The sequence below is a fragment of the Molossus molossus genome, unplaced genomic scaffold, assembly GCF_014108415.1.
Source record: "Molossus molossus isolate mMolMol1 unplaced genomic scaffold, mMolMol1.p scaffold_m16_p_4, whole genome shotgun sequence".
Taxonomy (NCBI): Eukaryota; Metazoa; Chordata; class Mammalia; order Chiroptera; family Molossidae; genus Molossus; species Molossus molossus.
The window spans coordinates 23,356,846-23,428,934 of record NW_023425377.1 but is presented as its reverse complement, the minus strand read 5'-3'; the positions used below and the strand labels follow the sequence as shown (position 1 = coordinate 23,428,934).

Below are 72,089 nucleotides of genomic sequence, written 5' to 3'. Positions count from 1 at the left end.
TGGGGTAACACGGGGATCCCCATGATGTGCCCAGCCCCCTCGTGTGCTTCGTGTGTGGCCGTGTGGATGGGGATAGCAGCTTTCTGGCTGGGAGGCACCAGACCCCTGTGAGTGGGTGTGAGTGGCTCAGGCGTCCTGCGAGAGCAGATTGAGTCTCAAATTGCCTGCCTTCTGCTCTTAAGCTACTTCTTTACTCAGCACGTTGTGAAGCTCAAGTTCAAAGTCCTGAATGAAAGATCTGATAATGAATTTTCTCCAAGGAGGATACAAAGGTTTCATTATGGTGCTTGTAAAAGCCCCTATATATGTGTGCTTCCTTGTATTTCTTCCACATTCCGGTTGTTCCCTGGGCCCATTTATAAAAATGTTTTAAAAGTTGGGGAAATTGAGTCCTGAGTAGGCAGCTGGTAGGGGTGAGGAGAGACAGCCAGTAAACAGCTGTAGACGGGCAAAGATCCCAATAAAGACAATTACGGGGGACTGTCTGGTGGTCCAAGCCATCATCAAAGTAGCTAGCATTTATCAGACACCTACCTTCCCTGAGTGCCAGACTCACGGGTCATTTTCTTTCATGTTCGCAGCAGTGCCACACAGCCAGGGTATAATTATAAGTGCATTTCACAGATGAAGACAAGAAATGAAGGGGTAGTGGCTTGCCCAAGGTCACCTGGCCACGATGTGGCAGATGAGCCATTTGAACCCAAGCCTGACTCCAGGACGCTGGCCTGCCTCTGATCCTGGGCTGTGATCAGGTCCCCAAGGCTGGAGCGAAGCAACCGAGTCTCTCTCTAGCCCATGCATCCACGAAAAGCCAGAGCCCAGAGGGCTGAGTGGGGGTGGACACTCCTGTGCCCCTATTAGGCCTGAAGATGTGGAGAGGAATATATAAGTATACAAAGAGCCCAACTCCTGTGCTACAGGACAATGGGGAAAAGTCACAGACACAATGCTGGGCAGAAGACACCAGGCACAAAAGCACACTTCCCGTCTGGTTCCATTTAGGTGACGTTCTCAAGGGGACAAAGGGTCCTGTGGTGACAGCAGGAGGGTAGCTGCCTTTGAGGCCTCCCGCAGCCATAGAAACTGCTCGCACCTTGGCTGGGGAGACCCTCAGGTGGACATACACGGAGAAGGTCACCCAGCTGCCGGCTCAGGTGTGTGCTTCCATTGCATCTAGTTTGTACTTTGAGTAAATACAAACAGATGCGAAGAAACCAAAGAAGATCCAGGCAAGAGCGATGGTTGGGACCAAAGGGGTAAACTAGGCTCTCTGTCAAAAACAGAAGAAGTGTCTTTGGAGGGGAGTGGATTAGAGGTGGTGGCTGTACGTAGTGGTTTTAACAGCCAAGATCTCTCTTACCAAAGTTGGTATCTGGCATTTTTCAGGATTTCCATACGGGGAGGGAACTTTGCCTGCACAGGAGGGCGAAGGAGCGTCTTGTCCTCTCTTCATTCATTTATGCGTTTCCTCATTTATCCTTTCCATGTTCCACGGCGTTGGGGCCAGGCGTGCTATGTGCCAGGACTGGCCGTCCGGGGGATACAGCAGAAGGACAGTCTGACAAAAACACCCCTGTCCTCTCAGCTGAGACTGAGGTTATTGTTACTTTAAAATAACAAGTCCAGTACACGGTATGTTTCTTGGAAAACGTAAAACAGGAAAGGGGGTGAGGAGTGAAGGGCAGGTTGCATCTTCAAATCGGGTGGTCAGGGTAGGCCTTCCTGAGCCGTGACATCTCAGCAAAGACCAGGAGAGTCCCGGGGGTGTGAGCCAGGCGGGCTGCAGGAGCACCTGCCCGAGACAGGTGGGGTGTGTGTCTGGCAAGAGGGAAGCAGTGAGCGGTCCGGGTGGCTGAAGTGGTGGCTGAGGAACAGCCCCAGATTGAGGTCTGGGGAGTGAGGTCTGGAGGGTGAGGGTGCAGGGCATTCAGACTTGGGCTCCGTAGGACTGAGGTGGGGTTTTGAATGCAGAGCCCACGTGATCGGGCTGCATATCTGTAAAGGGAGGAGGCTGCTGGCTGCCGCCCTGGGAAGGCCTGGCTCCCACTGCCCTGCATCTCTGCTCTCTCACCTGTGCTAGTCCAGGTGGCCCTTGCACTGTCCCCTGTGGAGGCCACCAGGACAGGCCTGAGGGGGTGAGGGGCAGCCCCGAGCCTCTCTGGACAGGGTGTGCGAGGGATGGGGAGAAGGCCCAATGCAGACATGGACTGTTTCCTTGTGACTCTCCTGGAGGCGTTCCAAGCAGGCAGAGGTTGCCTGGCAAGGTTCCTGGCTGTAGCCAGAGCAGCAGGGATGAGGTGGAGGCTGTGAGATCATCTCGGGCTGGGCCTGCTCTCTCCCCACTGCTCCGAGAAATGCTGATCTCGCCTCTTCCCCAGGTGAGGAGGCGCAGAGGCCGGTTGGGGCAGAACAAAGGATCCCTCCCTAGCACGTGGCCCTTCCCCGGGGGCGGAGACAGTGGTGTTCTTTTACAGGGAAGCCTGGATTGAAGGGAGGGCCTGGATCTCGCCTGTTGTGTGGCCTGTGGGCATCAAGCTGTGACTGAGCAGAAACTCCATGTCTTTAACACCACCCCTTCTCCACACCTTTCCTTAATCATTTAAAAATTTTTTTTTTCTTTATTGATTTGAGAGAGAGAGGAGGGGAGAGAGAGATAGAAGCATCAATGAGAGAGAACATTGATTGGTCACCCCGTGCAGGCCCCCCTCTGGGTACCCAGCCCACAACCTGGGCATGTGCCCTGACTGGGAATCGAACTGGCGACCTCTTGGTGCATGAGGCGACGCTCAGCCACTGAGCCACACCAGCTGGGCTTTCCTTAATCATTAAGCCCTTAGGACATGAGTTTCTGGGCAGCATCAAACTGCCTTAAGAACGAAGCCTCAGGTCTGTTGACCACAGAAATAGAGTTGTTGTCGATCTAAGGTAACATCTAGCCTTCAGCCCCAGGCCCATGAAAGTGGACCGACCCTCCAGACCACTCCCCGACGAAACCAGACAGAACTGGTGCCATGGCTGCCGTGAGGACCCGCACATGATCAACTGCTCCCTACCCCGGCCCACCAATCAGGGGAGCACATGACCCCAGCTCCTGAAGCCACCGTGACTAATGATTTCCCCCTACACAACCCGTCCCTTGGAAGCCGTCGGGGAGCCAGGACTTTAAGCACTGGCTCACCTGTGACTCCAGGCTTGGCCCCCATTTCCTCAACTGAAAATGACTTTCTTTGCTGCACCCAGGTGAACCGACCCCTTTGATCCGGAACCAGGCTCCCACTCTGGGCTATTCTCCTGTTTTTTTCTTTCATTCTGCAACTGCATCTGGAGAGCCCCCTGCACCCCGAGGTCTAGACCCTACGGAACTCTGTCCAGATGTGTCCTGGAGCTGAGCCCTGGGCTACCCATTGGCGTTGTACCTCCTGAGGGGTGAAGTGTGAGGCTGTTACCTGCTTGTGGGTGTGTCTCAGGCAGACCAATGTTCTGCCTCGTCCTTACGGTTCATGTCAACTCCCCAAGGAAACAAGCCTCACATTTGAAGACAGAGTATATTCCTGCTTTCCGGAGCCCTGCCATCACCCCTAACCTCTGCAGACACATTGACAGGCTCCCTGTGGCCTCAGGTGTACAAGCCTGTCTCTATAATCTGGTCTTCGTGACCCCCACAGTTGGGGCACCGCCCCCTTCTTTCCCCTTCCCCTTTTCCACCTGCCCTCAGCTCTTCCGACTTCTCGGCCTCCTCAGCCCTCAGAGGACATCACTTCCCAGCCTCAGCCCTTGATTTGGCTCTGCCTGGAATGCCCTCAGCTCCACCGGCTAGACATTTACAGAGTCCTCTATATTGACCTGTGTTTTACGAAATATGGTTGAATTATCGTGAGACCTCACGGGACAAGTGTCACCCCCTCCATTAGAGCTGAGAAGGTCAGTGATTTGCCTCAAGTGAAACAGCTGGAACGCTGTGGGGCTGGAAGCCAAGCCCAGACCCCCGGACTCCAGTGCCGAGATCTTGACCACTTGTTTGTCCCAGGTCCCAGCTGCATGGGTCCCTCAGCTCCCAGGAACCTGAGCTGTCCGAAGGGGGACCGGGACCTCTTCGCCTCCTGATGTGGGCCCTGGGTGTCCAGCAAGTGCTCGTACCCTGGCTCCTCTGGGAGCAGTCTCTTTCCAGCAGCCCCCCCGGGCAGGGCTGGTTCTCCAAGGTGGCCCCAGCCTTTCGCCACTAGGCAGGTAAGGTAACAGCTGCCCAGACATGCAGTGCCTATGACTCACCCACAGCCCGGGCACCACCCCACCCACTCCAACCACCCTGAGAGGCGTTGTGGAAACCAACTGGGTGGGTCCGAGCTGGCAATACAGCCCGTCTGCCCACTTTCCCTGGCTGCCTAGACCTCAGCAATGTGGCCCTTGCTGTCCCCACTGGGACGATACACTGAAGATAACGCTTTAACCGGCCCTTACTCCATCACATACTATGTTCCCCGAGATAATGAGAAAGGTCTCCTGGTGAACCAGGCCTCAAATTCTGGGCAGCATCCTCCTCTTGGATATTAATATCGGCTGCTAACGCTAGTCAACAGCTCCCTGTGTGCTTGGCTCTATTCTAAACATAGCAAAGCTTTTGCCTTCCCCTTGATCCCAGACAGGAGGAGAAGACGGAGCAGAAATTTGTATCCGATTGTTCAGAGGCAGGAACTGAGTTTCAGGGCAGAGAGGCAGCTCACTGGGGTCACTGTCGGGAACAGTGACGTCTAGTAAGTACCCTTCGGTCTTCCGCCTCCCCAAGCTTCCCTGCTGCCCCTCAGAAGCCCCGAGCACTCTGCTTTTGTTTCAGATCAAAGGTTAATGCAAGAGGAAGTTACCAACGTCCACAAGGGCTTTGAGGTTGTGACTTCATCTTTATTAGAAATGGGAGCTAGCCAAGAAGAGTCCCGGTGAAACCGGAGATAATGAATGTGGTCAGACAGAGGCAAGAATCCAAGTAGGTTCAGATTCAAAAGCAAAGTTACTGCCCGAACAAAAATGCTAACGGAGGCGAGTTGCGGCCAGCGCCACACGGTTTTCTAGAGTGGTCTAGTGAATGGGGTCGAGCTGACCAGTTCGCTACATTGTGTCAGAGCTGATTGTGAACGGCTCAAAGAGCTGACAGCGAAACTTCCAGTGAACTTTTGAAAGCACGTCATTTTGAAGTGGTGGTGCGGGGGTGCGGGGGTTTGGCTCAGCCATCTCTTTGTGGGTGCTGTTTTTGAGAGCCGCACCATTGCTTTAGATGGCTGACTTGATTTGCTAATTATACAGGGTGAGTCTTTGTCCCACAGAGACAGTCAACTCTGGGAGAGGGCTGGTTCGAGTGGGAGGCAGGAAACAATCCCGATTTTCAGCTCAAGGGAGTGTCAGGTGCTGGATCCAGAGATTCAGACCTGGAGAGGGAAAAGAGCAAGGAGAGAACTGGAAGAAAACTCCAGGGACCCTACCCTCATGGTCCTCTAAGCAGGGGGCGTATTGTAAAACTGACCCACCTTGTTCTAGAAGCTCCTTCAGGGAAGCAGCTTCAGAGAAATGAGGTCACCATGGTACAACACTGAAGGACGCTCTAATGGAGTTGTTCACTGATTTTCGATCAGAGATCTCTAAGTGGTTTTGGCATAGCCAGGTATACCGGGAGATGCTACGGGTTTGGTTCCAGACCATGGCAATAACGTGAGTGTCACAATAAAGCGAGTCATCTTTTTCCTGGTGGAGGGTCTTGCCTTCAATTTGTTTTAAAAAATGCAACGTGCCCTGGCCATTTGTTGCTCAGTGGTTAGAACGTGGGCTGACACACCAAAGGATGGAGAGTTTGATTCCTGGTCGTGGGCATGTACCTGGGTTGCAGGCTCAATCCCTGGCCCCAATCAGGACACATGCAGCGGACAACCAATAGATGCCTGTCTCTTACATCAATGTTTCTCTCTCTCTCTGTCTCTCTCTCTCTTCCCTCCTCCATCCCTCCCTTTCCTCTCTCTAAAGATCAATGGAAAGAATATCCTCAAGTGAGGATTAACAATAACAAAAAAGCAAGCAACATGTGTGAAGTTCAGTAAAGCCAAGAGCCATGAAACAAGGTGTGCCTGTTTCTCAGAAAGAATTCAAATAACTGAGTGACATTCCAATGAAAAAAACACCTTCAAGTTCCCTATAATTATGTGAACAGACTTCTGGACTCATACATGGGTTAAAATGAAAAGAATAAGGATAGTATTAACAGTGATTCCTGTCTCAATCTAGGAATAAATACCATTTATCAATGTATACATGAACATGCATTTAAGAAATCCATCTTCATAAATAACATTTAAATCTATATTTAAATTACCAAAATGTGTGATGTACTAAGGTGGCTTTGATCAATTAGGTCTAATATCTGTAAAGATAACTCCAGTCAGAAGAAATAACACGTCCAGGTTTACAGTCACAAGAACTTAAACATTAAAATTGGGCCCTGGCCTGGCCTGTGTGGCTCAGTGGTTGAGCGTCGACCCATGCACCAAGAGGTCACTGGTTCGATTCCCGGTCAGGACACATGCCCAGGTTGTGGGCCTGATCCCCAGCGGGGGGCGTGCAGGAGGCGGCCAATTGATGTTCTCTCTCATGGATGTTTCTCTCTCACACTATCTCTCCCTTCCTCTCTCTAAAATCAATAAAGAAAAAAATTTTTTTAAATGAAGTTATGATTTTTAAAATTAGATGTCAACTTAAAAGTGTGCGGAGGGCTGCAGCAGTTTCAAAGGTCCTGCAGGGACCGTGTGAGTGGCAGGGAGTGAAGACGGTAATCTGCACCAGCAGTTTGATCATCTGCGCTTCACTTTCCTCGGGAAATTCTTACCTCATTTCCAGCCCATTATCTTGGGAGAAGTGAGAAAAACCATGTTCTCTCCCCAATTTCTGATCAAAACCCAATTCACACGAGAACTATGGTGTGAAAAGAGACCAGGCTTAAGAATGATGAAACCACTCTGCCACGAGCTTGTTTTGTGGCCTCAACGTGGTCAGTTCCCTTTCTGGGCCTCCGTTTCCTCAACTGCAGAGAATATTGGGTCATGTTTTCAAATGTACACTTAAAAGGCATAACCTGGTCCTAAGGGTTTGTGACCTTGAATGTCTGTTTGATCCGTAACATTTTTAGACTCTGCTGTTTTTCAACACTGAAGCCTATGTTCTCCACGCCTCTCCTACCTATGCTCCTTCTGGTGAGGAGGGAACACACCTTAGGGTGAAACATATGCTCAGTCTGAGACCCTGTGTCCTATAGATTTGAGAGTTTCCTTCTGATGAGAAGTCCCTCCCTCCTCCCAAGACTGCCTTAGCTTGAACTGAGCTGGTGTTGCCCATGAACCCATCAGTAAAGAAATATTCAGCTACCTGTGTGCCACTCCTCCAGCACGAAGAGTAGGCAGAAATGAGTTCCAGCCCTCGAGGAGAGCTCAGTATTGAGGGAGAAATGCATGTCTGAATAACTGCAGAAATACAATTGCAAATAAAATTAGGAAAGTAAGGGCACAGAGGAGTGAGCGAACCACCTTCTGGTGGGGTTGGTGAGGCTTCCTAGAGATGTGTGACTTGAACAGGGAGGCAGATTGGAGGAGAAAGAAGGCATTTCTGATGCAGAGAAGTCTGTGAAGGCACGATGGGACAATGAATCCCTGGAACTGCTCGTGTATCTGTAGTGTAGGGCGTTGGGACGGGGCTCAGGACAGAGGCCAAGAGGTGAGGTTGGTAGCAGAGAATTGGGTCATTCTGCAAGCAAAGGGCAGAGTGACACATTTCGGAAGAATGATGAGGAGAATGGACTGGAGATGTTCAAGGCGAGGAGACTTGATCCGATGAGATGATAAAAGTCAAATTAAAGCAAAACCAGTGAGGATAGTGAGGAGACAGACTTGACAGAGGAGTCAAGGTTGGCTCCCTGGTGTCCTGCCTGAGCGTTTCCATTCATCGCGAGAGAATTACAGGAGGAAGAGCAGGTTTAGGGCGGCAAAATAGCAGGTTCATTTGTAGATGTGGTGAGTCAACCCTGATACATTGCAATGCATGAATCTTGGTGCTCAAGGTTGCTCAAAATTCATAGGTAGGAGTTTATCACACAATATATGTGGCATATCACTAGGGTACACAGTGGGACCAAAGTAACAGGTCATGTTAAGCATGGGCTCTGGAGTCAGCTATTAAACACATCCAAGTACGTTTCCAAGTCATCGTCTATGGTCTTTTGGAAAACAGAGGGATGGCAGATTCTTGAGCAATAGGCAAGCATAAGAAAGGCGGTTTGAAGGGTCAGCATGGTTTGGAGGAAGAGACCTGATGTCAGATTAGGCCTGCAACATAGACCTTTTGAAGACCTTCTTAAACACAACCCATAAATACACATGCCTAGGATCACGTATTGATATAATTCCTTTTACAGGTAGGGAGAGAATTCTATTTTCAAGAAGCTGACTCTGGAGAGCTTTTGTTGATCTCTTTTGAGAGTGGTACCGATTAATGCTGGAGCCATTTAAAAGCTTTGAATCTAAAATCTGCATGTAGCACCAAAAAAAAAAAAATTGTGTGTGTGTGCATAGGTCCAAGATAGATGTGGCCTGGCAACAGATCTTGAAGAGAGATAATGCAGAATTTTAATTGACCTCAAATCCAACTACTCAACAGCATACTGCAGTAATATTCAACAGCAGTTTTACCGGCTGCCTTTTTGTACTAGACTCTATGAACACAAGGGGGAAAAAAAAGTTATGGCTTCTGCCCTAAAAGAAACTCCCCTTCCAGCATGGGAGATAGTCTTTCCTTCCTAATTCCTATGCCAAAATGGAGCTATAGCTCCCCACCCCCCCGTCCAACCAAAGGTCAAACAGCTGTTGGTCATTTATGGGAAAGTTGCAAGGCTAAACCCTCGGCAGACAGGCAGGTTGTTTCTTGCTGTGTTTATACACTTCCTAGCAACGGGAATGCATGGCTTATTTTGCTCTGCGACAAGCCCTGATGGAGAGGCAAGGAGTCTGCCAGAGCCACCAGGGTTTAGTAACTCCGGGCTCTGCCTTCCTGGAAGATCTAGCCTGCATACCAGAGTTCCACCAGCAGGTCCCTGACACACTCAACTTTCTCTACAACAGCACTTGCAAACAATGTGACCAAGAAAATCCAAATTTCCTAAATATCTGTCCTTTCCCCTACACTGGTAAGCCTTCTTGGCAGACAGATTTTTAGGTCTTGACTTGGTCTGGCCAACGGGCGATGAAAATAAAAGTGACACACGTCACTTCCACTGAGGCAGTTCGTTTCTGGTGTGCCTCCCTGATCTAAGGAAACACATTTTGCATAAAGTAGCTATTCTAGAGTTTGTCCATTCCAGCAATTAGCATGAAGTACCTTCACTAAACAGCTTCCTCCTTGACCTCTCCACGTGGCATTGCTGACTTCCTGGATGCGCTCCTTTGCGACTACTTCCCATCCTTCTTCAGTGATTCAGTTCTTCATCCTTGTATGCCCGAGTTCTGTGTTCAACCTTCTTTTCCTCCAGATCAAAATTGAGTCTAGAAAAGCTCACTTGTAGAGTTTCAACTATCGCCCTTCTGTAGTGACAATTCCCTAATCTACATCTCTCTCGCCTGAAGCACTTCTGACCCCGTGCCTTAAAGTTATTAAAACACACGAGGCTTTGCAGGATTCATGGATAACTGGTTAAAAAAAAAGTCTTAAGATGTATAAATCAGACCTTTCTCCTAAATTAATTTTTTAAGTTTGCAGCGTAAAGGGATCCTAACAGTTAATCTGTGAGTTACAAAGCAGGACAAGGAAACCTGATAAGCTTTGTAATCAAGCCAGTGGTGTGCTGGAAGCGGGAGGGAAGCCCTGGTTATGTAGGGCTATTTCCCATCACAGCTCATTTCCAGTTAACATGTCACCAAATGTTTTGTTGTCTGGGGCAAACCTTTTGACCTGTATGGTGTTTCGACCTGTATGAGAGTCTGACCATTCCAGACTCACAACCACCGGCAGAGTGACAACCTAGTGATTATTTCTTTTATAGATGAGGAAACTGAAATCATAGGTCTTACGCTTAGGTCCCTTCTCAATTCGTTTTTGCCAGTGTTTCTCACACTCGTGTGCATGAGGGAATCACTCAGGGGTCTTCTTAAAACAGGCTGGTGGCTCCTTCCCCAGAGTGGATTCTGCAGTCTGGAGCAGGGCACAAGAATTTGTCTATCTATCAAGTCCCCAGCTGCTGCTGGTCCTGTACCTATACTTAGGAGAATCACTGCCCTGTGCTTAGAGTAGTTTAGTGACACAAGGGCGCCAGCTGGGTTCTGTCCCAGCCCTGCCACTAATCAGCTGTGACCTTGAACAGGATATTTCGAAGGCAGCTGAGAGCTTCAAGATTCAATGATCTGTTTACTTTCCATGCATTGCTATTTTCTTGCTTATCCATCTTAGCCTGTTAGCACTCCATAAATAGTATCTATCTGGAGACAAAAAGACAGGGCTGGGTATCTCGATTTTACAAGCCCTAAAATCCCTTTATCGAGGCTCCTCTCCTGGTGACAATGCACACTGGAGTAAAATTAATGTCCGGAATTTTCCTTCCTGATGTCTAGTTATAAATATAGCACACTTTCCTCTAAAGATAGCAATCGAAGATGGACAAGTGGCATTTAAAAAGACATTAGAATATATTTAGCCCCTAGGAGATTATCAGCCTTAAAAAATCTAAGAGACTTGTTTCAATGTGATGGAACCCAGGGAGTCCTCACCACCAGGAGTTCATGAGGTTGTTATCCAGGCAACTGTTAGTATCATGTGCAGGACACTGCAGATCTGGCCGTGGGGCAGGGAAGGAGAAAGTCTGTTGTTGAGACCATCTGCTCTGAAGCCCATCCCTCTCCCCAACACATTTCCCCAAAGTTGAGTCTATGCTTGTTTGGGTTTTCTCACACCTTCTCCCCCTCCTCTGCCCCTACCCTTTATCTCATTATCGTTCTGATCTCTTGCCTTTAGGACCAGTAACAGTCTTTGGAGAGACATGCTGGATGGGACTTTTCCTCCAACTCCAAATTTATGCTTGATTACATATTACCCCGGACAATGTCACTCTGATAGATGCGAACCTCTAGCACTCACCACCCCACCACTCATCCTGGTTCTGTGCGAAAGGAGTGCACTAAATTACTCATGTGGGTGTGTTTTGCTATACCATTCGTCCAAGATTAGTTTCTTCAAGGTGAGTCTTGTTTGCCTAGTAAAACCTTACTCATCCTTCAAGATACAATTCTGAGATTATCTTTTCTGGTCTACATCTGCTTCAGTAGTGTGGCATCCATTTTGGTAAACATCTCATATTGCAAGTAGTCTCATATTAACTGTCACCCCTGAATTCCCAGGGAGTAGCACAGTTCCTGGAACCAGAGAATGCTCCTTAATCACTAATCCATCGTGAGTAAAAGTAATCCTATTACTGTTTGTGCAGAACTTGCACTTTTGCACATGGGCTAAAAAAATGCACGCCATCATACAGATTCAAGATAAATCAGCAATAATGTATACATTCTTCACCATTTGGCAGGGGGTAGGAGAAGAGGGGTAAAGGATGTCAAAAATTATCCCAAGTATTTACTTTCATGTTTTTTGGTGGACAATCTAGAGACTTAGTTTTTCTGTCTAAATCTAGACTAAAACATTACTCTTAATGGAGCTGCATGTTAGCACAGTGCAAACCAGTTTGCAATTAAAAAATATTTACCTAGCAACTACTGCGAGCAGTCTCTAAAAATATCCACCTCACTTTCTTGCAATCCTAAATATCTACTGCAGCGCTTTACCACCAGTTGTGCCACTGTCCGCTGGCAGAGAACCAATGGACGGCTGCCTGGCATCCCAGAAACTGTTTCCAATGGTCATTCAAACTATTTTATTTCTCTAAATCAGTAAGACTGCCGACTTAATATGGTAATGTTAAGAAAGACTACATTTTTCTGCCTAGACATTCTACTCCATAAATGACTTTATCAGCCCAGAAAAGTAGCTGAGTACTGGGGTAGACCCTTTTAGTAAATATACCAGTAAAGAACAACCCACATAACCCTGGTTACATGAAAATGCTCCAAAAGTGGAAATAAAATATTCACAAGTAAAAATAACTTGATCAAATTAATCTAGCAGAATGCAAATTTTATTACTGCATCCTACTACTACTATAATGTATCTTAAATTCATCCACTACTAACAATTTTCATCAACAGTTTTAAACTGAATTTTAAAAACCATAATTTCAATTTGTATTAAGACTGTTTAGTAGCAAAACTTTTTTTTTTTCTTGCCATCAGTACACAGAGGTACTTGGTGATAACTAGGCAAAGGTGGGCTGACAAATGCAATCTATAGAATAATTGCTCTGGCTTGATGTTGACTGCCACTAAAAAAAAAATTTTTTTTTAATGTGAACAGTACTATTTGGCCCCAGTTAAAGCCCTGTTTGTGGAAACCTTTACACATCTGTATATACACTTTTGGGGGCTTTACTTTCACCGACTGATCCCCAAAGGCCCAAGAAAACAAGCTCTGGCATTTGGTCTAAATGAGGATCCTGTCAGCCAACCATGAGTGGATGACTTATTTATAAAAACCCTCCCATCACATCATCCTACCTGATACTCACTTAAGATGCACAGACAACATATCTTAAAAGGGCAAAAGTTAAGTTCTCATTTAAGAAACAAGTGAACTTAAGCACCTCCTCCAACACTGTGCTTCGTTGCCCTCAAATGTAAAATGGAGCCAGGTGTACCTCAGCTTCAAATCAACGTTAAGGCACTCAGAATCTAAGTACCTGGCACACAGCACTCACCAAGTAATAAATATTATCAATCTTTGCATTTAAAAAGGGACATTATAGTTTAACTGTACGAAAACTAAGGGAAATGAGGTTTCAGTCCCAGCTCCGAAAAATGTACCAACCCATCCATCTCAGTTTAAATAGTCCCACACTTTCCTTGATTATCTAGTGGGAGTAACAGCTTGCTGTTTCTTGTAATTAGGATTAAATGAAATGTCCTGAATTCTGCAAGACATTCTATGAAACTTAGTAATGCAATCTTTAAAATGTGGATGATCATACCACCTTTCCAACTGAGAATGATTTTTAAAATGTTAGTATTTTAAGTGTTCAGCTCAAGTATTTTAAATAAAGTCCCTCAATGGCCCTAGCCAGGTAGTTCGGTTGGTTAGAGTATTGTCCTGATGGACCAAGGTTGCAGGTTCACGCTCCAGTCAGGGCACATACAGCAACCAATGAATGCATGAATATGTGGAACAGATCAGTTTCTTTCAAAATCAATTTTAATAAAAACCAAATTTCTTTTTAAAAAATACTTTTAAGACAATGTAAATATTCTGCTCATCAAAGTTGCACTTGCTTTTATTATTTTTAATCCTCACCCGAGGATATTTTCCCATTAATTTTCAGATAAAGTGAGGGAAGGAGAGAAACATAGATGTGAGAGACACATGACCACCCACCTCCCAAATGACCCTGACCAGGGCCAGGGCCAGAACCACAACTGAGGTACACGCTCTCGACCAGAATCAAACCCACAATTCTTTGGTCCACGGGCTGACACTCTAACCACTGAGCAAAACCGGCCAGGGATGTCAGTTAGAACATCATTTTAGAAATGATTTTCTAATACATTATTAGTTATCTTTATTAGCTGACATTCTAAAAGCTTCCCGTATTCCGTTTTTTATATCAATACGACAATCTTGGATTCTTTCAGTGAGTTTGTTACTACCATTATTTCAGTAATGTATTTGATACCAATTTGTCTAGTGAGAACCCTTCAAGTGGTTCCCATGTACTTCTGACATGTAGCCATCATTTTTTGAGATTTCCTTTCTTCTCGGCACAACAGAATGTTTGTTACAGGTTCACCTTGTACTTTCTCTGCCCTGGCACCAGAGTCAGACATTTCTCCAAGGAGCACGGTTCCTTTCTGTATTTAGAAATAAAGATCTGGATACTAGTAGTATTAATTGCTGCTACAGTTACTATAGGTTCTAGGCCCTCAGTGAACCTAGCTGGGAATAAAACATTACACACACCATTGCAAAGTCACAAAAGACAAATTAAAGGACACTACACAGACCTAACAACTGAGCACAATACATGATCCTTGCTTTGGATCCTGGACAGTGAGGGGAAAAAAAATTATGGGATTACTGATGAAAGTCTGGACAAGTTTGTGTCAATATTAAAATGTTCTGATTTTAGTAATTTTACTATTCTGCACTAAAAATATGAGTTAGAAAGGGGCAGGTACTGTAATCTATTCTCAAATGGTTAAAAAGTATGTTTATGAAGCAAATGGAGCAAAATGTTAAACAACATAAGGGGAACCACTGTACTATCTTGCAATTTTTGTTTTTAATATCAAAAGTAAGTTACAAAAAGCTTAAAAGCAACTTGTAAACCAAAGGACTATAAGCCACAAGTTATTTCTGAGGGTAATGACTCAGGTCAGAGATGACCTAGTATGAAGCTCTTGGTTGTCTTGTTAAAGTTTGATCCATAATCATATTAATTATTTAGTAGATAAACCGGCAATCTATTGTTTCTTCAAAGAGAGAAAAGCTTTGATCTTAACTGAGAATAAAGTTAAAACCATCTATATTAACATTTAAAATGACACCAAAAGAAATGTAGAAATAACTAAATTTTGCTGTTGGCAGAGTTTTTGAGGGTAACAGATAGTTCCATACAGCTGCTCAGTTTCATCCTAACAGGGAACCATCTCTTCTCCTAGATGAGTTACATGGAGAACTAAGAATTGGAACTGAAACAGACACAAATCCCATTAAAATCCAACCACAAGTCCTGGCAGGTTTGGCTCAGCAGTTAGAACGTCGACCCACAGACCAGTCATGGATTCGCTTCTGGTCAAGGGCTTGTGCCTTGATTGTGGTTTGGTCCCAGTCCTGGTTGGGGTTGTGAGGGAGGCAATCAGTCGATGTTTCTCTCTCTTCCCTCCTCCCACTCTGTCTGAAGATAAACGGGAAAATATCCCTGGGTAAAGACTTAAAAAAATAAAATAAAAAATACCAACCACAATTCTTGTCACCTTTGGCAAGTAAGATTTGGCTTCAGTATTTTTCATGATTTTGACAGAATGAGGCATAATCTGCAGATTCCACTTAGTCCTTTTTTGCCTACCAATGGATGAGTTAATCCTCTCCCACTTTTGTCTACATCCAAATGTACTCTAAATCTCTCCTACAATAGCTTAAATGGGTTCCCTAATACTTGTGATCCTTGCAAAGGGCACTTCCAATTTCGTCCATCCCTGCCATTCTCAGTCCTATCCTTAGTTGATTGTTAATCTACTCCCACATCTGTCTAGATTTCTAACCCAGTCTTCCCAAAGGCCTTAAACGACTTCGAGACTGGGCTGGTTGTCCCTACTAGGCACTCCCATGGAACCCCAACACTTCCTCTTTCACAGTGGTTACACTGTGGCACAAAACTGTTCTCTTCTATAGTGTAAACTCTTAACATGTGATTGTGTTGGTCCCTTAGGAACTTTCTGTAGTTGACACAGCTCCTGACAGTCTAAAGGTACACTGTAATTGATGCCAAAGCAGCTCGTTCCTTCAAACTCTTTTGCATATATTTGCCAATGAAAAACGTACATGCTTGGAGTGATAAATGACTCAGTAAAATAGAAAACCCTGAATTTAAATAACATTTATGCATTTTGGTTATTCCCCTCACTATGAAGAATGTAGACCTACTGGTCTCTTAAAGACTTTCTCCACTTCCATTTTATTCTTCATTCATTCAGAAATCACCCAATGCGCCAGGTGCTCTGCCTCAGGTCTTGGGTAGTACTGACAAAAACGAACTCATCACAGCTCGCAATACATAAAACAATTATTAGTATTACAAACATTTCTTCATAATTTTGATTGTACATGGTAGACAACTGCAGGAGTGCCTCAAAAAACCTCTTCAAGGGATCTGGTTAGACAAAGGTAAAAGGCAAAATAAACCAATTCACCCTACCAGACTGAAAAGGAGCAGAGACCAAGAACAATTAAGTGCGAATCCTTAGGTCTTTCATACTTGCTCAATCTGCAGTATCACAGAATTCTAGCCACTGTGGGTCCACAGCCTCAATCCAAACACAATGCATTTTATCAACTTGAAATTGTTTTAAAGTTACTCTAATAGTTCTGATGGTGTTCAACATTTTCATTACACTTTCACATATATAGTATCCTCAAAACTGTTCTAATAAGTCGGTTCGGAAAACAGCTTACTTCAATTATATGCTGGTTGATGACTAAATACAGAATGCATAGCCTGATCAGATAAACTTATACTTGATCCACCATCTCTGGCCTTCTCAGAAGATAAAAAGTATAGACTAAAAAGTTGTCATTATTAGATATATTGTAAGGAGAAGTGGGGGGAAAATTGGGGGGGGGTAGAAATCCCCAAAATGTTGTGAGCAAATAGTAACGTAATTAAAGGATAGTCCCACAAAGTCTACTTTAAAGGAGAGAGCACACCGAAGACATGTAACATTTTTATGTTAACAATTCACCTCACATAAACCTATTAACATCTTTGTCACATGGTAATCACTATTTAAAAACTAACAGAGGAAATCTCAAATATTGCTACACATCATCTCAGAATCAACTACCTCAGACTGCTGCTGAAGTTGCAGGAGCTGTGCTGAAAATGTCTAGGGCACCCCTTCTTAGAATCCCCATGGTTCACTCTAATCTATTTGTAAGAACCTATTCTTGATAGTTGGTTCAGCAAATAGCAGGGAAGACTAGCTCACTGGCTTGGTTTCTAAAATCCTTGTTTGTTTTCTTTTATTATAATGAATTTGAGTTTATAATTATGACAGTATACTCTGCTTAAAACATTGAGTAATAGGACTGGTAGAAATAAAAAAAATCTCAATACTGGTCGATAAAACATAAAAGCAAACACCCAATTTCCATTTGTAGGCCTTAGGAGCATGAGCACAACCATATGGGAGGAGATAACCAGTCTCTCCCTTCATATATATTTTTTTTATTTTCTTGTTATACCTTCCCAAAACAGAGACATTCAACAGTAGTTAGAATGGCCATCTCCCAACATTTAAAAAAACTGTGCCCCCCCAATGGGCGAACAAAGTAAATAGTAGTAACCTAGAGTTCAGCTGAGTGAGCCACTGTGGAGCCTTAAGTGGTGAGGTCTTCCAATTTCAGAGTGATGTGTCTTCAACTTGTATCATCATTTTAGTGGAAAAACATAATTTAATTTTGGTGAAATGAGATTCATCTCCCGACAGGATTAGTAAACAGCATTCACTGAATTCACATTCTTCTGTTGTGAACTGTGAAGAAAACGAATGGTAGCTAGAAGATCAATGGGATTCCAGCTCCAGCTGCAGGTGGAATGACGATATACCAGGACAAAAACACCTATATTTGGATTTACAAAGCTAACAGCAGTTATAAATCTGCAACTTAATTACAGACCCACTACACCACAACCTTTTCAAATGGCAAAAATACAAAAAAGTTAAGTGTTACAAAAATATTTCAGAAAAAGTGCATAGTCTAAGTGCATAGTAAATAAAAGCACTGAAAAATATCTTGCTAGAGGGAGTTCAGCTTGGAAAAGTTATTACCAAAGCTAAACATTTTTATTTTACACAAACTATACTCAAAAATAGCTTTATGAGACTGATTTCTGGCTAAAAGTATCAAAGGGTTTATTTAGTCAGGAAACAATACCTTAACTGACATGGGTGGATAGAAAAGAAATGAAGCTGCCTAGCTACCCCCAAAGTTCATACTCATGATTCTGCAGTATGATGGCGCTAATATATCCTTTAATGGCAGAATGCAGTAATTACTGAATTAATTATTGCTAAAGTAGTTTTCAAACGGAAAAAAAAAATTAAGCTTGACGCATCTGACCAAACTAGTGTCAATTTACAATTTCAAGATTATTTTACAAAATACCTACATTTTTTACACAATAGGCTCCTGGCAGCATTTTCAGACAAAAGTTCTTTTAAATTTATCCTGATAAGCTATAAATGAATAAATTACAGTTTTTAAAAAATAACTGTCAATAAGTCTTTCTCTTGGGTCAGAAAAAGGAAAGTGGCATATAAGGTTGAGAGGAAGCACAGAGAACTTAATGGGTGGGCTAAGGAGGGTCAGCAATCACAGGACCCTCAGTGGTGTGATGTTCCCCAAGGTTAAGAGTCAATGTGCTCAGAACCAATTAACAAAAAATTTAAAGGAAAACTTCATTCTGCAGTTAAACCCTTTAACGCTTTCTTATTCAAAATCAGTCCAGCTGTTAGTCTGAGGCAGGAGTTACAATATCAAGTCCTAGCAGTTGCAGTACTAGGTACTTGTGCCTGCAAGTCATTAAAAAAAGAAAAATCAAATATGCCTTTCTTCTCAAGACCAAAAAAAAAATTATTTTTCAATAGGAACAGTTATAACACTAACCCTAAAATGATTTGCAAAGGAGTATTATGTAACAAATGGCTTGAAGTAGTCTATTAAAAAATTGGGGAGATTTTGATTTCATAGTGAGTCAGCAAGGCATTTTTTGTTGTTTTAAAAAAAAATCTCATTTCCTTAGAGAAACAGGTTTTAGTTTTTAATGAACTTGTAAACAAAAAGCTTTCATTTCAAAATAAAAATAAAATCCCACATCATATAGATTTTTACAGTGATTACATTTATCTAAGCAACATACATACATGTTCAGTTTTAGGATGTTAACTAAATTTCTGTGACAAATATGCTTTTTCTTCTTAATACTAAGAACATTATAAAGTTAATGCAGAGTCCTAAGGATAATCTAGTAGTCACTAAGTTTTTCTTAAGTCTTCACTTTAGATGCTGTTTTTTCTAGCACAGGTAAGCAGACAGTCTTTCATGTGCTCAAACACTGGAATCTTTGGTTGCTACCATATCAGCTGGCTTGCAAACAAGTAGCCAACCATTTTAAGAATGGTTTAAGTGAACGACTTGCAAACCCCAGGGATGGATAAACCCCAAGAATGTACAATTGTGAGCATTTACAACCATCACAACTGTGGCTGAAGACTGTTCATGCCATTCTTCTGAAATGAGATCTCAAAGCAGTATAGTTCAATGAAAGATTTTAACAAAAAATTGGCATATGCACAATTTCTCCACCAATTGTGTGTCAACCATTTAGTTAACGTTTTCACTTGAAAAAATGCAATAGAAAACTGGACACCATGTTGCACTGCCTCAGTTAATATTCATAATTACAGTGGCTACAACCGGAGAGGCAGCATCACCAATGCTGCCCAGAGCCAGTTTATACTGAATTTAACTTCTTTACACCAAGTAAATGGTTATTCACAACCACTGGCCAGAGTGCATATGAACTAAAATTTCTAGATTTGGGGAGAAACAAATGCTGCTCCGATCATCTGCACTGCTTCTTCTGCTCCTTGATTCATGCTTAGAAACCTGTTTAAAAAAACAAAAACAAAAAACAGAAAAAAAAAGGTTAAAATCCCAAGCTAGAAAAATTATAAACTACACACAAAATAAGGAAATTGGACAGAATTGGGCCAATAATTACTTTAGTATTGTGACGCATGATTTTATCTATTTGAAAATCACTAGCTCATTTTTTGTTTTTTAAACAGAAAAGCAAGAAACTTCTCTGTTCTGGATAGTTCTAGGTAGGAGCAGTGTACAAAAGTCTCCCAGTCAGCACACAATTCTCAAGCCAGAGGAATAATGGTCATTTCAATAAGTCTGTTTTGTTTACTTCTGTATTTCTACTACCTAGAACATGTGTTTTCAACTAATTGTAAAATGTATGAAAAATAGATTGCTCTAAGAAATGGAAGTATAATTTTAATCATACCATTAGCAGGAACTTTTCTGAACATTTCTGATACAAAAAGGAATAGTAAGTTTTAATAAATGTATTCAAGGCATTATTATCGGAGTTATTCCACTGAACACAAAACTGATGATTTTTCTACAGAAACCTTACACTTTTAAAAATCCTTTACCTCCATCAGTTCCATTAAAAAGGTTAGGTTTTGTCACTGATTTGAAAATGTAAGCAAGTGGCTGTTTTTGGCTTTATTTACTTCTCATGCCTTTCCACCCTGCAAACACTCCCCCTCCCTCAGCCACAATTAGACTCTAGGGTTTCACGTTTGAATAGAAGAATTCAGGTAAATTTACCTATTGCTAACGGTAGACATGAAACATGCCTCTCTCAGGAGTAACATGAAAACCCTATCATTGCCTCTTCCCCTCCTTTAAGGAATCAATGCCCCTTGGCACACCCCCTTCAAACCCGTACAGCTGCTCTATTTATTAATAACTTACTCTAGCCCACTCCGATCTCTTCACTTCCTTAGCACAAACCATGCTGTCAATAACAAACTGCTTTTTTGGTACTTTGCAAATAGTGGCTGGACAATTTCCAATGATTTTTATGGGATAAATAAAATATTTCTATAATTTATGTTCATGCACAAATGCTTTTTCCAAATACCAAACATTTACATCACATTTCTTGGTAAATATTCTCTCACTTGTTACCTAGAAGGTTTTTTTTTTTTAATCTGAGGGCAGAAAGTCATCTTCATTCATTTAATAAATATATTTGTGCTAAGTCCTAAGGATGTCAGTGCTATATCCACTGTCTCTCCATAGTGCCTAACAAGACTAGGTACAGAATAGACCATTGCTCTCTGTTCCAAGTACTATGTTCATAAAACAAATGCCAAAGTTAACAAAACTTTCTGAAAATGTACTTCACCACAAGAATACCATCTATTTGGCAGAGATTATTAGGTAGGATTAGCAAGGTAAGCCATGTAAAGAAAATGGCTGTCAAATCAAACCTAAATTTAAAAAATCTGACCATATTCTGCATTCAAATCCCAATTTTGAAAATAGAGTATTTTAAAGCAAATTAAAACTATGGACTAGCTCAACAGAAATGACCTTTTCCTTGATGAGCATTTGGCTTCAAGTACAGCAGTTAAATACCATAAAAAAAGTTTTCACAACTACTAAAATTGTTAGGTTTTCTTTTATCATAGCTTGCTTACACAATTATATTGAATAATTACTATGTTGACTATCCAAACAGCTTTAAATGGAAACCATCGTCACTAACTAAAAAGCAAATATAAGTTACATTGGAGTCAAAATATAAAAAAACTCGTGTGTTTTTAACAGGGATAAAAATTGTATCTACGTAAGAATTTTATGTTATCTTTTAATCTGATTTGAAGAATTGCTGGGTCAATTAATAATTACAATTGTTTATGGATTGCTTAAAAGTTAGCCTAACAATATTCCTGGTATAATACAGCAGTCAAATCCAGATTTAATGCTTCAGATTAGCCAGTTGTAGGTAGGACACTCAGCCCAGGGATCAATGTTTCTCCAGCAAATTGTCCTAAGATGTACTGAAGTTTGCTTAGAAAAAAATCTCAACAGGAGCATCCAACATTCAATCTTCAAGTACGAAGCATTCTTTTCTCCAGAGTGCATTAGTGGTTGGTTTTTATCTTGTAGTTCAGGTGTCATCTCCTGGCTTCTAAAAGTCCAAAGACCCATCTTCATTGCAACAGCTAAAATAAGAACTGGATCCCTTTGTTCCTAAAAGAAGATGGGGGGGAAAGTTGAAACAGGATTGGAGGATTAATATGACAGATTCAAGAGTTAATAGCTACATTTAAGTTTCTTTTCAAATCTGCAAAAAAAAATTATTTTTAACTAATCAGGAGATCTACCCCCTCAATCTGAAAAGTATGTATCGGCTCCTATCTGTGAATTAAATTCAGATGTTCCTGAATTTTTTTTGATGGAACCACAAACTATTTCAAAGAGATATTTATGTAATTACTGTAAGGCTTGAAAGTTTATGATGGGCTTTTGAATAAAATGTAAAATTCTTTCACAGAATAAGACATTAACTTTTAAAAAGTAACTTTAAACATAATCGTCATATTCATCTCTATGCAGTGCCATTTATATTAACTTTTCCTGTAACGTGTGCTTGTGCAATTTTTTTGGTCACACAGAATCAGAATCAAGCTGACAGAATTTTGAAGCAGATTGGCAGAAAAACAAAGAGCCTATAATAACTCTTCCTTCTCCATAGAAAAGTATTAAATTAGGAAAGATAAAGAAAATAAGATTTTATTTTTATCACTGCAAATAAGATAAATGACAACTCAAGTATAGCAGGTACACAGCATCCTTAAACTGCAGTAGAAAACAGACTGATGATCTGATTTCTTCTCTTCCCTGTCACAGAATTAATTCTGCTACAGATTTCTGAGGTTGCTAAATTTTAAAATACCTGTTACAACTGACTTCCTTCCCCAACTGGTAGATGGTCTGCATTATACACTGAGTCACAGCAACACCGTACTCCTTCTGGGTCTTCTGTATCATCCAGACAATCTGACAAGTTGCAAAGTTTGATAGGTCCAGAGCAAGCCTTGACGATGTGGGCTTCAGATAATCACGTATCAACTCTTGCACACTCATCTTCGTTTTCTGTTGGGTAATTTAGTTCTTTTCTCTCCAGCTTTATTGTCCACAGTGAAAAAAGCTGACAAAAATTTCAGCAAGCAGATGCAGCTCCCTGGGACTTCTCTGAACTGATATTCAGAGCAGATCAGTCGGTCCAGATATTTCAAGGTCTTCCCTGTGATTTGGGTTACGTTGCTAAGTGACCAGCCATGTTCCTAGCAGCAATTGGTGAAGTCAGAAAAAGTTAAGCTAGACATAAATGATAAGTGAAGCCCAGTAAATACTGGAAGGTAATTCAAGGAAGATCATGTACATGGTAGAATAATGTGATAGAAAACTATTTCTAATCTCTTGAATGCCAACAATTTGACATCCAGATACTTAGGACCAAACTATGCTAGTACTGATGGCTGGAGTAGTGGACTGATAGATGGGTTAAGGTGATGAGAACAGTAGACTTATGTGAGGATCCACCTTTGGTTTTATTACCTTCTGAAACTCTCCTATCTCTGCCCCTAACTAAAGAAACCACAAACTTAATCGGATTATAAATGTCCTGAAAATGTTTTCCTTTCCTTTACTTTTTAAATGTGTTGAAAAGTACTTTTCTGATAATCACTTCCTTTCTTTTGCTAGTTGAAAGAAAGTGAAATGGATTTGAAAGTGTATCATAAATGAATCTTTTATTTTTCTCCTAATTATAATCCATTAAGTCAGACTTTAAAAAGTCTTTGGACATTTTTTAGTGAATTGCTAAAACAACATATTATAGTTTTGCACGAATAAACATTATATATAGATTTTTGAAAACTAAAACAACAACATAAAATATACTAGTGAAGCCATCATGTGGAGGATTTTTCCAGGAATGGACATTCCTGTGATATAGAGCTCTACTGGCTGAAAATTCATTTAAGAAACTGAATTCTCTGACGTGAAAAACTCTGAAAACATAACTCCAAGCATAACAAAAGGCATTTAAAAAGCACCTGCTAGCCCTGTCCAGCGTGGCTCAGTTGATTAATAAGAGTGTCATCCCATGTAACCGAAGGGTCACTAGTTTGATTCCCAGTCGGCACATGTGGAGGCAGCCAACTGATGTTTTTCTCCCTTTTCCTTCCTCTCTCGCTAAAATCAATTTAAAATAATAAAAAATAAAAAGCACCTTCTAAAATTTTAACTAGAAAAATGTAATATGGTGTTTTCAGCATCACTGAAAGGATTTCGGGTAGTCAATAAATCACTGAGCTGCACAAGCTATTCCCTGAATACAAACTGTAGCTTTTAAACACCCTTACTACTGAGAGATTGAAATCAGCAGTAAGTATTCCAAACTGGCTTTCCAAATACAGACTTCAAAGGTTTCTGGAAGAAGACCCAGAAAATGGGGTTGGGGTAAAGGTTAGGGGAACTGGCTTTCCATACTCATTTCATGCCACCCTCAAATCCAACAAAATCTTCATGGCTTTATATATAGGGGGGGTGGTTTCATATAAAATTTGCTTGGGGCACTAAACTCCATATCTAAAATAAATGTTTCAAGAAGTCAAAGATCAAAAAGAATTTTGTTGTTTGTATTCTGTGGAGTGGCACATTTTAGTCGCAAGTATTATTTTGCCAGAAGTTAAATTACATAGTTTGGATATTCATCATCTCTGAAAGTAGTCAATGATATGTGATGTGTTTTAAGAAAAGTCCACTTTTTCAAAAATTACAAGCCCATTTTAACGTAATAATTAGTATAACCTCTGTGTCTAACAACACTGCGAGATTTTCATAAGATTTTAAGTTTCTGTTATGAAAAATAGCTACGTACAAAGTAAGGATTAAACTTAAGTTTAATGTTTTTCCCAAGGAAACATACTAACTCAGTGGATCCAACTGCTCATCTTTAGGACCTGGATAGGGCAAGGCAGGACAAAAATTTTACTTGTTTATTGAGTAAAAAACACACAGTAAACTAACAAACTAGCTCACAATAAGGTTATCGTTCTTTCTGAAGGCTGCTGAATGCCTGAAGTGAAATGTTCCAGGTCAGCTGAGATTTCAATCTAATTTTAGTTCTAAAAACAGCAATTTGTGATGATCCTATTATCCCAGCTAGCTTTACCAAACATTGGTTTCATTCTGTGAGAAAAAGCAAACATACTACAGGTGTCAGGTATAACAAGTCCTCAGTTTAGAAACTCTATGTTGTCTTACCTAAATAGTAAGGCCATTTCTTCTACCCTGTTGGCACTGTGATTAGTTATACAATGATTAAAACACTCAAAAGGAGCAATTAAGTCCCAACTGAGACACACAGGCAGAGCACTGGGCAAGTATTAGTGTTTGTTATCCTGAGCTGAAATTTCATCATTTGAGAGCCCTCACTACATTAAATCTTCAACTGTGAATCCTTCCCAGTAGAGAAAAGCATGGAAGCATCTCAACTTCATTCCTAATAGATGAGCTGCTGGGATGAGGATGACATCAGTTAATTACACTTCTTGTAGAATATCCTTAGTTAAGAGCCTATTTTTATATTACAAAACAGCTTAAACGAAACACTAAAAACATGGATCAAAGACCAAGTTCAGACTAGAGCAGTCATTCAGAAATTGAATAATTAGAAACCAAAAACCAAACCTTACCTGCCCACTACTTCTAGAAAGTAGGCAGGTATTAGGAGATAAGCCCCAGAAAGGGGACAAGAAAATAAACAAAAAAACACGAAACACAGGAGTCGAACTGTATGGCAACAGCAATAAGAAATGGAGCTGTGCCCTAACAATTCTACTCCTACAGCAGCAAAAGTGCCAGAGAAAGAAAGGAAACAGACTAGCAGTTCGATGGCATTTGCCCCACTTTTTTTCAATGTACAAGGCCTAACTGCAGAATTCAATGCCACACGGACTCCTAGATGCTGAATATTAGCAAGATTTTAAAAGATAAAGCCGAAAACAAAAAATTATCTTGAAATTAAGAACATATGTAGTTCAATATCAACTAGGAGATTTATGTTTTACTAGGAAAGCTGTGTCGAGCTTTTCAGTTATTGGAGCATTTAAGAGCTTAAACTAGAAATGCTCTACAACTGAGAAGATAGACACTTTGAGGGCAATGCCAGACTCACCTCTTAGATCATGTTCACAATATTTCATTTTAAATGCTAAAGCATTAACATGCAAAAAAACTTCTTAACACTGTTAGTCTGAAAGAAAGTCAAGACATCATAGCTAAGTCAGATACATTATTAAAAAAATCAACAAGTGTTAGGTCTAGGATTTTGGATTGATTGGCTATACCATACTCCCAACACCAAATATTTATTTTGGAAAGAGTTAATGAATGAGTAAAAAAGATGCAGTTGTTAAAAAATGACCCAAAATCCCAAGAGAAATGATATAATATACACACATATATGTATATACAAATACATATACATATATATATGAACAAGGACATTTGGGTTTAAAGTTAGTAGTCAAATTTTCCAAGGACGTCTTATTTTTAAAACAGAGCCAAATTTTTATGTATTTTAAAACCACCTCCTCGATCTAACACTGTTAGAAATGAATGAATTACCCAATTTTGTGTTCAATTTTTTCCCCCTGTAACGTCACTTGGTTCTTGGCTACTAACCTTTCATGTTACTCTTGGTTTTGTCAGTTTGCTTGCCTGTGGGGGTTTGGGCCTGCTGACCCTGCCCACTTGAAGAGGCTGCCTGTTGTGCTGCTTTCTGCTTTAACATTGTCCAATCAAATGTGTAGTCATATTGGTGGTTCAGGGTCCTGGGAAATATGAAATTACATGTTAATACCTCAAAAAGACTCTAGTTTAATACACTACTGAACTTTCAAGACAGTGAGGGCATTTTTTTAAGGAAATGAGTATTTTTCTCTTAAGTGTGATAGCTCCTAAAGATTTTCCCTGTTGATGTTTTTAAAAATCTACTCGGTTAATTAATTCTCACTTTTTACATGGCATGATTGGAGAACACTGGATCATCACTTTTGGCCTGCTATATTTGTTAAGAATAAATCCTCTCCCCTTTCAAAAAGAGCTGCCTTAACCAATTCTGGGTTTTACCTAGGAACCACAGAATTTGGGTCCGCCTCCACTATCAAAGACTCCATGACTGATATTTTAATTGCTTTGCATTGTTGTGTTGAATAAGGTTCTGTAACAAAGTTGGAGACTTCCAAAGGCCACTGATGTCACTTAGATCTAATGTAAAATGCAATTATAGTGGAAAAGTTAAATACCAAACTAAAATAATTTCAAGCATATTTATACTACAAATTGAGAAAAGCCAAACAAAATCAGCTTCTTAAAATTTTAATCATATTGCCTAGGCCCCCTTTAATTTGCCACTTATCAGAATATTTGGGTAAATTTAACTCATTGCCCTCACTGGCGTTTATAGTCTTTAAACACCTTAAAAACAGACCTGAAAAGAATGCGGAATAGCTGCCTCAGATACATGTAATCCGGAGCTTCCTCAAAGCGCAGTCCACGACAATAGTTTAAGTACATGGCAAATTCTGCAGGAAACCCCTATAAGTTCAAGAGTTAAAACACAAAGTAAAACAAACAAACAAACTTATTTCAAGATAGAAAAATAAATGTATTTAAATACAAGCAAAATATGTATTTCAAGAGGGTGCTTACTATTTTATTGGAAGATTTGAAGTAAGATAACTGACCTGTTATCCTCATAAAGTTAACAAATTTCACCATCTTGACCACCTTAGTATAACTGTATCATTTAACTCTGGTAGAGAAAATATCTTTTTGCTATGGTATTATGGTCTTAAGTGCATCATAATTAACTTGTCCCCTACAACTAAACATTTTCTCTCTTATACACAATACAAATAATCACATCTGTGGGCATAAACTTTTTCCATGTTCAGTTTCCTAGGAAAGATTCTCAAAGATGTTTATTAACATTTTAAGGCTGCCGATATAAGTCATCAAACGTATTTTGCCATCAGAAACGGAAATGTGCAAAGCACTAAAATAACAAAAATCCTTATATCTCCTCTCCTTGAGTAAATATGACCATGAAGGGATGCAAGTTAAAAAAGTCTCTTTGGACAACCTTACAATTTTGATGAATTTATTTGCAACATTTATTGTTATTGATTGTATCTTCATGGTTAACAGCAATTATCAAGTGAATTTGCTGTTACAGGTATTACAAATGGTGTTACATAACCACAATTGAAGGTCAGTGTGCTACCACCTTATTGAAAACAGGCAAAACCTTAACAAAAGGGGACTACCAATATCATAAGTATTACAAATGTGAAATAAGAAGCTCAACTGGACCATGAGACTGAAAACATTCTCACTATTTTATAGAAATACCTAGTACTTTCTGTGTCTTGTGTATCCCCAATCAATTATACGTGGCCAATCGAAAAAGACAGACAACCCTGTCTGGTTTAGTTCAGCAGTTGGAGCATTGGCCTGCAGACGGTAGGGTCGTGGGTTCAATTCCTAGTCAAGGTCACATACCCGGGTTGCTGGTTCAAGCCCCGGCCCCAGTTGGGGTTGCGCGGGAGGAAACTAACTGATGTGTGACACTGATGTTTCTCTCTCCCTCCCTCCCTATCTAAAAATCAAAGAAAAATATCCTCAGGTGAAGATTAACAACAACAATAAAAAAGACAGACATAGTTCATAATTTCTACATCAAAACTGACACAGCCCACAAGAGACTACAGTAATCCTTTCTCTCCCTGTAAAAATGGCCAACTTTTCTGATGAGCCAAATGAATTTTTCTGTTCCATGGCAATGTAGTCTAGAGAAAATATGATCATGCTGACTTCTACTTTGTATCACCCAACTATGTAATTACATACTATTTTCTCATTATTTCAGGTAGTCAATAGTCTCAAAAACAACCATATGGTCTTCTTTCTGTGGAAAACCATGGTTGTCCATTATGAGATAAATACCTCTCCATTCTCAACTCAGGTGCTTCTCTGCAAAGTTTGAGATTTCAGAGAAATAAGCCTGATTCAAACTGTCATCTATATTGTCAGATATGTGCTACTTTATATTGTTCTGATCTACCTTCCTTTGTTTCTCTACTCCTTGTGTACCAACTGCTGATATCCTTTCTTTTCTGGCATTATATTTTTAAATTTAACTTTTCTCATAAATTAATGAGGTTCTACTAGAAAACTTTACCTGCTCTCTTATTTTCCCTCTAATTTTTAACAGATGACAGACCCAAACGTATCAGATGACAGACCCAAACGTACCAGAAACAATAAAACAAACACTGATTGGCTGGCTCCTAAAAAAGGATGTTTAAGTTTCAGATCTGGCAAGTAAAGTGTTTTAGTTCTTGAATCATAATTATATATACATAAAAACTCATCATGCACACCTACCTTACATAAAACTTCTACAGGAGTGGACATCTTCTTTTCGCTAATCTTTTCATATTTTTGTTTCTTTGTTGCAGCCTGTGGAAAAGAAGAACCAAACCACACACTCAGTACTATTGAGAACTTTATTAGTTTAATATACTAGACCTAAATGTAAACTTAACCTTCAAGAGATCATAGCCTAGAATTAAAAAAACAAAAGAAAACCAAAAAACCCAAGGTGCAATATATCTAAAACCTCGCCCCACCCCAAATTGTTAACTTTTTATGAGTTTCTACTTAAAGAATATTTTTAACTCTTAGGAAAGAGAGAGTCTAATAGGAACATGAAGATGTACGATTTCAGTAAAACATGGTTGGTCAAATCTGAAATTTTTCTTGACCCACAGTCATCACAAGGGCAAAGGTATAGGTAAATCAATACAAAAACACATCATTTAGCGACACCAATAACTGGCTCCAAAATAATCCAATTAAGATGGGCAGAGTACCTAAATAGACATTTCTCCAAACAGGACATACAAATGAGTACTCATATAAAAAAATGCTCAACGTCACTAATCATCAGAGACATGCAAATTAAAACAACTATGAGGTATCACCTCACACCTGCCATAATGGCTACCATCAACAAATTATTAAACAAAAAATGCTGGCAAGGGTGTGGAGAAAGGGGGACTTGAATTCACTGCTGGTGGGAATGCAGACTGGTGCAGCCATTATGGAAAACAATATGGTGTTTTCTCAAAAAGTTAAAAATGGAAATGCCATTTGATCCAGTGATCCCACTTTTTGGAATATACCCTAAGAAGCCTTAAACACCAATCAGAAAGAATATATGTACCCCCATGTTCATAGCAGCACTATTTACAATAGCTAAGATCTAGAAACAGCCCAAGTGTCCATCAGTAGAGGAATAGATAAAAAAGCTGTGGTACATATATAAAATGGAATACAATGCAGCTGTTAAGAAAGAAAGCTCCTTATCCTTTGAGATGACATGGAGGGACCTGAAGAGTATTATGCTAAGCAAAATAAGCCAATCAGGGAAAGACAAATACCACATGATCTCACTTATTTGTGGAATATAATGAACAAAATAAGCTGATGAACGAAACAGACCCAGAAACACAGAAGTAGGGTTTAGACGGACAAACCTCAGGAGGGGGGCGGGATGGAGGGAAGAGATAAATCAAAGAACGTATGCATATAAGCATAACCAATGGACATAGACGACAATGTCTGGGAGTGGGGGCGGGTGGGACTGGGAGGAGGGTGTCAATGGGGGAAAAAGGAGAAACATCTGTAACAAAAATAAATAAATTAAAAAAATAAATAAATAACTGGTGTTAAGTCAAAATATTTTTCCAATGAAAAATATTCAACTCGACAGTGTTGTTCAGTGGATTGAGCGTTGTCCCATGCACAAAGAAGTCATCAGTTTGATTCCTGGTCAGGGTAGGTCAGGGCACATGCTCCCGTGGTGGGCTCGATCCCCAGTGGGGGATGTGCAGGAGGCAGCCGACTGATGTTTCTCTTTCATTGATGTCTCTCTCTCTCCCTTTCCCTTCCTCTCTCTCTAAAAATGAATAAAAAGTATATTTAAAAAAAATTATTCATATTGAATAAAGCTACCCATACCATACACAAGCACAAAACAATTTTCTAGCTCACGGATGTTCAAAAAATACAGAAAACATATTCCTTTAAAGGATGAACGAAATATTAAAATAACCATTTAATTCTAAGACACAGAGATTTATCATTAAAACAGTCACAAGAGAAATGCTAGGATAATTAAATAATATAGCTAGTATTACTGGCTAAACCCGTTTTACTGTACACACAAAAGTATGTATTTTCAACACATCAAAATGAGAAAGTCTCCACCTCACTTCTTAGTCCATGTTAACTTCTATCCAGATCAAGCTACTGGTTATCAATGGGTGGGTACCTGATTACTGTCTCCCAAAAAGGTGTTCTTCAGGTGTGACTGTGGAATTCTATTAGCTTATTCTTATTAAAATGATCAGATTTTCCCAATAAAAAGTAAAAATGTTAATTCAATTTTAGAACACCTCATATTTGAATGGGAACTTAAAGATCACCTCCAATATCTATTTTATTTTTAAAACAGAACAAAAAACTGGTAATTGGAGTCTGACTTACCTTTAGTCCTTGCCATGGCAGGCTGGTTCTATTAAAATACATCAAAACATATCCTAATGATTCCATGTCATCTCGGCGACTAGAAAAGAAAATGTAAATTTATGAGCTAAAATTATTATGAAAAACATGTGAAAGAAAGCCAGGCACACAGAAGAAATTGTCTCAAGCCAGGAGATAGCAATTTGGTGTCTTGTGAAAGAAAGTATGTAGTTACAGTAATAAAAAAGTTCATTATGGGTTACTTCTAAATAAAACTCTCTCACAGAATTCAAAATGATAAAATCTAATACTCTCTTGCAACTTAATTTTTAAAGAAGAGCAAAAAGACTTAGCTAAACAACTTTCCAAACAAAGTTAACAAAGTCTAAAGAACCAAAGAACAGGACACTTTCTATTCGAAATCAATGGAAAAATACCCCCAAGTAAGAATTAAAAAAAAAAAAAATCCCATATATATATACACAAAATTTTAGGGATGCTGAAATAAACATCGCAAACCTAATTAAAACATTTATGTGAACTCTCTGTCTAAAAACTAACTTTTTGGATGGTGAAAGAAACTAACACTGTAAACCTATTTAAACATCTATATGAACTCTCTCACAGTTGACCCTCGAACAACACAGGTTTGAAATGCAAGGCTCCACTTATATGCAAACTTTTTCAGTTGACCACATTTCAATTGACCCAGAGCAGTTCAACCTAAGTTGTTCAGGGTCAACTATACACATATATTTATATTCAGGTAGATACATATTTTAAGACTTGGTAATATGTCGACATACAGAAAATGTGAAATTATAGTTTAACCCAGGGTATTCAGATATTCATGGAAATTTCCTAAGCTTAAAATCTTCTTACGAGGTTCTTAAACCTAGAAGCATGTAATTTGTCATTTCTATGCTTCTTTTAAGGAGAAGATGATTTATAAAAGATAAAGGGAATGTGAAACCCTAGAACTCAAGCCAAAAAACAGCATGGTGGTTATGAAGATTTACTTCAAACTAGATGCTATTAATTTAAGGAAAATTGGGAAGAGTAGAACAGAAGATGATCCATCAACCTGCTGTGGTTCATTAGTACTCAGAAAATATTTTCTTTGTAAAAATAACCAACATTCTTCCTCCAAACTCAACTTGCATTACTAAAATATAAAAAGCCCAAGATCAGCATTAAGAAAATAAGTACCCTCTTCAGCTGCAAAAATAAATATCATGATAAAAATACATTTATGCACCTAACTTTTCATCATGCAATAATTTTCTTCCCAAGAGATAACCTTCAAAAATGAAAACAAAAAGGTCTCATTTATTTGGCCTCTCTGCACTGGCTAAAGCAGCAGGTAAAAGGATAAATAAGCACCCTTCAAATCCTCAGCCAAGAGACATCTTTAGATGTTGTAAAAAAAAAAAAACCGTTCGATTATTTTAAAAAATTAATGGCTTTTGCAATCGTCAAACTCACCTCTGTTCAATACCAAGATGTGCATTGATGCTAGCATACCGGGCAGTGCCAGTGAGATTTTTATCTTCTCTGTACGGTATGTGTTGCCTTGTCCTGTTGTCTCTGTACTTTTTGGCCAAACCAAAATCAATAAGGAATAACTTTAAAAGAAAATAAAAAAGACATTAGGTTTCCAATCTTGTTCAAGTATACTACAACTTATTCACTAAATAACATCTATTCTCTTTCTTCAAATATATCAAAATAAAGCATCATAAGTAGAACAAATATAACACTCCAATAAGCTTTTACTAGTCCTCAACAATAAATAAAATTTAAAAAAATAGAATTAGGTCAGGTGGTTGATCCCATCAACTGAACAATTTCACAGGCCCAGTTCATTACACACCCAGGAGCCTGTCTTTAGAAAAGTAGTGGAGAAATGTATATTTACATGCTTGATAGCAGAGTTGACATGCTGTGTGCCATAATGAAACCTGATATCCGGTTACTATTGGTAAACAAAACAATTCTCAAAGTTTGTAACAAACAAAACCAGGATTTTCATTAACAAAAAATAAGCATTTTTTAAAACAGCATTATATTCTACTACTTCGAAGTGACATATATGCATGTGATCAAGGTTAAAAGCCTGGAAACAATAACAAGTTGATCTGAAATCTTAAAAAAGTACTTCTTAATATCATGGTGGCTTACCAATTAGTAGTTTAAATAACCTAACTAAAACCAAACTAATATTTTAGAATAAAATAATGTTTAGTGCTCTCTCATATATCTAGTACACAGAGAGTAAGATACTCATTTATAATGTAGTTAATTTTTAAAAGTAATTCAGGTTTACTCTCCACAATTAACACCTTTCAAAGAAAAAAAACAAAACTATATTTGACCAAAAATAAAAAATCCAAAATAAGTCCACATTTACATACCTTCTAATGCAAAATAAACAATATTTACTTAGAAGTTTAGCCTTTATCATAAAATCACATTGAGATCATTAAGCAAAGCAAGTCTATGTGCCCTTACACCATCGTAGCCCTATACTATTGTTCTTTTCTAGTTATGCTTAAATCTGTAGTTCTTTCCATTAAGATGACATTAGGTTTCCTCTGCCACAGTTTATTATCTGTAGTATATTGGAAAACTCAGTCTATTAAGAGTGTGTCAAAAAATAAAGCAGGCTATATTGATTTACATGAAAAAGACCTGACCAAGTGTTTCTCTTATGAGGATGAAAAACACCTCTTTCAGGTAGGCACTGTTAAACCTAGTCTTAGTTATAAGCTCTATGGAAAGACATTGAAGTTGGAGCCTCTGTAATCATGTTAACAATGTGATTATTTATCTGGTCTTCTACTTTAAAACAATGAGGATTAAATTTTTAGTAAAATGTAACTGAATAAAGAAAGCTCTCTTATAAGATGAAATTCACTCCCTAAGCAACTGAGTTATAGGAATATGAAAAAGTGTTATAAAACACTAAATAAAGCTCATGTTTCTCTTGATGTGAATATCATCTTAGTATACAAATATTTAAATGAGTAAAATGTATTTCTGTTAAGCAAATCAAAAATTATGACTTAAGCTCTGCAGATTCATATTGCAAATCAATCAAGGGGAAATTAAAAAACACAAAAAGACACCCAGCTTTAAGGTATTTAAGTGGATTTTGAATAAAAAGTGATTAGGACATAGAATTTCCTCTAAGGGATATTTTCTGGATTGCTTCCTTTAGTACTTCAAAATGGAGGAGAAAATAGGAACATCTCTCACAAGATTATGAAAATAGTTTGCTTCATTCATGTCTAAATCTACCGTCAGCAGCTCCATTTGCAATTCAAAAACTAGACATTTTCTCACAACTAAAAGATTGCTTTATAAATTGTTCATGACTTTTTTCCTTCCACATCTCTAAGGGATGAAATCTAACGAAGGAAACAAAAACATATAAACACTATCTTCTTAAACATCTCAATCACTATTATCAAACCAAAATACTACAAAGCAACTAAATCAATTATATATATTTTTTCTTTTAAAAACTGAGTCTGGAAAAGTAATGTCACTGCCAAACAAAGGTATCCTATTTTAAGAGCAAACAATTGAAAGAAAAACTACCTAAAATAAAAATAAAAAGTTTTAAAATCTCTTGGTAATTCATCATTTTCTGGTACCTAATGGGTGTCTGTCTTTAGTAGCTCTCTATGCTTTGAATTTAAAAATGAATGTAAACATATAACAGAAGCATATACATGAAACCACATGATACCAAGAGTACAAAGTGCAGCAAATACGTGAAGGTAGGACAAGTCAATATTTAAGTAAGTCATAAGATAACATATTTTTACAGGTTTGCATATACAGAGAGAGGCCTAATCTCTTTAGTGCATCAAACAGCTTTTCTGTAGGTTTTAAAATATGTTCTAAGTAAAATTTGTGCCTGTCTTAAAGAATACAGTTTATTCAAAAGGAATGTGGAAATGAGTTAATGTTGGACATACTGGGATAAGTCCATTCAGTAGATGTGCATTTTCTTCAGAAACACTACTGCCAATTTTAGTTTTTAGTATTTGTAGCAATTTTTCCTAACCAAGGGTCATATTACCCTGCCCTTCCAAAAAATTCACAAGATCACCTTTCCTCAAAACCCAGCAAACCTGTAGAGAAATAAACAATTCAATGCAATTTAATGGAAAGTATAAATGATTATGGTACAAAATGTAAGTAAAATGTGTGAATTAATTGATAAGTAAAAAGAGGGTACCAGAACTGCCTAACATGCCTCATACCCTCACTCTTTCTCCAACCAAAACCTAGTAGTCACCACAGTTGGTACTACTACTTCTTTGTCCATGAATAAAAATAAATGTAATGTATGAAACCTTTGTAACAGCACGAGAAGGTGGTACCTAGAATAATGCTGGGCAGTATAGACAAAAATTAAATGATCACTCAGATGATGCATGTAGTAATTAAGGAGCTACAATATATGTTTACATATCAAATATAATTTTTTTATTCTGTTAATTACTTATAGCAATACTTTCTCCTCAGTGTATACTAAATTGATAAAGATTCATTTGCTCTGGAGCTTCAAATTTTACCTACCCAAATTTTCTCATTAAAAAAACTATATTGTCCTGGCCGATTTGGCTCATCGGTTAGAATGTCGGCCTGCAGTCCAGAGAGACCTGGGTTCGGTTCCCGCTAAGGGCACATACCTCAGTTGCGGTTTGTCCCCAGCCTTGGTTGGTCGTGAGGGTGGCAGCCACTCGATGTGTCCCTTTCACGTAGATGTTTCTCTCTCTCTCTCTCTCCCCCTCTCTCCCTCCCACTCTACCTGAACAAAAAATGGAAAATGTCCTCGGGTGAGGATTAAAAGAAAAACAAAACATTATATTCCCTTGTTTGTCTGAAAAGTCAGATGGTAAGAAAGCTACTAATGTCTACAAATGTGAAACATTGTGAAGAGTTCCACTTACATTTTAAAAAATAGTAAATTATTAGGGTGTTTATGTAGCTTGCCAAACACTAAATAATCACATTATATCTTAATTTGTGTGTTGCTAATGACAACTGTTTGATTATGTTATTGTTATATTGTTAGAATGCAATGTCTTCTATTTCTAGAGCATATAATGTTCTTACTAAGGTAAATCAATTCTAGAAACACTAGATTTGAAATATGACCTACACTTACCTGAAGGTTTTAGGGACAGGAAGAGTGTTGAGGCAGAATATATATTTACCATACAGCACTGATGCAACTGAATTGAGATGTATTTAAGTTCTACAATTCCAAATACATTTTTAAAAACTAAACAGTCTATCTCGAGTTTATCACCAGGTAAAGAATTTCCATACTAGACTAACATATCATTTTCTCATATGGATGTTAGAGGTCTAAACATAATCCTGTCTTCATTTAGGTTTTCTCTAAACTTTAGAAGTTTAAGCAAAAGCCACAAAGAAACATCTTAGTAATGTTATGTTTGCCAAGTATGTCTGAATAATGCCAACGTAAGAGGTGCTTGAGAAAGATCTACATTCTCCAGAATTAAAACAAAACAAAAATAATCAAAATAAAACAATAAAAAAGAAAAGCACATGAATTTGGGATTGAGTTTGGAATAGGAGACAGTTTCAGACCTGGTTTAATCCTGAGAAAGATGGGTCCTGAGAAGTACTAACAGTCATGCTTCTTTTCCTCTTCCCCACTGGAGATTCTAAACACTAAACAGACAATAGAGGGTGGCAGTGCATCAAACAGTATTGCTTACATTGCAACAATGGCCGGCGCAGACAGGCAACACCGAGGCATTAGAGAAAGAACAGGGTAGCCAAATGCCATCCTTCTTCCACCAAGCACTGAGCTTCTCAGTTTTCCAAATAAGAATCACATGCTCAAGAACATTTGAATTCTGGAAAATACTCAGGTTTTTAATGCCGCTATAATGTGTCACTGCCTGAAACAGGGATAGCAATGGTGACATTTGGCTCTTAATTTTTTTATTAAAAGGGGGAAGGGAATTTGGATCTGTAATCTTTAGTACCATAATCTGCCCTTCTCCCCAAAAAATTGTACAGGGAGGAAAAATCTTCAGTAAGGAAGAGGTAGAAGGCATTTAGTCACCTTAAAATTTATTTTCATAAGCATGCAGGGCTGATTACTGGAAGAGATGAGCAAATTCACTAAGATTGGAGTGGCCACTCCTAAACATCAAATTCAGAACAATTTTCAAATTAAGAAATTTTACTTTAAAAGTCAACCTCAAAAGTCCCCCCAAACTCTGTTTTCCAATGAATAGAAAACTACTGGAACAAGATGATCAAAGAATCCAGTCTCATGAAACTGGCATTTTTCAAACTACAATACAGAAAACACTAAAAACCAACTACATAAACAAAACTAATCTAAAATGTTCAAGAACATTTAGAATTTGAGTCTTAGTTAAAACACTGTGCTTCTATCCTAGGGGCTCTCTGAATCTGTGTAACAGCAAGCAGCTCTACAGTACGATATTTAATATCTCTAAAGAGGATACAAAATCCTAAAGAGATTTTCATCACTGGGCAATTTGGACTTCCTGGCATAACTATGTGATTAACAAGCTATTTTTAAAGGGAGAAGGGGGAAGAAAAGAAGAATTATCTAGGCCATTATTTAATTTTAAGGCAAAAATCATGTCCTGCAATGTCAATATGCAGAATACGAATCGCATGAGGATAATAAATCTTAGGTGGGGAAAAAGTGGGAAGGAGAGGGCTGGGAAATGGCCAGAAGATTAGAGTTAAACTGACAAAATTGCCCCCAAAATTAAGACTAGTAAACTTTTTTCAATTAAATCACCAGGTTTTACAATAGCAATTAAGAACCTGGATGCTTCAAAGAGAAAAGCTATGTAATATTAAAAAAAAAAAAAAAAAAAAAAAAAAAAAGGATGATGCGATTAGGGAATGGCAAGGTAAGTTCTATGTAAATTTAAACACCTTTATTTTTTAAATATTTAGCTCAGCTTTCAACAAAAAAAATACTATTTCCTAAAACTTGGTCAGACCAACATTAATGTCTCATACATTAACAAATAACACCAGTTCTAATGGTAATAGCTCCAAGTTGGCATTCATACAGGCAAACAAAGGTAAACATTTATAGCTAGACCTAAAAACACCAAACATTTCCTAATGGTTTAATAAAACAAATGGGAATCTTCCCTCCAAAAACATTAACAAAACAAAACAAAAAGAACCATAAAAAAAAAAACAAAAAAAAAAAACCCAAGTTGTCCTGAAGTTGAGAATTTCTATCAGATCATTATATCATAATATGCTTAGTGCATTGCCAATGCTGCCTGTCTGCCCGAGCTCAACATTGAATCAATAGATAAATAAAGCAATTCACTCAATACACTAATCATTGCAGAAAAAATTCCAACACAATTAGTGTCTAACTGCAATCATGCGTCACTAGCTAAAACCCAATCATCCCATAATGTCCAACCATTCTGACACCCCAATGGACACTAATTTTGTTGCATGAATGTTCATTTCACTTATTAATATTTTCCTTTGAAAGGGAAAGAGGCACAGAGAACCCACCCAACTTGGCAACCAAGAAACTGTCAACTATTTTGAAGCAGGCCCAAAAGTAATCCTTTTGAATACACAAATCCAAGGACTGAAGAATTCTCATTATCAAACATGCTCAGTCAGCAAATGTTAACACCATGGTGACAGATAGGTCAGTGGTTTCCACGCTGGCACAAGCACATATGAATAAAAAATAGCTAAAACTGTTCAATAGTTAAGTAACAGATAATTACATTTCATTATAAAGCCCTTGGGAACTTTATATTTCCATAAAGATAACTAACCGTGGTTGGGTAAGTTGGAGAACATTTATTTCAAGTTACTACTAAGTTAATAGAGTTAGCTGATATCCTTCTAGTACAATCTTTTAAAGCAATTATCAACAGCAAATTAAATTTACTATGACTTTTTAAAGATCGAAAGTTTACCAAAGCAATTCTTGGAGTTTTTATTCTGTGTTCTTTCATGCAAAGAACATTTGACTAACCTTATTACAGTGACGCCCAATACCCATTAGGAAGTTATCTGGTTTAATGTCTCTGTGTATAAAATTCTTTGTATGCACGTATTCAATTCTACTGATCATCTGGGAAAAGAAAAAGAGAAAACTGAGTTAAGCGATTTAAATTAAGTGATAAAAGAAAGTAAGACATTATTTCTCAATTATTTCAATATCTCAATTATTTTTCAAGACTGCAGGTATATTTTAATAACTTTAGAGTTCAAGGTCAGTGTAACAAAATTAAATGAAAAGGGCAATAAGGCTCTCCATTTATCTCCAAACTGATGGATAGCCAAGCATAAATCTGTGTCCTTTGGCTTGTTTTTCCAATATTAATGATTATATAAAAAATTCCAACACAATTAGTGTCTAACTGCAATCATGCGTCACTAGCAGCATCTAACCTGATAGAAAGAATTGGTGTTTGCAATTTTTTTGAACTGCAAAAGTAATAAATGTATAAAGTAAAAAGCTAAATCATTACTTTTCACGCCCAAGTTTATGCCCTGCCCCAAGGTAACCTGTGTTAAAACAGCCTGGTATCACCCAGATCTATTTCCATGTTCTTATATACATACACTCATAAACTCAGACATACACATACTTGGGAATAAGGGGTGTTGATCAATTGACAGATAGAGCTATAAGTTGTTATTGTTTTAAACTGAAAGAGAAGCACTTTATTAGTTTATTCTTGTTTGCTTATTTGTTTTTAACTACACATTAAAACACTCCTGGAAATTGGTAGTATACGAAACAAAAATATAACTTCTACATAAATGAAGATGTACACATGTTGGATTTCCTTTTTTCATTTTTTTTTTTTTTTTAGAATCCCTCATTTTTTTCTCCACACTAATATAATCATATTAAAAATCTGAATAGTAAACATGTCATTTCAACAAGTTTTTCTTGAAAATTCTGCCAAATCAAATGGTATAGGTCTTAGCATTCTTTTTTTTTTTTTAATCCTCATCTGAGGTCTTTTTTTTGTTCAGATAGAGTGGGAGGGAGAGAGAGAGAGAAACATCAACATGAAAGGGACACATTGAGTGGTCGCCTCCCCCACATGACCCAACCAGGGCCCAGGACAAACTGCAACGGAGGTACATGCCCATAGCAGAAATCGAACCCGGGTCTCTCTGGACCGCAGGCTGACGCTCCAACCGCTGAGCCAAACTGGCCAGGGCCTTAGCATTCTTTTTAATGGCTCCAAATATTCTATGGTATAGATGTTTCCCCCAATCATCCCAACCCACAGTATTCCTATTGTTTCCAGTATCTCCCTACCGTAAGCAGTAATGCTATGAGTAAACGTAAATATATTCTACCTACTAGTTTTTTATTTTTATTTTTTGGTATGTGCCCCTAGTGGGAACCAAACCAGGGACTCTCTGGTCCGCAGGCCAACACTCCAACTGCTGAGCCAAACCGGCCAGGGCAGTGCTTATATTTTTATGAGCTATAAGCCCCACCCAGGGAGAGTTAGTTACTGGGTTGAAGAGTATTTGTATTTTTCATTTTGATAAGTGCCTTTCAAAATAGGTGATTAACAATTTGTTCTCCCACCAGGAGTATTTGAGGGTATTCTTTTTCCCACTAGCAAAGTGGTATCAGTTCTTTTTAAATTTTGCCAATTACTGACCTTACTTGTACCTCCCTAACACTTAGTTTGGAAATCTGCTCATTTGTATTGACCATTTCAATTTACAGTTGGCCCTCGTTTATCGCAGTTAATCAGTTCCAGGCTCTACCATGATGAATGAATTTCTGCAAAGCAGGATTCTTTATTTATATACAGTCATCCCTCGCCACTTTGCACTTGACTTTAAAAAAATACGGCGACAGAGTGGAACCACGAAAGTCGAAGCACGAAGTGGCGAGGGACAACTGTACTCTTCTATAAACAGTCAATATATATTTTTTGTCCATCCTTCCCTTGACTTTTCTTGTCAATTTTTCAAAAATTCTTTGTACACAACAATCTTTTGTCTGTTATTTGTTATGTAAATAGATTTACATTTTAAAATCAATGGTTTTTTAACTATTTATGGTGTTTCTTCCAAAATAGTTTTAATTTTCAAATTATCCACCATGTCTACCTTTTCTGTTAAGATACTTAAAAATTGTAATTGACAATGTTTTCCATATCCAAAGACTGCCAACATTATCTTTCTACCCATATGTTCTTGCTTTTCCCAGTAGTGTGTATCAAGATTCTATTTTTCTAGTTGTCCTTATTTTCCCCAGAGCTCTTTGTTACCATGAATAGAAAGATTCTAAATCTTACTAGTTTACCTTGACAGATATCTTTTGAAACCAAACCTGTAATCTCTGGCATAAACTATTTAAACTCTCAAGGAAGTAGATGTATGCAATATACAAATACCACCTTAGATAAAGTAGCAACTTGTGCATTAAGGAAGTAAAACAACACATTTGGTTCACAATGTGCACATTTGTCCTAGCTAAATAATACCCATCGTTAAACTGTGACCATTAACCCACTGGGAAAACACTGGGCAAAAGACAATGGCCCAAACCAGACTATTTCAAGTGTTGCCAGGCATCCACAGAGTAAGATTTAGCTATTATCTCCTAAAACAAATGCTTTCCTGCAACCCTGAATTATTATTTCTCCTTTGCAACCAGTGTATCCAGAATAACCTTTTTATCACAGAACCTAGAACATCGTACTTTTCCATTTTTCTCTACTAAATTCAAAGCTCCTAGAAGGCAGGGGCTAGTTATGTTTCTTTATACCTCCCTCCCCACAGTGCTAATTACAGTAGCAGGCCCTAAATAAATGTTTCATGGTATAAATGCCTAGGTGTTACTGAGCCTACAGAATATAAAACTTTTATTAGGATTCATTTACATGTTAGTTAAAACATATTAAAATTTTTTTTAACCTTTTAATGTTTGAGTCCATAATGTGCCACAAATAGAAAACTGTAATTTACTAATATGTTAAGCTTAGGGAATATCAGGTGATTACAAAAAAAAAAAAAAAAAATTGAACACTACTTTCTAATCCTACCTCAAATGCTAGTTCTGTTGATCTCATTTCACTTTTTTTGCTATCTGGCCTAAATTTTTTAATAATTTTCTCTTCCACAGCATTTTTATAGTGAGTTAACTTGAAGCAATTTCAACACTTTCCTGCCCTAAAGGGACCTTGACCAAAATGTAAAATTATAAATTCCTTGATATTTCCCTATCATCTTTTTCTGTATTATCTATTTCCTTGAGGCTTGTTTCTGACTACATTCCTACATCTTAAAACTCTTTAAAACAAATTTTCTTTCTTATTCTCTAAGATAAAAAGAAAAAAAAATCTAAGCATTGGCTTTAAAACAATTTAATCTAACCTCTAGCCAATGCATGGATCAAATTCATGACATCTTCAGAAACTACAATTTTGCTTCAATTCTACCAATGGCTGTTTCCATCACTTCAAAAACTATCTATGTGGTCAAAAACTCTTTCTTGATGTAATTATTTCCATACCTTATTTTCCACAAAAAAATACAGCTTTCGTAAGGTTCCACACATAATATATAGCATTTAACTTGTTTAATTTAACAGAAATCTCAATATACACACTTATCTATACTTATATACAAACTCTGAACCTTTTCTTCAAACAAAATCTTATAAGGAAATTTGCTATATTCAACATGAAAACAAATATACTTCATCTGATGGAGCAGCTTGAAAACTCCTAGTCCAGAGGCGAGTAATAAACCAATATAATCCGTTTTTGTCCCAGTCCCTTAGGAAAACATCTACAAAGTCATCAAAGTAGTACCCCTGAATGAGTATACTTCTTTTTTTTGCTGATCCTAAAGTGACACGTTTATAAACATTTAAATTATCATTAAATAGTGGTGAAACAGTGTATTCTGTTTTAATTCTCATCAAAATTTCACATACCTGGTCAGCTAACATAAGTACAGTTTTCATTGTGAACCTTCTTGAACAGAAATTGAAGAGGTCTTCGAGGCTGGGTCCAAGAAGATCCATGACTAGCACATTGTAGTCTTTTTCCTGACCATACCACCTAACAAAACAAAAGGGGAAAAGGAAAAGTGAAGGCACTACGAAAAGCAGATTATCACTTAATATCACCAAATTTTAAAAATTCTTAAACCTTATAAATTTTCCCCTCTCTGGTTCAGATAATGAACTCACTGACCAACTACATTGCCAAACACAAAATAAGGGTAAGGAGATTTTTCTTCTGTCAAGTGACTCCTTTGTCCTACTAAGACAGAACTTGCCTGGCAGCTTTAACACTCCTTTACCAGGGCAGCTGAAGTCTATACCCACCTGCCACTGATTCTTGTGACCTTAATCTCACCTGGTTTTACATCCTAATAGAAGAAATGAAGATGACAAGACTATGCATATCAGTCATTTCAAAACACTGCAGAAAGCAAAGATACCTAATATTATATCTCCTGTCCCATTCCCCACCAAATTGTATTTAATCAGTAATAACTTGTCCTTTTTCTTTAAAGGAGTCACATTTTTTGCTTAGTCTCAGATGACAGAAAATAGTGTTACCACAAAGATGACACTTGATTTTGTTATCCCTGCTGTATTACTGTGGATAAATACACACTTTGTCCCCAATAACTCAAGGAATATCTAACGCTAATTTCAGAGACTTCAAGGACTTGGAATCATTGAAATACGTGGTTTCAAGTTTCTATTGTAACCATAATTCTGGCAAGAGTACTTTCCTTTAAAAAATCAACACTAATGCCCCTGGCTGGTGTGGCTCAGTTGTTTGGAGTGTCATCCTGTATACCAGAAGGTGGTGGGTTTGATTCAAGGTTAGGACACATACCAGGTCTCAAGTTTGATCACCCTGATCATCACCAGTCAGGGTGTGTGCTGAATTAAAGACAACCAATCTTCGACGTTTCTCTTTCACATGGATCTCTCTCTCTCTCTCTCTCTCTCTCTCTCTCTCCCCCTCTCCCTTCCTCTGAGATGAAAGAAAGAAAGAAAGAAAGAAAGAAAGAAAGAAAGAAAGAAAGGAAGGAAGGAAGGAAGGAAGGAAGGAAGGAAGGAAGGAAGGAAGGAAGGAAGGAAGGAAGGAAGGAAGGAAGGAAGGAAGGAAGGAAGAAGAAAGAAGAAAGAAGAAAGAAATTAATTCACGTTCCTTTCTACACTTTAGCTTCAACTGTTTTTGAAAACTACCCCCACAAACATGATACATTAATAACTGCCATCAAACACACCAAAGGAATTCATTTCATACCCTCTTTGCAGAAAAAGGTATTCTAGTGGGGAAATAGTTTCTACTTAACCTTTTAGAAATCTTGCCTATTAGCCTAGAAAGAGCAACAGATGTGCCAATGGTAGAGTTGGTCTGTCCTTTCTGTTCCCAAAACTGAGTACAGTAAGTATTCATTTAACACACCGTCAACAGATTCTGTGACTTTAAGCGAATTAAACAAAACAAAATATAATGACACAAATGTTAACTCGATATAAATAAGAGTGAAGTTTCTACAGCATCTCATCAATGTTTTAACAAAATGACATTAAGCAAAATGTTATTCAAGAACCTACTGTACAAGGATGTTCTATAATTTCCCCTCTTCCATCCTTATTTTCCACATGGGAATTCAACACTTCACATTTGTTCAAACATTTACTTGTAAGAAAAGCTTGCAGGCTTGCAGTGGTGAAATGGGAAGAAGTGCTTAAAACAATGATATTAAAAGGTAAATGATGAACAAAGTGAATAGGTTATGTTCTCCTTCCCCTTTTTCCACCCTTTTCCCTCTTCCATTACTTAATCGCAGAAACAAATCTGTGCTCAAGAGCTGTCAGGAACTTCAAAGTCAGTCCTTGCCACTATAAATGCCCACTTAATATACACATAAAAAAGAGTTAGCAAACTTTTAATATAAATCTAATTTATCCAGGTTATGAAAAAAGAGAACTTATTCTATATAAGAACACCAAATCCAGAAAGAGGGAAAACTGTGAGGGGAAGGCACAAGAAGTCAAAAGCAAAAGAAAAAACACGAATCAACTCTTGTAAGACCTCATCTCCCTAATCAGCAGATTTGCACTGATGGCTCATGGATAAAGCGGCAATAAACCACAACCCAAGCCCAAATCCAAACCTGAAATGTAAAAGACACAAATTCATACTTGTATCTTCATGCACTTAATCCCACATGATTTCATAAAGCACTTTTTGAGAAGTCATCGGCAAAGTAAGCCTTGACAAAATACTCTCATAATATTAGAAACCAGAGAGAATAAGATGAAGCTTAAAACATATTTAAAACAAGTTTTTATTGGCCAGTTTTCTCCTTACTTGCTTAAGTGTGTAAGATATGCATATCTACTATTCTCCAGGTGAAGATAAATCATCAAAAAAAAGCTTAAAGATGAATGTTTCAAAGGCATTTCCCTCCATGGAATACTCATGCATTTCTAAAATAATTAGATCTTCCTGCTATATACAGACTGATACTATAACTCCTTAAAAATAGGTGACAGGTGTTTATATCATTCATACTTCCTTTAGGTCTCAAGGAATATATAATATAGCTTATTTCTCTAAAGCTAACAATTCATATTCTCCCCATCTGTGCTTTCCACCTGTCTAACTCATCCAGACATTATTACACGCAAATCAGAAGCCAGAAACAGTGTTCTGCCTATCCAAATCCTACTTATACAGTTTCTACCTTCACCTCTGTTTCACACTTCTATTCTGAGAACTTCCAACTCTCTACTGCTTACCAAAAAAAGGTACCTTAAGGTCTTAAGAATAAGCTAAGTCTTAGCAGCTAAGAGAAGGCAAGGTCCACCTCTTTGTTCTCATTTCCTTTCCCCTAAACCCACATCCAAATTAAATCTAGTTTTAAAATTAAAACACACATAAAAGCAAAAATGTAAGATAATACATTAAGTCATTGGGGCCCACAAAAATGTTAACAGAATTCAGGAAAACCAAACCATCATGAAAACTAAATTTGCCCAAAGAAACCTCATGAAAATGATCTGTTACAGATCTGATCCCGAAGGAGGGGCAATATTCTTAGAGGGAAGATATAAAAGGGGACACTAGACAGAGCAAGAACAGACTTACTGAAAGGAGAGTCAAGGTGGCTGATCGTTTCGGGCTATATTACAGATTCTTTTTTCCCCTTTATTGATTTGAGAGGGAGAGGAAGGGAGAGGAAGAGATAGATAGAAACATCGATGAGAGAGAACATCAAATGGCCACCTCCTACACATCCCCCGCTGGGGATTTGGCCCACAACCTGGGCATGTGTCCTGATCAGGAATCGAAGACTATAGCGACCTCTTGGAACATAGGTCGATGCTCAACTACTGAGCCACACTGGCCAGGCTATATTATAGAACTCTTGAATGCCAAGCTAAAGAGCTTTTAAATTTTCTAAATAACTGGGGGAATTATCAATAGAGTGTGGCTGGAACATAATATAATTAAATCAGTATTTTAGGGTTAGCCTTAGCATCAGTATGCAATATGAAAATCAAAAGTAGGGGAAAGAGTAACAATGACATGGGGACCAATTAGAAGTGTTACATTACAGTTGGATATTTGAGGCAAGGGGTTTTCTTTCTTTTTTTTTGAGAAATCTCTTTATAAAAATGGAAATAGCTCAGAAACGACTAAAATTAAACCAGCAAATAAAATATTTGTGTTGCTATGATACCTAAGGACTTCTAAGAACAACAAATTATCCTAAGTATGCAGTTCACTTTTTTTTTCTTTTATTGATTTGAGAGAGAGATGGAGGGATAGAAACATTGATGAGAGAGAACATCGATTGGCCGCCTCCTGTATGCCCTCACTGAGGATCAGGCCCACAACCTAGGCAAGTGCCCTGACCAGGAATCAAACTGGTGACCTCTTGGTGCATGGGTCGATGCTCAACCACTGAGCCACACCAGTGGGGCGTAAGTATGCAGTTCAGATTAAAACACCCAATATGTTCCATTCGTATGACTAGGGCAATAATATAAGAAAAAAAATTTGTTTAATGTAGGTAGGTCCTCCACTTCAGATTATATCAACTTGATAGGTGCTAATTTTGTGTGTAAACCTGACTGGGCTAAAGGATGGGAAGTAAACCATTATTTTGGTGTGTCAGTGAAGACTAGCATTTGAATCAAGATTAGCATTTGAATGTCAGACAAAAATCACCCTTCCCAAGGTGGAGGGCCTGAGTAGAACAAAAAGGGACTAAAACAAAAAGGTGGAGGGGAGAATTCACTCTTCCTGACATCCATACTCCTGGTTTTCAGGCCTTTAGGCTTGGATTAGAACTAGACTGGTTTTCCTAGGCCTCTGGCTTGCAGACCAACAGATCACAGGATTTATTATCTCCATAATTATGTGAGCCAATCCCTCACAATCTCTTTCAGTATATCTATATATAACCCATTGGTTCTGTTTCTCCAGAAAATCCTAATCCAATAGAGGCAGACACTGTATCTATCTTGCTCACAACTCTCTATTCCCAGCATCCAGCAAAATGCCTTATACACAGGAAATGCTAGGTAACATTTGCTGAATTAAAGAATAAAAAAGCCAAATAAGAGGCTGTAAAATGCTAAGTGCTTGATTTGACAGATAAGGGGGGTAAAAAAGGCATGCAAAACACACCCTGCACTGAAAGTTTAAAGTCAACTGCAAGTACCTACTCATCTCTGATTCAAATAAGCCAAATAATTACAAAAGTTTAAAAGTGAGTTTTAATAGGCAAATGTTTTATCCAATGCCATTATCTTCCTATCTTTGAGTTATTACTGTCAGTCCTCACTGAACTAAAATGTATTATCATTGAATCAGTGCTATAATATACCCATTTTCATAGCATCTACATTTTCAAGACACCATCTAACTTTTCTGTTCCTTTTTATGAGGGTAGAAAATAAGGACCTGGTCCAGTACAATCTTGTTGAACTCTAAGAATTAGCCCAAATCCCTCCTTAAGTTGCTATTGCTAAGTTTCAACCACCCTGGCTCTCTTTTGTCTCTATTTCTTTTAATGTTCCTATACATTAATATTTATGTGTATCATTCTTAACAGTATAATTTTGCCATTCATAATAGAGATAGCCTTAAAATTATGGATACCCCTTCTTTCCATCCTTAAACAGTACCCAAACTACCGTAAGCCAAAGAAATTAACCTACAGGCAATTCTTGCTTATCTTTTCCTATACTACTTTGTTTCTGTTTTTTTATGGTAATGATGTCATGTTGGCTTCTTTTCTCTTTTTTTGATGTGTGTGTGTTGTGGTTAACAATTAATTTACTGCAATTAAAGGTAGTTCCTTATCCTCCTTCCCTCCTAAATTACCAGGTTCCAACAGTAAGGCACCCTTAACCACAGGGCATGGCCATCTATTCTCAATCTAAATTCTTGAGTCTCCTGAAATCACCAGTCCTTCTGGTACTGCAGTCTGGAAGCTGCAGGCATCTTTGAACTTATTAGGCTCCATCTTATTAATGGCATTCATCATGAAATTACAACCAATAATGCAAGACAGGTTAAACTCCATTTTGATTCATGGTAATAACTCGTTAGCCCTTCTAAAAAGAGAACTAGACACAGGACTAAATGTGAGCTACCTCCTGGTTTTCTACTAATTCTTGGTAAACAAAACTGCTGTGTAACTCATTCTCTTTAAGCTTCTCTGCCAATATTTGCTCCTTGGATTTGTGGTCTTCATTTTATTTTGAATATAAGAAACCTAGAATTTAATGATCTAAACCTGATTTCTCCTACCATCAGAAATTTAAGAGCATCAATTTCCTTCTCTTGCAATTTTACACTTAAAACACAATCCAGATTTTAAAAGGTCAGTAACACATAATATTTATCCATAAATCTTTGTTTGGATTTACAACTTGTGGAAATACCTTTGAAATTATTTGGGATCCAGAGCATTTTCACTAGAAAAAGACACTCAATGCTGCTATTTCACTACTTGTAGAGAACTGGAAAATCAGGTTTAATAAAAGAAACAGAAATTATAGAATACAAGCAACTAAAGCCATAAATACAAATACAGATTAAGCTGATTTCTTCCTCCATAGTAACAACTTATTTAGATATGAACTGGAGGGGGAGGGGGGAGCCAGCCCTGGCCGGTTTGGCTCAGAGGTTAGAGCGTTGGCCTGCGGTCCAGAGACCTGGGTTTGGTTCCCACTAAGGGCACACGCCTTGGTTGCCATTTGTTCCCAGCCCTGGTTGGGTCGTGCGGGTGGCAGCCACGCGATTTGTCCCTTTCAAGGCAATGTTTCTCTCCCGCCCACTCTATCTGAACAAAAAACGGGAAAATGTCCTCGGGTGAGGATAAAAAAAAAAAAGCCAGTTTTAGCTGTGGGTATGTTGATCAGAGTAATAATTCTGACAACATGGCAACTTTAGATGTTAATCCAATATTTTACTTCACCAAACCTTTCCCAGAACTGTTCAATCTTGAACTGGCTGATTTTCTCACCTTTATAATCTCATACCCCTGGAGAAGATATTAACAAGCATGGAAGTAACTTAAAATTAAACAAGACTAGGAAGGGAAAGAAAATAAATATTGGAAATCTACCAACTGAGACCAATCTACATCAAATGTATTTAGCAACAATTACTAAGAACTTGTGTGTGTGTGTGTGTGTGTGCGGGGGGTGGGGTGGGTGGGTGGGGGGGGGTGGGATAAATCACTCTACACTAAGAGTTCTAAATCTTTTGGGTGCCATGGACCCTTCTCTCCCTCCTTTTGTAGTCTGATGAAGCCTATAGATCCCTTTCTCAGAATATTTTTATTTAAAAAATGTTTTTGGTTAATCCTCACTGGAGGATATTCTTCCATTGATTTTTTTAAAAAGAGAGAGTGGAAGAGAAGAAGGGAGGGGGAGGGAGAGAAACATCTGATGTGTGAGACTCTTTGGTTGCAACCAGGGCTGGGAATCGAACCTGCAACCCAGGTATGGTGCCCTTGACCAGAATGGAACCCACGACCCTTCAGTCCTCAGGCCAATGCTCTAACTACTGAGCTTAACAGGTCAGCACTCTCAGAATATTTTAAATGTATAAAGTAAAATACATAGAATTATAAAGGAAACTTATTATATGGAAATCCAACTGCCATAAAATTACTTTTAAAAATCGGTTTTGATAATAGTAATATACATGCAGTTTATTAATGCATTAAATAGTAAGATATAGCGGCAGGTTTAATTATTGCTATAATTTTGAAGTAGTGATGATTGTAAACAATATTTTGAGCTACCCGTGATTATGTGATATGAAAACATCTGTGATTTCTATTGGTGACACAAAGCCATAGGTACTGCTTAGTGGGGGTTTCTTGCATACATTTATAAAAGAAATAATACATTCATTAGCTAGAGGTTCATGAAAATAAAGATGTAATTTTTTTTCCTATCCAAATTTACCAATCTCTTGGAAGGTGGGAGTGGGGGATATCTCTGAACCAGGTTAATTAAGAAACCATACTCTAAACTGATTTTTAAGGTAAACAGATTGCAGAATGAGACCCAAAACTCGGGCATCATGTGTATGTCTTACACAGAATACTGTCAACTAGGATGATTCATTTTTCTTCTTCATCCTAACTCTTTTGTGACTCCTAATCCTTTGCTCAAAATATCATCCCTAAGGATCCTTGAATTATGCTGCAACATTTCTATTTCTCAGTCTCCTTGTTCTCTGCCCTTAGTCTTCAAAGATGCATAAATGTACCTTAACTTGAAAAGTTATAAAAAACACAAAACAAAAAAATATGCTTTGATACATATTGCTATCCACTACTAAAGCTACTATTTATTTATCCACTCAATATTTATGATAGCTGACAAGACAAAACCAAATTCCTGCTCTCATAGCTTACAGCAGTGTGAAGAGGCAAATAATTAACATTCATTTATCTGTGATGGAGAGATTGGTGCTAAGATGGTACAAATGATGGGGACTCAATCTATCTTCGGAGGCATTAGGGAAAACTCTGGTGAAGACTGTTGATTCTTGCAGCATAAATGGAAGATGGCAAGGGGAGGCGGTGAGGGTTAGCTTACCTGAAGCTTGGTATTCACAAGAAACTGAAAGTAGCCAGAATGGCTGATACACAATTGAAACAAGATCACCTTATTTTTGTCTTTACCAATTAACTTGTGAAAACCTATTTTATATCTGCCTTCTTACTCTCAATCATGATTATCATACTACCCAAAATCATATTTCAGAGATCACAAATAATCTGATTTTTGTCAGTCTTTGTTGTCACTGCTCTAACATTGGTAGTGGTGGTACTGAAGACAGCATGTGGAGAACTAGACACACTTCAGGGGGATACATATATTAAAATATACTTTTCCACTGAGAAATGGAAAATACACCTATAGTTTTCACACCAATTATAAAGGCTTGATCAAATCCCAGCCACTATGGAAAACAATATGGTGTTTCCTCAAAAAATTAAAAATGGAATTGCCATTTAACCTAGTGATTCTACTTCTAGGAATATATCTTAAGAAGCCCGAAACACCAATCAGAAAGAATATATGTACCCCTATGTTCACAGCAGTGCTATTTCCAGATCTTACATCTAAGACCTGGAAACAACCCAAGTTGTCTCCATGAGTAGATGAGTGGATAAAAAAAAGCTGTGGTACATTTACACAATGGAATACTATGCAGCTATAAGAAAGATCTCTTACCCTCTGAGATGATATGAAGGGCCTGGAGAGCTTTATGCTGAGTGAAATGAGCCAGTAAGAGAAAGACAAATACCACATGCTCTCACCTATTTATAGAACATTGTGAACAAAATAAGCTGTTTATCAAAATAGATCCAGAGACATCAAAGTAAGGAACAGACTGACAAACCTCAGAGGGAAGGGGTATGGGGGAGTTGGGAAGAAATCAACCAAAGAATTTATATGCATATATGCATAACCAATGGACACATACAACAGTTTTGGGAAAGCAGGAGTTGGGGGGGGGGGGCAGAGAGAAGAGAGAGGGTCAATGGGGAAAAAAGGGGTGATATCTGTAATACTTTCAACAATAAAGATTAAAAAATTAGCCCTGGCCGGTTTGGCTCAGCAGTTAGAGCATCGGCCTGCGGTCTAGAGAGACCTGGGTTCGGTTCCTGCTAAGGGCACATACCTCAGTTGCAGTTTTTCCCCAGCCCTGGTCGGCTGTGCGGGTGGCAGCCACTCGATGTGTTCCTTTCACATCGATGTTTCTCTCTCTCTCTGTTCCTCTCTCTCCCTCCCACTCTACCTGAACAAAAAATGGAAAAGTGTCCTCGGGTAAGGATAAAAAAAAAAAAAAAAAATTTTTTTTCTCTAACAGGCAAATATATAGACAGAAAGTAAATTAATGGTTGTACAGGGCTGGCAGAATATGGAGATTGATCGCTAATGGGTTCGAGTTTTCTTTTAGGGATGATGAAAATATTCTAAAATCAGATTATGGTGGCTACACAACTCTGTGCCTATGCTAAAAACCAGTAAGTTATACCCTCCCCCTCCCAAATCCTCACTCAAGGATATTTTTCAATTTATTTTCAGATAGAGTGGGAGGGAGAGAGAGAGAGAAACATCGACTGGTTGCCTCCCACAAGACCCCAACCAGGGCCGGGGATGAACTGCAACTGAGGTACATGCCCTTGGCCAGAAGTGAACTCGAGACTCAGTGGTCTGTGGGCCGACGCTCTACTGCTGAGCCAAACTGGCCAGGGCTAAATTGTACATTTTAAATGGGTGAAGCTTTACGTACATAAATTATCTCAATAAAGCTGTAAAAAATTTTCTCCAAAATTTGCTCCTCCAGTCTCGGAATACTTATCAGACACCTATTGTATGTCTGACACTGCAGATAAGTGCTATAGACATCTTTAGGTATAGAAAAACAGATAAATGACAAAAGCAGTATAAAAGCAACAATGAAGTAAATACAAAATATAGAGAAGGGAGCAACTTATTCAGAGAAAATCAAAGGGAAAATTACCTAGAAAAGGTAGCATCTGAGCTAAATTTTGAAAGATGCCTAGATTACTATGTTAGTTTCCTAAATACTTTTACTAGTTCCAGCAATTCCTCTATGGTTTCATGTAGTTATTTCTCTGCTATGAAAACCAAAGCCCCTACCCCATCATCTACCAAAAAAAGGGGAAAGTTTCGCCCTGGCCAGTTTGGCTCAGCGGTTAGACCGTTGGCCCGCGGACTAGAGAGTCCCAGGTTCGGTTCCCACTAAGGGCATGTACCTTGGTTGCAGTTTGTCCCTGTGTGGGTGGCAACCAGTCGATGTGTCTTTCTCACTCATGTTGATGTTTCTCTCTGTCTTCCCCCCCCCCTCCTGCTCTATCGGGAGATAAATGCAAAAAAAAGGGGAGAGGGAGGTTCTCTCTCTCTCTCTCTCTCTCTCTCTCTTTCTCTTTCTCTCTCTCTCTCTCTCTCTCACACACACACACACACACACACACACACACACACACACACACACTCACTCTCCAAAATATGGCCTCTGGAAGATTATTCTTTAATTTTATATACTTAATCCCTCACCACACTGCACTCAGACCATGCCCTTGTGTCAACAGTTATTTACTAAGCATCATTGTATAGTGGGCTTAATTCCACTGCCAAACCCCAAACCCTTTAAAAATCTCATTTCCTATCTACCTCTTGGATGTATACTACCCCTTCCTAAAAACCGGCTTCATTGATTTTAGAGAGAAAGAGGAAGGGAGAGGGAGAGAGAGAGAGAGAAACATCGATTGGTTGCCTCCTACATGACCTCCACTGGGGATATGGCCCACAACCCAGGCATGTGCCCTGACCAGGAACTGAACCCAAGACCTATTGGTGCATGGATCGACGCTCAACCACTGAGGCACACCAGCTGGCCAAAAACTGACTTCTTTTTACTTCAACAACCCATTATCCAACTCTCCTCTTGCTCAACTTTGAATTTCCATCAAGGGGTTCAGTCCTCATCCTCAATTCACTATCTCTTCTATGCTGATCTTGCTCAGATCTAACCCTGGTCTTAATAAACTGGTCTAGATTTAGTTCTGTATTTTCTTCTACTAACAACAATTTAAGAGCTAAACTTGGGATACCCTGTCACTTTAAACTCAACATGTCTTTTCTTTAAAGCCACCTTAAGGAAAGAATAGCCTGTGAGGGGAACCAAAGTTTTGCCACCCCAAAATATGCCTTTGGGGATATTGTTTTTAAACTGATTATTAACAAGACTCAGAATGAACCTTTTACCCTCCCTCCTTACTTGCCTAAAGAAATGCATATAAATACCTGCTTAGAGGAAGGAAACATCACGTTAACATCATAATATAAAATGTGGCAGAGTGGGAGAAATCTAGCAAAGCCTGTTTGTACCATTGTTTCTGGGTGGCCAACAAGAATTTGTTTACCACCTTTGCTCTTTCTCATTTACCTGCAAATTGTGGGCTTTAAAATCCCAGGCCCCTGCTCCTTTTCTCCTTTTGTCCAAATCGGCATATAAAAACCTCAAGAGCTCAATGCATATTTGGGTGTCATATTGTTATGGCACCCTATATATCAATCCATAATAAATTTTGGACATTCTCTCCTGTCAATTTGTCTCATGTTAACACGATATTAGTTCAGCTAGAAGAACTTAGAACAGCGGTTCTCAATCTGTGGGTTGCGACCCCTTTGGGGGTCGAACGACCCTTTCACAGGGGTCACCTAAGATATAACAGTAGCAAAATTACAGTTATGAAGTAGTGACAAAAATAATTTTATGGTTGGAGGTCACCACAACATGAGGAACTGTATTAAATGGTCGCAGCATTAGGAAGGTTGAGAACCACTGACTTAAATGGTAGGAGAAAAGTTATTTTTTTGACCATACCCTCACCCTCCATATCTGGCAGTGTAGGTAATTAACTTCCTGATGTTGCTCAACGAGAACCAAAATAAGTTCCAAAACGCCAACACCACTGAGATGCTAATAGATACCTAAGCTGACAAATATCCAATAGCAGACTTTACTGTGAAATTAATGCACATTAGCATTTAATGATATGGTAGTATTTTTACACCAGAATTCAAAGCTAAAAAAAACTAGTACAGCCATATTTCCATTTTGTTAATTGGCTGCCAGTTAATGAGTTCAGCTGAATATTTAAGAAATAGTAAATACTACAGAGATGATGAATATTCCCAATAGGAACTGAGGAACTAACCATGGCATGCATCAGGTACTCCTAAAATTCTATAAAGGTGTATGAACCATAACTTTCTACAGGGCTTCATTTAAAAAGTAAATGCAGCCTGGCCAGTGTGGCTCAGTTGGTTGAGGACTGTCCCTATATCAAGAGGTCACCAGTTAAGATTCCTACTCAGGGCACATGCCTGGGTTTCGGACTTGATCCTGGGGGGAGGTGGTATACAGAGGGCAGTGGATAGATGTTTCTATCTCTCACTCCCCCTGCCTTCCTCTCTCTCTCTAAATATCCATAAAAAAAAATCTATTTTTAAAAAAGTAAATGCACATAGATAAGATAAAAGCAGGATGTTTTTATTATGTATGAATCATGCCTTCTTTTACCCAGCACTATGCTTAGAAACAAAGATACTTCCATCAGCAAGGCATGGTTCTATCCCTCAAGAAGTTTCTACAATGCTTTCTTGTAGGAATGCATCTGAGAAGTGAACAGGAAAATGACTTCACATACTGATTTTCAGAAATCAAAGCATTTGATTGTATGAGATTGCAGTATACTTTCCAGTACCGTTTCCTGGTATAGGGTTTCCTGAATTAACCTCCCAATTCGTAGAAGGTAAATAAGAATCCAACCTTATCAACTTACAGTTCTAAGATGAGGGTCTGTGGGTGTGGACAGGGAAGCACTATTATTAATCTATGAAATATGGTACATACAGTCATTATTAAACTTAGCTGCAAACAGAAAACAACCCGGAGCTTTTATAACTTTTGCTGACTAACTCAAACCCCAAACCAATTAAATCAAAATAAGTACCTAAGGTTAGTTAGAAGCCAGGGTTCCTCCAATGACCAGGAAAGTTTGGGAACCACTGAATAATTGAAAGAGGCAATATGTTCTATTCAAATAACATATTAGCTATGTAACTTTAAGCAAACAAAACACTCTGACTCACAATTTATATGAAACCCCAACTTAGAGGATTGTTGTAATGACCAAATGAGACCAGGACAATGCCTGAATAATGGTCAACTATTTTTTTGTCTTGCATGTACATATAAAAAGAAATGTTTAGCCACACTGAATTAAACCAACTACCCACTTATTTCAATAGTATGTATCAATGTTATGAATAAAAGGCAACTATACATTAAAGTCAGAACACATCAGAGAATGAAAGAGGCATCTTTCATCCTATCAATTTATATAATGCATTTAAAAAAACACTCTTAAAACCTAGTTGGTCTTACAAAATCCCTTTTATAAATGAAAGCTGACATTACAAATTATAGACTTCATTCCAGGTTCAAATCTATGGCATCACAGACAGAATCCTAACTCTCACCGTAACTTTTCACATTTCCCTTTATACTGTATTGAGGATCTGAATGTACTACCCAGCTAAACCTTTTTGTATAGCACTTCCAAAGTCCCCATTAAAACAACACACTCTGCTGATAACTTTTAAGAAGAAAGCAGTATTCTAGTTCTTCAAAAGAGAACAAGGCAAAGAGCTCAACTGCCACTAAGTATTCACCATCCCCACCTGATTATTTTATTAGGTAAATTTCACAGCGCACTTCATGGCGATAAACAGATTACTAACCTGCAGTCCTGCATAGACTAATAACATCAAAACCAAAACATATATATATATATATCCATAATCCAAAAAACAAAACAAAAAACAAACCTGTTGTCAAAGAATATAGCTTACCAATGATTAGTAGCATTGACAAAAAAAATCAAATACTCTTCACCTCAATAGGGAGTGCAGGTTACACCAGTGCATGCATTTGTTGAAACTGATTCAATGGCACATTAAAATGTGTACATTTGGCCCGGCTGGTGTGGCTCACTGGTTGAGTGTCAAGGTCACCGATTTGATTCCTGGTCAGGGCATATGCCTAAATTATGGGCCCAATCCCCAGTGGGGGGCATGCAGGAGGCAGCCAATCAATGTTCTCTCTCACTGATGTTTCTATCTCTCCCTCTCCCCTTTCCTCTCTCTAAAAACCAATAAAGAAAAAATATTAAAAAATAAATAAACCTGTACATTTCACTCTATAATTGCATCTCATTTTTTAAAAAATCCTCACCTGAGGATATTTTTCCATTTATCTTCAGATAGAGGGGGACAGGGGGTAACAGAAAGAGAAAGAAAAACATTTATGTGAGAAAGACACATTGGTTGGTGGCCTCCCACAGGACCCCAACCAGGGCCAGGAACCAAACCACAACTGAGGCACTTGACTGGAATCAAACCCTTGACTCTTTGGTCCAAGGGCCGACACTCTAACTGCTGAGCCAAACCAGCCAGGGCTGCACCTCATTTCTTAAAATGCCTTTAAAACATTCACTAGTCCATGTTGTATGATTATTACTCATTCAAAATTTTAACAACAACCTGAGATAGTAGTGGAAACAAAAACAATAACAAAAAGCATCATTTAAACTAGGTAGTCATTTGTATTGTGAAAGGTATACTCATTTAACCTCAGAAAAACTTGTTAAAACTCAAGGACTGCCCAGGCTGGTTTGGCTCAGTGGTTAGAGCATCAGCCCATGGACCAGAGTCAAAGGTTCCATTCCAGTCAGGTGTATACCTCAGTTGCGGTTGGGTCCCCAGCCTCAATAGGGGTCGTGGGGGAGGCAACCAGTCAATGTGTCTCTCTCACATCAATGTTCCCCTCTCTCTCTCTCTCTCCTCTTCCCACTCTATCTGAAGATAAACCAAAAAACATCCTCAAGTAAGGATTTAAAAAATAAAAACAAAACTCAAGGATTGATCTTAATATAAACAAAATAAGCATAAAATATTCATTTATAACACGTGTTTCAAATTCTAGTTTGATTTTATAGAATTCTTGACATTTAGGTTCTTAATATAAATAGTAACAGATGAGAAAACCTTACTAAATGCTACTTTAGGTACAGTTTAAATATACTTTGAAACAAAATGATTTAGCTCTAAAGATAAACCAAGGTAGTCAAATCCATGTATTATACTACACATAGGTTCCTGAGTATTTACTTCAATTTAAAATACAAATTAGCCCTGGTCAGTTTGGCTCAGCGGTTGGAGCGTCGGCCTGCAGACCAGAAAATCTCAAGTTCGGTTCCCGCTAGGGGCATGTACCAAAAAATAAATAAAATAAAAAATACAAATTAATAATATCCAACAAAAGTTCTCAACCTGCAATCCATGGATTCAAAAGAGAGAATAAGAATTATAAGCATCTAGTTAAATAATAATACAAGCAATAGATTACTTACATTTATAGAAGAGCTTTCAGTTTCTCTGTATGAGGCCAAATGCCATTAAGTGAAGTAGGCAAAATGGCTCTGCAGCATCAAATGTAAAGGTGTGGGGCATGTGAGCGGGCATGATTTGACCTTGACAAAAAGGTGAAAATGGTTCACAGACTCTAGTACCCCTCTGAAAGTCAATAGTCTAATTTGTATTATGAGGTGCTAGGCTATATCTCTCAGGTTTCATCCAGTTAAAAAATGCTACCTAAGCATCATTGCATCATTCCTTAACTCGGAATCCATTATAAGCCAATATAAGCATCTTTGGCATACTGTGGCTTCAGTTACCTTATGATTTAAAATCACATTTTCTCATGTATCAAGTGATCTCTCTAATAAAGACATAGCCAGTACAGATGTCACCTTTGTCCTCTGATAACAGCATTAGAATGTATTTACAGAATATATCCTCAGTGCCAAAAAGCTAAGATTAAAATTTAAGCTGCTTTTAACACTGAAGAGTAAGGATTAACTAGTACTTAAAAAACATCTTCTAGAAGACTTGACATTCAGAGGGGGGAAAAAAAGTTAAAAAACAAGGCACATTTTCCTATGTCCCTCCTGACTTCTTTATTCATGATTTCCTTATAAAAGTAGATTCTACTAATTTACTTCCTTCTAAATGATAATGTATGGTTTCCCTGAAGATGTCATTTTTAAGAATCTTGAGTGGTGTCTTATTACTAAATAACATTCAAAGGTAAGACACACCAAACTGTGACAAAATGCTTTCTAGCTACTTTCTGAAAACAAGTCTTAAAATGTCAGAGCTGAGATTTCTGGGACCAACTAGACCAGTGACTTTAAGTCAGGAAACTTGCTCAAACAAATCCCTACCCAAAACCTCATAGGCAAAACTTTCTCCAGAAGAGTAGGAAACCCTAAACCTTCTGTCCAACATTCTCCTTTCCCACTCCAACAAAATTAGAAAATTACTAAGTTGGTAATATCTCTTTTATTTCATAGTTGAGAAAAATAATAGGCCCAAAGAGGTTAAAGGACTGACTAACCCCAGATCACTCAGTCATTACCACATAGTAGATCTAAAGCTTGGTTATACCATAATTGCTTCTTTAGAAAACACATTAATTCGAAGTGTCACAAAGAAAGAGAGGCTTTTTTAACGGAGATACAGTATTTTTAATTGAGCTCCCAGGGGCTAATTCACAAGGTCCAAGGATTTCAGTGTCTTAAAAATATCAAAGAGACTGAATGTCATCCTCTCATTCTTGCTCTTTACACTGGATGCTATGCCTGTAGGTAACCATAGATACCTTAATAAGGTCCTTACTAGGTAAGGACCTGATTAGGCAGGTTTTCTATATAGGTCAGGTAATTTTCAAACCTTTTTTTAGGACATATCAAAGTATCTACACGTTTAAAACCACGGATAACAAAGATTTGCCTTTCCATCTAGCAAAACTAAAGTCAATTTACTTCACTATTTACCAAATAGGTGATGTGGAAATAGTGGGGAACAATCTGAGGGGATGGGAAGATGTTGCCACCCAAATAAAAACTTACGGCTTTCTCATCTTTTCTGTTTCATTGGAAAAGCAATTCCCTCACACTTAAAATCAATGAACCACTTTGTGTCTATGTACTGACTTTACCACTACTGAAACAAGTGTACTCATTTCCCACCCTCATCCAATTACTACATTCTGCCTAAGACTACTACTCCCAGAAGCCACAATCTATTCTTGGATGCCTGCCCCAACCAGTTCACCAAGCTCTCTTCCTTAGAGTCAGATCCTGAAATCCCATCTCCTCTCCCATAACTTGAAAGCCAGGTTAATCTCTCTTTAGCTCCACCCAGAGAGTTTACAACTACCACAACTCTCTATACACATCTTATAATAGATGCCTGTTAGCTTGTTCACAAATTAATTTCCTTTATTCACTGTTTATTCAGTTCATTAACTGTTGCCATTGTTGGTCTGTACCATTGCTGTTACTAAATATAAGCCAGTGGATAAAAGGGCATGCATTTAATTTGGGGTTAGCCCTGAAAATGCCAGGTGCTTAATGTTATTTATTTTTTGCTTAATACCTTTTGAAAATGATTTTAACTATATTAAACTCAACCTGATTTGTGAAATTTATCAAATATCCCAACATGAATGAATCTAAAAACCATTACGCTAAGTGAGAAAAACCAGACATAAACATTACCTCATATATGATTGCATATATATGAAATTCTAGGGAAAACTAGTGATGAAAAGTAATTCAGTGAGGACCAAGGATACAGATACTACATGCAAAGAGAAAAGAGTTCAAAAATTTTAATGCAATTGACATTTTCTTTGAGAAGTAAAAAGCTAGGTATTTTAATAAAAATTTTCATTCCTCCACAATAACAAATTTATTTCCACACAAAGCAGGGTTTTTTCTGTTTTGTTTTTAGAGGTGGAATAATTTAAAATCTCAAATCTGGATCACCTCAGATTTCACATCAATCTTTATTTCAAAAGACAAACCTGGGATTTTCTTCCAACAGAATATTTCATCATTCAATTTCTCCATTTAAAATGTCAATCAGTATTGGAAATTGTTTAAAGAATAGTGTTATTTTGCTTGTTTCCACATCAGAATGAATATATGTAATCCAATCCTTAATTCAAGATTGGAGGAATAGAAAAAGAGGCTACAGTAAATACCAGTTCCACTTAATTCTCAACTATCTCTGGATCTTTTTGTTATTTTTGAGTAACTGTTGGAAAATTGCTGGGTTTTAAGCTATATTTGAGTCTCTATTCTAGGAAAGGACTCTTGAATCTCAAAAGTCAAACTATTCTAAAATCCTTTAAACATCAAAGAATCCAGTCTCTATCCGGTTATTTTATTCTAATTACTATTACTACTTGCCTTCACCCCTCCCTAAAGGCCACAATTTCTCTGATGTAACAAGTTACTGACCAAGTAACTCAACAGGTTCAAGTCTTATCAAACTGTGGTTCCATGATTAAGTTTTCTTTCAATACAACTCAGACCTGAGTCAATTTCAACATAGTACTGTGCTCAGACTGCCTTTGCATTACCCACAGAAATTTAGGACAGACTGAAATGGAGCCAACATTGCCATTCTTGAAAGGGTAATTAACGTCTTTAAAAGGACTCAGCACCGTATCATTTAATAATTTTATGTCGCATCTGCTGCAGAGATCACAGACTGTCATCATGCCATCTCTTTCCTTGAACCCCACCACAGCCTACAGCTTTATTCTTGGCTTTTCAAAGGTTTGACCCACTCAGGACTGCTAAAGGGGGAATCAAGGAAGCTTCACTTGGAAACCCAGGCAGAGAAAAGGGCAGGAAAATGCGGTTGAGTCACGTCGTTCCGCCATTTTCTAAGCGGAGGAGGAAGACATGTTGGAACAAAAACACAACAAAAGAGCAGCCATTTCCCAAGCCAGCTCCAATAGCAACCCGAACTGGCCGAGCCGGGTCACTTCGGCACCTTCGAACCCACCTCCCGGGACAAACCTAAGAACATCGGAGGTGCCGGACCGAGAGAAAGCAGTCTCCAACCCTTCCGGGTAGGGATCAAAGACGACCCGCAGACTTACTTAACTGCAGCTAAACCGAGCAGAGTGTAACAAACTGAAAATCTACATTAAGTTGGCAAACTGACATTTACTCGGTGATTGTGGTGACCTACGGTTCCAAGGAAACCGGCGGCTACAGGCAACCCAGGTAACTCAAACATCAAGACCCGGATGCAGCTGGTCCTGCTACCTGCCTCGGCCCAGGTCCCCGCTCTGGCTTCCCTCAGAGGACGCCTGTGTGCTCACGGGTTCTTACCGTATGTGGGGGATGCCAACCCCCCCCTGAAGAATCTTATAGAGTTTGCTCTCGTACAGCAACTGCGGATGCCTGGCCTTCTGCGATTCTAGCTTCACGGCCACTTCCTGCAGGGCAAAGAAGGGATAATGGCATCAACACCCCTGTGGATTCAGTGTCACTTGGCAGAGGAGGGGAGACATTAGCAAAGCTCCAGCTCGCAACTAGAAACGTGAAAGCGAGAGGCTGGGAACAGAGAGCTCTCTTTGTGATCAGAAAAGGAGGCTCCAGCCTCAAAGGTCTTTTCAGGGGGTAGTGACGAAATCGGCACGTCCTCTCAAGTGCAGGAACATGATTCACCCAGAAAACGTAATGAGAGGTTACGAAGAAACCGGGCAATGGGAAACCGTCCCAACTGGAACAATCAGCCCAGTAGAAATATATAATATATGGGGACCACAGAAGTAGGGTTTTGCCGTTTTCACCTTAAAGGACAGTAAAAAAAAAAAAAAAAAAGTTGGGTTACGGTACATTTTTAACGAGCTGGGAAACTTCCTAGCTCACCCAAGCTTTCTACCGTGTTCTTTCCCTTTTAGGGAAGCAGCGTGGGAGAGGTTCCGAAGCCAGGAAAACTAGGGCTCCCTGTGGACTCCCCAACGCGTGCGTTCGGGGGGAAAGGCCCGAGCACTGGGGGGTGGGGGTGGGGGTGAGGACAGGCGCAGCGTCGTTGTGAACCCCACCCCAAGACATTACCTCGCCATTGGTGATGTTGATCGCCAGATAGATGTCCCCGAAGGAGCCAGACCCGATCTTCCGCACCAGTTTGTATTTCCCTCCGACAATGAATTCGGCCTTGGAGCCGCTGCTGCTCGCCATCCTGAGAGACGGAGACGGAGGCTGGGCCACGCCGACCCCTGGGAGGGAGGCAGAGGCCTCTGGGCTGACCCCTGAGCAAGGCTGCGGAGGAGGGCGGCAGGAAACGGAAAACGATGGCTTTGGGCGTCAGGGGCCCAGAATCCGCCCAGGGGAACCTGATCACCGCCGCTCAGGCAGGTTTCTTTTGGCCACTGCAGCTTGTGAGGGGTTCTCGCGGTTCCCAGGCCGGGGCACTTGTTTCCGGGCGGCCGCCACTGCCTCGCTTTCGCGGCGACGTCGCGGGCTGGAAAAGGGGCGCGGTGAGTTAGAGTGGTGATACCGCTGCCACCGCTGCCGCCGGCTCCCGCCCGGAGGGACCCCTGTCACTCCGCCGACGCCGCCATCTTGTTACTCCGGCTCCAGCCAACGCAAAATGCCCCCAGTCCCCGGGAGCCGCTTCTTCACGGCGCACAGCACTCTGGGAAAGAGCTCTCAGGCGCTAGCCCCGGAGGGTCGGCAGCGAGGAGGGCGGAACCGGACCCGCGAAAGTCGCGGCTCACGCTCAGAGCGTCACCCCGTCACCGCCCAACTGCTCATGCGTACTGCGGCCCTCCTGACTGCGCAGGCCCGTCGTGGCCTCTCCTCACCTCTGCCCCGGGCTCATTTTCACTTCCGGTCGTCGGCTGGTCCACTCTTGCTACCTGTTTGTTACTCACCTCGGCTACGCCCGGTCTCTGAAACGCTGGGCGGCGTCAGGCCTCCAGAGCAGTTAGAGAGGAGTCACCTTTATTTTTCTTGTGAAATGTACGCTTCAGGTCTTGGAGTTAAGTGTTGACCTTTGCTCTGTTTGCGACGGTTTTCAACCTTTGATCTTTCCGCCACTCCCCTCCACCGGCCTATTCCAGCCCGATTTCGATTCTGAAAGAAGCTGTCGCCTCTGGTGGAGAAGAAGAGAAAAGCAGCCCTGGGCTGGCTGGGTTTGTTCAGGGCTCCCGATTTTGGCAAAATCTAGCTGATAAGTCTTAATAATTAGAATTCTCTCTACGAGTGTTGGAGATCCTCTTTTTACAGGAGGGGAAAAGAGGAAAAGCAGGAATTACCGTGCCGCCCTATGTCTTTGTGTGTTGCCCCACTGATACATTTGATCCCCAAGGAAGGACTAATTATCTGATTCATAGTTTTACTGGCAGGTATAGTTAACAGAAAAGAAAATATACAACCATGAATAACAACTGCACCTAAGCCGGGCTGGCATGGCTCTGTGGATTGAGCGTCGTCCCATGGACTGAAAGGTCCCGGATCTGTCCTGGTCAGGGCACATGCCCGAGTTTGGGGGTGCAGGAGGCAGCCAGTAGATGGATGTATCTCTATCACATCAATGTTTCCATGTCTCCCTTCCTCTAAAAAATCAATAAAAACATTTTTTAAATGCACATAAAACTTGTTATATCTTACCCCCCCAAAAAAACCCTAAAGAATTGTATGTTAGTAGTGTTGAAAACTGCAGCATTGACAAAAAAAACACATAGAAACAACTATTACAAAATAAAATTGACGTTTAAAACTTTACCAAGTAAAATTTTTTTACTGAAAATTTATTAAAAACAAAATCTTGACTACATTTTGGTTTACAAAATTTGACCTGGGAAAATGAATTTGGACAGTAATAGTGATCATAGAAGAAAACTACACGTTTGATAACTACCATCTGTAATATCAATCAAATCCTGATGAATGCAACCCTGAATGAATCAAACCTCAGTTGTAAAAGTTGAAACAGAAAAATCTATCTCAAATAAAGTACTTTCATTAAAATGGAAATGGAAAAAATATATAGACTTAACTGCAACTTGGAAAACCTTGGAAAACTGATCAAGCCCCGGCCTGGTAGCTTGGTTAGTTAGAGCATCCTCCCAATATGCCACAGTTGTAAATTTAATCCCCAGTAGGGCACATACCAAGGAATGCATAAATGAGTGAAACACCAAATCTCTCGCTCTCCCTCTCCTCTGTCTGTCTCAAATTATTATTATTTTTTTCTTTATTGATTTTAGAGAAAGGAAGGGAGAGGGAGAGAAAGAGAGAAACATGGATGAGAGAGAGCAGAGAGATTGGCCGCCTCCTACATGCCTCCCACTGGGGATTTGCCCTGACTGGGCACTTGCCCTGACTAGGAATCAAACCTGGGCATGTGCCCTGACTAGGAATCAAACCGGTGACCTCTTGGTGCATGGGTCGATGCTCAATCCACTGAGCCACACTAGTTGGGCTCAAATTGTTTTTTTAAAACTGATCAAGTAGCCCTGGCCAGTTTGGCTCAGCGGTTAGAGCGTCGGCCTGCGGTCCAGAGAGACCCGGGTTCGGTTCCCGCTAAGGGCGCGTACCTCGGTTGCAATTTGTCCCCGGCCCTGGTTGGTTGTGCGGGTGGCAGCCACTCGATGTGTCCCTTTCGCATCGATGTTTCTCTCTCTCTCTGTTCCTCTTCTCCCTCCCACTCTACCTGAACAAAAAATGGAAAAATGTCCTCGGGTGAGGATAAAAAACAAAACAAAACTGATCAAGTAATTAGTAATGGAGTTTATCCTGCAAGATATCCTAACTAAAATTCCTCCAGTTTACTTTAATTCTGATATGTTTGTATTAAAGCTCTAGTTTTGAATTTGAAAACAGGAGACTCCCCTAATGTAGATTATGAAGTTTTGAGGCACTACCAAAACCCATGCTGCTGGGCTCCCAAATCAGCACTGTTAGACATTCCCCCTTTGGTGACTCTAAAGCATGTTCAGCCTACTTGAACATATCTGCTGATAGATTCTGTTTTTTTGTTTTTTTGTTTTTTTTTTAATAGCCAAGTGTAATCCATTCAAAATTTGATGGATTCCTCAGCTTTTGGAGTTTCCATAGAGGGGTGAGGTATACATTTAAAAGGAGTTTTGGGCCCTGGCCAGTGGTGCTCAGTGGTTAGAGCATCCGTCCATGATCCCTGGCCCTGGTCTGGGTGCTTGTGGGAGGCAACCAATTGATCTCTCTCTCTCTCTCTCTCTCTCTCTCTCTCTCTCTCTCTCCACACACACACTCTATCTAAAAAAAAAGAAAGAAAAGATCAGTGGAAAAAATATCCTCATGTGAGAATTTAAAAAAAAGGAATGGCTCACTCACTAAAAATCAATGTGTGAGGATTAACAAAAATAAATAACACAATAAATGGGGAGCATGCCTCATTTCTTAAAGAAACAATTTTTAAAAGGGTTTTGAGTGAGGATACAAATGCTGGATTGGGGATGAGAGGGATGAGGTATGCATGGAGTAGATTAGATTAGGGATTCCCAAAGGTCTGTGTATGGACAGGGGCAAGTCTAACAAAGGCTTCCAGAGAGATATTAGAAAAATAAGAGCAGTGAAATACATTTTTTCTTTCATTTATCTAATTTAAAATAATATTTTATTCTGAGATTTTATCTTTCTATGTATGTGTTATTTATTTATTTATTTATTTAATCTTCACCCGAGGACATTTTTCGATATTTTCTTCAGATAGAGTGGAAGGGAAAGAGAGACAGAGAAACATTGACATGAAAGGGACCCGTCAAGTGGTTGCCACCCACACGACCCAATCAGGGCCAGGGACGAACTGCAACCAAGGTACATGACCTTAGTGGGAATTGAATCTGGGTCTCTCTGGACCGCAGGCCGATACTCTAACCACTGAGCCAAACCAGCCAGGGCTATATATGTTATTAAAGTGCCCTTTTATAAAATGGTGCTAATGATAGGTAGCTGTTTTGTCGTTTTGTTAATATCCTTAATTAAAGTTGATGTTTTATTTGCCCTCTTTTTTTTGTCTTGTATAAGCTTTAGAAATCCCACACTCTGGGACCCACTAGTTTAAATGACTCTTAGAAGGCCTTCCAACTGAGAGTCCATGATTTTTGTGTATATATTTGGTGTGTCCCCTCATGTGTTTCCAGCCTGCTGCAGTCGCTATTCCAGCACTGACAGTACCCAGCAAAATGTACTAAAATGATATCTGAATGGTCATAGCATTTTCAAATGTGATTTCATTTGATTCCATGTTAAGATTTAAATTTGTCAGATTTAAGGACAGAAGTCAGGTTTTTTGTTTTTGTTTTTATTTTTATTGTTAAATGTATTACAGATGTTCCTCATCTTTCCCCCATTGACCCCCTCCTTTCCACTGCCATCCCCCTCCCGCCTTTTCCCACACTGTTGTCTGTGTCCATTGGTTATGCATATAAGTTCTTTGGTTTATTTCTTCCCACCCCACAACCCCCTTTCCTTTGAGGTTTGTCAGTCTAGCAACCAATTTGTACTCCTTAATCCCTTCACCTTTTTTACCCATTTCCCCAACCCCCCTCCCATCTGGCAACCAACAAAATGTTCTCTGTATCTATGAGAATGTTTCTGTTCTGCTTGTTCGTTTTGTTTGTAGATCCAATTGTCGATAGATATGTATTCATTGCCATTTTGTTTGTTCATATATTTTTATCTTTTTCTTCAAAAAGACCTTACATCATTTCATATAATAACAGTTTGGTGGTGATGAACTCCTTTAACTTTTTCTTGTCTGGGAAACTCTTTATATGGCCATTGATTTTAATTATTTTTTATTTTTTATCCTCGCCCGAGGACATTTTTTGATATTTTGTTCAGATAGAGTGGGAGAGAGAGAGAGAGAAAGAGAAACATCGACGTGAAAGGGACACATCGAGTGGCTGCCACCCACACAACCCAACCAGGGCCGGGGATAAACTGCAACTGAGGTACGTGCCCTTAGCGGGAACTGAACCCGGGTCTCTCGGGACCGCAGGCTGATGCTCTAACCGCTGAGCCAAACCGGCCAGGGCTGGCCATTGATTTTAAATGACAGCTTTGCAGAATAGAGTAACCTTGGTTGTAGGTTCTTGCTTTTCATCACTCTGAATATTTCTTGCCACTCCCTTCTGGCCTGCAAAGTTTCTTTTGAGAAATCAGCTGACAGTCTTATGGGAGCTCCCTTGTAGGTAACTAACTGTTTTTCTATTGCTGCTTTTAAGATTCTCTCTTTGTCTTGAACCTTTTGCATTTTGATAATGATATGTCTTAGTGTGGGCCTCTTGGGGTTTGTCTTGTTTGGGTCTCTCTGTGCTTCCTAGACTTGTATGTCTGTTTCCTTCACCAAGTTAGGGAAGTTTTCTGCCATTATTGTTTCAAATAGGTTTTTGATTTCTTGTTCTCTCTCTTCTTCTGGCACCCCCAAAATGCGAATGTTGGCACGCTTGAAGTTGTCCCAGAGGCTCTTTACACTATCTTCACTTTTTTGTATTCTTTTTTTTTTTTTTTTTTTTTTTTTTGCTGTTCTGATTGGGTGTTTTTTGCTTCCTTATATTCCAAATCGATGGTTTGCTTCTTGGCTTTACCTACTCTACTACTGAATCTGTGTAAATTATTCTTTGTTTCAGTTAGTGCCTCCTTCATTTCTGACTGTGCATCCTTCATTTCTGACTGGTCCTTTTTTATGCTCTTGAGGACTTCACTAAGTTCACTGAGTTCTCACTAAGTTCATTGAGCATCCTTATAAGGAGTATTTTGAACTCAGCATCTGTTAGGTTGCTTATCTCCAATTCGCTTAGTTCTTTTCCTGGGGTTTTGTTCCGTTCTTTCATTTGGGACCTGTTTCTTTGTCTCCTCATTTTGGCTGCCTCCCTGTGTTTGTTTCTATGTATTACTTAACGAGAGGTATGGGGCTAGCTGAGAACAGATGCTGCTTGTTTGAAAGAATTTAGGAAAACTTGAAGCAGGATCCAAGACAGGCCAATCCTATGGTTAAGCAAGTGGCCACAGCTTGGGTGGGCCTGAAAGTTGGGTGGGGTGGGGCCTCAGGGAATCACCAGGGCGGGGCAACCAGTGTGAGCCAGGTTGCTGGAGTCCCAGATATGGTGGCTGTCTGCCACCCAGGGAAGGGCTCACCAAAGGAACAAAGGCCTCTGACAGCACGTTTGTCCCTGAAAAGCCCCCTCTCCAGCCCTCGCTCCAGTGCCAAACAGCTCAGTTCTTCCCTGTATGTCTCTGGCGCCCCTCGAGCTGCCTCCCCTCCAAGCTTAGACAGAGTGAGTCCGATAAGTCCATGTGCGGTCCCTTTAAGGAGCTGCCTGGGGCTTCAGTAGCTTCAGCCTCAGTTCCCGCTGGTTTTTCCAGCCAGACGTTATGGGGACTTCTCTTCCTGGCACTGGAACCCTGAGTGGGGTACCTGGTGTTGGACGGGAACCCCTCACTACCCAGGGAGGACCTTCCCAGCTGAGGTATCTTCCTGATTTTTATCCGATACACGTGGGTGTGGGACCAGCCTGTCTGCCTCCACCCCTCCTACCAGTCTCCATGTGGCTGCTTTTTAAATTCCGTAGTTGTAGGACTTCCATTGAGCTTGATTTCAGGCTGTTTTGAATGATGATTGTTCTGTAGTTTAGTTGTAACTTTGATGTGGTTGTGGGAAGACACGATACGTGTTTACCTACGCTGCCATCTTGACTGGAAGTCTTTTTTTTTTTTAATGTAGAAAATGAAGTTTTTAGGTGTCGCCTATGACTCAGCCTTTTCCTTAAAATCATGTATCATTTGTGGTAACTTTCAGTCTCAGCAATTGAAGAATTACCTGTTTTAGGTGCTGCTATTCTAAAGTTACAAGTCATTCTGTACTTATTGAATCAGCAGCAACTTTGGTGTAATGGAAGTCTTCTAAAATATGCCAAAATGTAATTCCTAACTCCTGGATCAAATGAATTCACTAAATGTCTAATCTAATGTATAGGATAAAATTTTAGGCTTTGAGGGAGATATTATATCTAGGTCAATAATCATATTTTTATGATTTGCAATTTACAGAGTAGTTTCACACATACCAGTTTTGCCCTACTAGGACAAAGTGGCTTGCCAAAAATCATACACATATTAGAGGCCAGGCAAGGGTCGGAACCCCAATCTCTAACCAAAAGAAAGAGAAAAAGGAAAGGTTAAGATGCAAACTGAGACAATTATGCCACAGTGATTACTTCTATGTTCAAAGAGAGGTCAAGATGAATTGAAAAAAAAAAATTTAAGCCATGGTGTTTACCCAAGAAAAGGTCAGTGGTAACCAGAATATGTTTTGAGTAAAATAATGACAAGCACAAGAATTATAGACAGATGCTGTAAGGAGGAAAATAAAACACAAAAGTGGCCTGCCAATCTCTAGAGTTGTTTGGTGCAAATAAGTAGAAAAAATGGAATGCCTTAGAATATGTCACTGTTTAAGGTGGTGTTTAACTGTTACACAGCCTTGTGGGTAATCAGTTATCAGAAAAGTTAGTGGATTGATTGAAAGCACAAAAAACATCAGAAATGTCCTTTTGGGTCAGAGTGATAATCCATTCAGTCTATTTTCCAGTCATCAACTGTGATGGCAATTTCTGTGTCCCTCTCTTGTCTCAATTCCTGTTCTCCCCTCTGTTGTTCTGGAGGTTTTATGAAGGTAGACTGCTGCATCTATGATAGCAACTTCAAACACATTTGAGATATTCTATAAACATTTCTTACTTTTTATGTAATCATTAACCATAAATGTATTTCAATTAATTTTATTCTTTAAACTTATGCTTTTGGCCCAGCTGGTGTGGCTCAGTGGTTGAGTGTCAACCCATGCACCAAGAGATCACCAGTTGAATTCCTGGTGAGGGTACATGCCCAGGTTTTGGGCTCCATCCCCATTGAAGGGCATGTAGGAGGTGGCCAATCGATGTTCTCTCTCATTGATGTTTCTATCTCTCTCTCCTCCCTTCCTCTCTCTCATTCAAATCAATAAAGGAAAAAAAAAAAAAAAAAAAAGGCTGATGCTCTAACTGCTGAGCAAAACTGTCTAGGGCAAGAGACTTGTTTTTTTCATTTAGTGATTTGTTGGAGACATGTTTCCATGTGTGTAAACAATCTTCCCAAATATCATTTTTAATGTCTGTATGATAAATAAGGATTGTATTGCTGGAACAACATTTAACCAATCCCAACTGAGTATTCCAGTTATTTTCAAACTTTTGCTAGTAATAGTATAAACAATGCTTTAATGAATATACCTGTAGCTAAATCTTTGCCCACATCCAAAATTAATTGGTTAGGATATATTTCTAAACATGCTACTGGTCTTAAAGCCCCTTGTATGATAAACAACTTCTGATTCTGTTTTGGTATAATTTGTGATGATTAAGCCAATATTCATGTGCTAGCCTATCTTCTCCTTTCTTAAATTTATCTTCAAATTTAAATTCTAATCCTTCAGTTTCTTAAAAGTGGTTGTTAGATTTTCTTTTCTGACCAGCTATTGTAAAACCTAATAAACTTAGAAGAGTTCTTTGCAACTCCCCTATTCCCTTCCCCACACATTTCAAAATCTCAAGAATTTTGCAAGTCTGTGGTTTTCGATGTGCTCATACAATTGAAAATGTCCCTTTTATGGACACAGCTAACAAGACATATTTGTTGGCTTGGCCATTAGTGAAACAATGTGTTTTACAGCTATTTAGATTCTCCCTCTCTTCTTCCCACCCCACCCCTTCTTCTTTCTCATACCTTTCCCCATCCCCTTCTTTCCCTAGGCAAGCTCTCTTTCTAGACATTCTGCAGTGTAATATTTAAATGCC

The 72,089-nt window shown here is 39.2% G+C and overlaps 1 protein-coding gene across 13 annotated transcripts; it reads right to left on the bottom strand.

Annotated features, from left to right (window-relative positions):
- Positions 1–16,594: 16,594 nt before the first annotated feature.
- Positions 16,595–63,993, bottom strand: CSNK1A1 (casein kinase 1 alpha 1). Of its 13 annotated transcripts, none has more exons than XM_036241884.1 (12): positions 63,325–63,486; positions 62,593–62,699; positions 43,154–43,280; positions 39,203–39,301; positions 36,775–36,858; positions 32,626–32,765; positions 31,162–31,240; positions 28,996–29,070; positions 27,038–27,144; positions 26,230–26,378; positions 24,470–24,503; positions 19,427–19,554 (listed from the first exon to the last, which is right to left on the bottom strand). In XM_036241884.1, coding segments are annotated over exons 1-12 (1,125 nt in total). In that variant the 5' UTR covers positions 63,448–63,486; the 3' UTR covers positions 19,427–19,553. The 13 variants fall into 13 exon arrangements, 12 of the variants coding, with proteins under 12 accessions (XP_036097779.1, XP_036097784.1, XP_036097786.1 ...); XM_036241890.1 differs by having other exon boundaries at positions 26,266–26,378; XR_004956544.1 differs by lacking the exons at positions 19,427–19,554; positions 24,470–24,503 and adding exons at positions 19,595–21,723; positions 22,430–22,820.
- Positions 63,994–72,089: the final 8,096 nt, after the last annotated feature.

Excerpts from the sequence above, each read along its gene's own strand:
- CSNK1A1 (XM_036241884.1), bottom strand. The coding sequence starts at position 63,447 with ATGGCGAGCAGCAGCGGCTCCAAGGCCGAATTCATTGTCGGAGGGAAA. Across the intron at positions 43,281-62,592 it reads GTTGGCATCCCCCACATACG|GTGGTATGGTCAGGAAAAAG; the intron begins GTAAGAACCCGT and ends TTGTTTTGTTAG. Across the intron at positions 24,504-26,229 it reads AACCAAGAGTAACATGAAAG|GTCCTAAAGATGAGCAGTTG; the intron begins GTTAGTAGCCAA and ends TGCCCTATCCAG.